The 72089-nt window shown below is 38.9% G+C and overlaps 1 protein-coding gene and 3 long non-coding RNA genes across 4 annotated transcripts; all 4 read left to right on the top strand.

Annotated features, from left to right (window-relative positions):
• Positions 1 to 5122: 5122 nt before the first annotated feature.
• Positions 5123 to 20866, top strand: LOC113649218 (legumain-like). The gene is made up of 14 exons (XM_047817817.1): positions 5123 to 5253; positions 5773 to 5863; positions 8566 to 8663; positions 9772 to 9853; positions 9956 to 10026; positions 10616 to 10691; positions 13068 to 13130; positions 14126 to 14195; positions 17656 to 17774; positions 17872 to 17985; positions 18265 to 18474; positions 19452 to 19607; positions 19783 to 19850; positions 19941 to 20866. Exons 2-14 carry the CDS (start codon positions 5789 to 5791, stop codon positions 19984 to 19986), a joined length of 1248 nt encoding a protein of 415 aa, XP_047673773.1. The 5' UTR covers positions 5123 to 5253; positions 5773 to 5788; the 3' UTR covers positions 19987 to 20866.
• A 13812-nt stretch (positions 20867 to 34678) lies between these two features.
• On the top strand, positions 34679 to 35878 carry LOC113649220. Its single transcript, XR_003442098.2, has 4 exons — positions 34679 to 34781; positions 35151 to 35286; positions 35505 to 35566; positions 35667 to 35878. It is a non-coding gene; the product is annotated as an uncharacterized LOC113649220 (long non-coding RNA).
• Positions 35879 to 41037: 5159 nt separating this feature from the next.
• LOC113649219 lies at positions 41038 to 42546 on the top strand. Its single transcript, XR_003442097.2, has 4 exons — positions 41038 to 41129; positions 41533 to 41645; positions 42152 to 42210; positions 42321 to 42546. It is a non-coding gene; the product is annotated as an uncharacterized LOC113649219 (long non-coding RNA).
• A 25761-nt stretch (positions 42547 to 68307) lies between these two features.
• Positions 68308 to 69740, top strand: LOC113649217. Its single transcript, XR_003442096.2, has 4 exons — positions 68308 to 68398; positions 68715 to 68845; positions 69114 to 69172; positions 69283 to 69740. It is a non-coding gene; the product is annotated as an uncharacterized LOC113649217 (long non-coding RNA).
• The last annotated feature ends 2349 nt before the right edge of the window (positions 69741 to 72089 follow it).

Raw genomic sequence — 72089 nt, forward strand, 5'->3', positions numbered from 1 at the left:
AAACACGGACAGACACATTACAACGCCCTTATCCAGAGAGAGTCCTTAAATCTCTCACATTGGATGCATTAATGCTGGTTCACTAGGTTACATACTTAAGATACCATGAGTTTAAAACATTGAACAAAGTTACAATGAAAAAGTTTCAAAAGGTTGTTTTTTTTTTTTTTTTTTTTTATAAACGCAAAAGATAGGTAAAGAAGTGCTAGTTGAAGTGTTTCCTGAATAAGTAAGTCTTCAACCGCCGTTTGAAAATAACCAGTGACTCTGGTTCCACTGTCCGGACCCCTAGGGGAAGTTCATTCCACCACCTTGGTGCCAGAACAGAAAACACAGAGATGGTGGGACCAGTTGAGCAGTGCTGTAGATCTGATGGTGTAGTGCATTGTGAGGAGTGATGAGGGCTTTGGGGTAAGAGAGAGCTGGTCCATTTTTGGCTTTGTAAGCCAGCATCAGTGTTTTGAATCTGATGCGTGCAGCTACCGGAAGCCAGTGGAGGGATCGCAGCAGGGGGGTGGTATGGAGAACTTTGGCAGGTTGAAAACAAGCTGTGCAGCTGCATTTTGGATGATTTGCATAGGACGAATTGCGTTCATAGGTAGACCTGCCAGCAGTGTGTTGCAGTAATCCAGTCTAGCAGATGTCACTCTACTCCATGTTACCTGATATGAGCGTACTTCCAGGTAGGAAGCAAACCATTCCCAAGCTGATCCACAATTCCCAAGACTCCTGAGGGTGGATAAGAGAGTCTTGTGGTTGAAGGTATCAAACGCTGCGGAAAGGTCAAGGAGGATAAGGATGGATGACAGTTTGGCTGATCTAGCAGCATGTAGTTTCTCAGAGACATCCAAAAAGGCCGTCTCTGCGGAATGAGCTGCTTTAAAATCGGACTGTTTGGGAAGTGTGAGAGTTTCTGTGTGCTGGTTTTTAGACCAATAAGTAATATTTCTGTCTTATCAGAGTTTAACAACAGAAAATTACAGCTCATCCAAACCTTAAACTCTTTTTACTCAGTTAATTTGGATAATTTAGCTATTTTATCTGTTTTTGGTGAGATATATAACTGTGTATAATCAGCATAACAGTGGAAACTAATCCCATGTCTTCTAAGCATGGTGAGCATGTATATTGAGAAAATCAGAGGTCCTGTGTATTAAATTTGTTTCTCTCCTGCGTCTGCTTCAGATCTCTGTTAGTTAGACCTGAAGTGTCCTGAAGAGGTGCACTGGGGTATTTATTCTCAGGGGTCTCATGAGACATGCTTTCTTTTACAAATAAAGATTTCCAGTAAACCAGGAGTTCCACAGAATTATTGAGAAATTCAAATGCAATCTCAGTCACTCCCATTTCCCTTTTTAATGTTATCATGTTATTCACAGCATTCAGATAAATGAGTCACGTTAATGAGGGTTTACATAAAGCTGTGAAAGTTTGGCTGTGGTGTTTTATGTTAATTGAAATTTCATGTTAATATAATTTTATATAATTGTATAATATTATTTATTCTCAGGAGTCTCATGAGACATGCTTTCATTTACAAATAAATATTTCCAGTAAACCAGGAGTTCCACAGAATTATTACGAATTTCAAATGCAACCCCAGTCACTCCCATTTCTCTTTTTAATGTTATCATGTTATTCAGCGCATGAGGGTTTATATAAAGCTGTTAAATCCTGGCTGTGGTCTGTTATTTTTATTGAAATTACATGTTAATATATTATTTATACTTGTCAATATATTACTCACAGCAGTCTAGGCTCAGCAATCACATCCTACAAGTGACATAACTTTATTAATTTATTAAAATTTAGCCGTTTCTGTAAAACTGTTCTCAGACCAGTCCTTCACACATACTGGTTTATCATCTAGGATCAACACTGATTGACTGTAGTATGTGAACCACAGTGAGAACCATCACAGACAAAAGGAGTATCAGACACTCATTAACATTGAGAGTGTAACCTTATTAACATTAATAACTTGAGGTCATGATTCCAGCAGTATTTAAGACTTACTGTTTGAATATCTGTGGTTAAGTCCTCACTGAACCTGAGGTACTCCTACATGTCTTAGGGCTGAGATACTACAGATAAATGTCTTTGGCAGGATGTGTGCTAGTAAAATATATTGGTTAAGAAAAACAAACAAGAAGGAAGTGCTGAGGTGTTATTAGTGTATTACAGATTGTTGGTGGTGGTTGCTATGTGATCCTGGGTGAAGAACTAAAGTGATGTAAATTTCTTCAGAAAGAAATCTCCTGGATCACGTGATCAGTGGCTTCAGTTTTGCTGAGACAAACAACAAAATCAGAAATAACTGAACAAGTTTACTTAAATACATCTTTTATTCTAGTCACACGGATCCGTTTCCTTCCCATTTCTCATTAAGTAGAAACGTTGATTCTTCTCTCTTTACCCTCCTGTGACTGGTATTTAGTGTAATAAACAGACATCAGATTTCACTTTGGATTCATTTGAAGTAATAAAAAACTTTATAAGAAAACACTTTAGGAAAACTTCCACCTTTGACTTCCCAGATATTGGACATCATGACTCAGTAACTCAGAACAATGATAAAGGACTCTGTGTGTTTCTTCTCATAAAGAATTATATTAGTTATTTAAATAAACTCTAGATATTTGCATTAAATACTAGAATAAATGTTTAACCAGAATTTTATCGATTATAAAATAGCATCAAAACTACAGTATATTTCCATCTAAATACATTCATGTGAATATGTAAATATTAGGGCTTTAAACAAACTGCATCTCAGTAGAAGTAGAAGTGACTTACTCACTCTGTTAAGATAATTGTTTTTTTTTCTTTTTCAGGGTCATCTGCAATCCTATTTTAGTTTGAGTTAGCAGTGGAACTTCTGTAGTGTCCATCACCTCAGACACGGATGTCAGTAAGCTGGGATGATCTGAACCCCCTGAAAGAGTCGTGTGATTCACCAAGAAATTTGTTCAAAATTAATTTACAATTAATTAGTGTTTTTAAGCTAAAGAAATTAATTAAATAGACTTCACCATTTCACTAAATAAAATGAAATACTTTAAGCATTTAAACATTGTTGGTGAGTCATTTTTTTTGTTGATAAAATGCTTTTTCATGTAGCAGAAATTCTTTAATGAATTTGTATTAGATATGACAAAGACTTAATATAAATATAAAATATGATTTTTTTTTAAATTAATATAGCATGTCAACATAGTTACACAGCATCTGAGAGTCAGGTAGAAAAACTGATATAATCTGGATTTACTGTATTTTTTTGTATATATATTTTTTTATATTTCCATATGAGTCTTCATCATATATAACAATAGCTCTCATGAGAAGTATGTAATATGTTGAAATAATACGAATCACAGCTTTTTTCCTCAGGCTTTTAGAAACCTGACCATGAATACTGACCCAGTGGAAACACAATGAACAATTTTGGTGCAAACAGGAGAGTCAGAGCAGGCATTTATTTCTGAAGTGAATTAGGCAGCTATGGTTTTATGTTTTTTAGCATACAATACAGGTTAGTACCCGGACATGCCTTTTAGAGAGTTTCCTTCTGTTACTCCTATTGAATGTGGTTTGTCATTCATATTAATCTGGATTATCTTGGATGTTGTGACTCTCGATACACTACAAAAACTTGCTGTTTCATCTTTTGGTCTTTAATATGTCTCCCGTTACGGTGTGTGGCAGTATTTTATGTACAGCTGTGCTGTTGCTCTGCTAATTCAACCTTCTTGCTTAGCTCTTACTTATCAGATTGTGAATTCAGTGAAGATTGGCCACCAGGCCATGCAGATATAAGTGTGAAACCACCACCAGGTTATTGGCCAGTGGATGTATCTGTGTGTGTGTGTGTGTGTGTGTGTGTGTGTGTGTGTGTGTGAGGTGTGTGTGTATGTGTGTGTTAGAGAGAGAGAGAGAGAGAGAGAGAGAGAGAGACAGAGACAGAGACAGAGACAGAGAGAGAGAGATTATGACTGGTGGTGTTTATTGTAAGTGTTTGTTGCCTTTTTGCACCCCTTTATCATGTGTAATGTTGCTCCCATATAAAACAGTTCAGCACAAGCTCAGACATTTTAGGTCATGATTGAGGACAATGTCCTGCCCAGAGACAAGCTGTTTCGTGTTGAGTTTTTATTCAAACCGACCATCAAAAATACCCGATTTTTTTTTTTAATGGTTGTTGCTTTAAATCTTACCCAGATACAATAGTGCTATTTTCTGATTGGCTGTTGTGTAGCCTCTTTTTTTTTTTTTTGATTGGCTGATAAGCGTCAGGCTCGACTAAGAACTGAGACGCGCTTGGTTCCTGCCCGTTTCCATAGAGACAGCGGTGCGGACTGATACATTTTGGGCGCTGCGGCTTATCAAATATATGATAAATAATCAAAAAGTTTTTCTGCGTGAGAAATACGATGTGTGGTGGGAGAGTGACAAAAGGCCGACATGACGGACTGTCACTCTCAATGTGTGACACTCGATAGCCCTGATTTTACTAGCACACATCCTGCCAAAGACTGCCAAAGATCTGTAGTATCTCAGCCCTAAGACATGTAGGAGTACCTCAGGTTCAGTGAGGACTTAACCACAGATATTCAAACAGAAAGTATTAAATACTGCTGGAATCATGACCTCAAGTTATTAATGTTAATAAGGTTACACTCTCAATGTTAATGAGCATCTGATACTCCTTTTGTCTGTGATGGTTCTGACTGTGGTTCACATACTACAGTCAATCAGTGTTGATCCTAGATGATAAACCAGTATGTGTGAAGGACTGGTCTGAGAACAGTTGTTAATGTTTTACAGAAACAGCTGTATTTTAATAAAATAATAAAGTTTATAATAAATAATAATAAAGTCACTTGTAGGATGTGATTGTTGAGCTTGGACTCAGTGAGTAATATATTAACAAGTATAAGTAATATATCAACATGTGATTTCAATTAAAATAACAGACCACAGCCAAGATTTCAGAGATTTATATAAACCCTCATTAACGCGACTCATTTATCTCAATGCTGTGAATAACATGATAACATTAAAAAGGGAAATGGGTGTGATTGAGTTTGCATATGAATTTCTCAATAATTCTGTTGAACTCCTGGTTTACTGGAAATCTTCCTTTATCTGTAAGTGACTCATGAGACCCCTGATTATAAATACCACAGTGCACCTCTTCAGGACACTTCAGGTCTAACTAACAGAGAGCTGAAGCAGACGCAGGAGAGAAACCGGGTAAGAACCAACACATTACTTCTGATTTAACACTAATAATCCAATTAAAGTGAAGATGTTTTATTTACAGTTTATTAACAGAAAACATTAATTAAATGAAAGCTAAGTAAGTCCTTTTTAAGTACAGTATTTACTGATTATAAAATAAATCACCACAGTACTACAATAAAGTACCTTATTTTCCTATAGCACGCATATTCCTTTAATCACAAAATTCTGGCAACAAATAATTTTATTTTTGCTTTTTTATCTATTTATATTTACATTTCATGTTTATGAAACAGGTTAGTTCCTGTTCTCACTTCCATTACCAGCTTTAAATCCTTCATCATTCCTTCATCACTCTTCTCTCTAATGTCAAAGCTGTTGTTATAGAAGACTAATCAAAACCTTCTGACTAATGAGAATACAGAATTGTTTAGAAGTGGTGTACAATAAATATGATGATTTTATTTTATTTTAATTAGCAATACTCAGTTTTGTTGGTCCAGTGACAACTAATAATTTTCTGCTTTGTAGGAACTTTGTAGTCGAAATGGCAGCAAGCGATAGCAAACACTGGGTTCTCCTGGCAGCAGGTTCTACAGGTTGGGTAAACTACAGGCATCAGGTGAGTATATTAAAATCATAGGATTGTTTTTACAGGGTTTTTGTAAATAGGTCGATTACAAACAAAAATATTCTAAAGCAGGGGTGTCCAAACTTTTTGCAAAGAGTGCCAGATTTGGTGAGGTGCAAATGTGTGGGGGCCGATTATTCAGCCTGACATTCTTGGAAACATTAATATTAAATGCTAATGAACTCATTCATTCATTCATCTTCTACCGCTTATCCAAACGTCTCGGGTCACGGGGAGCCTGTGAATATCTCAGGCATCATCGGGCATCGAGGCAGGATACACCCTGGACGGAGTGCCAACCCATCGCAGGGCACACAAACACACTTTCATTCACACACACACTACGGACAATTTTCCAGAGATGCCAATCAACCTACCATGCATGTCTTTGGACCGGGGGAGGAAACCGGAGTACCCTGAGGAAACCCCCGAGGCACGGGGAGAACATGCAAACTCCACACACACAAGGTGGAGGTGGGAATCGAACCCCTGACCCTGGAGGTGTGAGGCGAACGTGCTAACCACTAAGCCACCATGTCCCCCCAACAAATGAACTATTTAATGATTTTTTTTTATTGAAAAAGTTTTTCACTTTTCAAAAACAAAATGAATTATACATAGATTATAAAGATGAAAAGGTGTATATTAAAAAGTGTGGTTTTGATCAACAATTTTAGATTTTTTCCCCTCAGATGGCCTCAGAAACACATATCTTGCCTGCACTAATGTGATGGGTGATACTGAGATCTCGATTGTAGTAAATAGGACAGGTCTGGCTCAAAGAAAGTGGTTTTGATGTGCAAGATGTCACGCTGGTGAAAGTCACTTAGTCTTGTCCTCACACGGTTCCTGTTAAAGTTCATAACCGAGAATGTTTTCTCACACAAGTATGTCGAGCCAAACAAGCTCAGCATTTTCTTAGCAAATGTTCGAATCTCTTGGAACCTGCCTTTATACAGCTGGCGGTAAAAGTCAACAAGAGAGAGTTGTTGGTACTGACTCCGACACTCGGCATCACACTGCAGCTCAATGAGCTCTAGCTGCAGGTGTTCTGTAGCGTCATTCTGTAGCGTCTGTACGGTCCACAGAGAAAGGAGAAGAAAAAAGCGTGATCTCCTTTTCAAATGCTACAAAACCCCGAAACCGCTGTAGGAACTCCTCAGCCAGAGATGAGATTTCTGCTACATACCTCTGTATTTGTGTACTGATGTTATGTGGAAAACTGGGCATTATTTCCTGGGATATATGTGTGATATTGGGCTGCGTTTGTAACAAGTGCCTTTGGAAAAGTTGCACCTTGTTCCGAAATGATGTGTGAATACAGTTGGCTTATCACTGTATTTTGCCCCTAAAGGCTCGCGTTTAGTGCGTTCAGATGTCGTATTATATCAACTAAAAATCCAAAATCAGCCAGCCAAACAGGATCAGATAGTTCTGGCATCAGTTGTCCATTTTTTCCCAAGAATTCTCCACAATGCAGACCCCTGACTGATCCATCTTACATTCTTGTGATACACAACATCTCCATAGTCAGCCTGGATGTCGAGTAGAAACTTGAAACTGGCGGTGGCACAGGGCTTTGGTGCGAATGTATTTAATAGTCTTTATCACTGGTTTCATAACATGATCATATTTCAGATGTTTAGCACATATTGCAATGAATAATGCAGTGGAGTTTTATAGCTGTACCTCCTTCTTCGTTGACTTTGTTACAGATTATGGCAGGTGCACCATCCGTAATAATCCCAGTGACTTTATTCCATGATAGTTTCGTGTCATCTACGGCAGAACAAACAGAAGCAAATCTGTTCCTCTTGTTTGGTCGTTTAGGCTCTGGAGGTCAAGTAGCTCACTCACGATCATTTCATTGTCCACTCCTCTCAAAAAAATCAGTAACTGAGCAGTGTCAGAACAATTTGTCAGAGCCTTTGTCGCAGGCTAATGAAAAAAAGTCAGACTCCACTGTTTTAGCCTCTAATTTCCTCTTAATATCCGATGAAACGTCTTCAATTCTCCGTACCACTGTGTTACGAGCCAGACAAACATTGGCAAACTCTTGCTTCTTCTCAGGACAAATGTTCTCCACAATTTTCAGTACGCATTCTTTAATAAATTTGCCCTCCGTAAAAGGTTTGTAGTGCTTGGCAACCAGCTTTGCCACCTCATAGCTCGCCTTTGTGGCATTTTCATTTGACTCACGGGCCCTTGTAAAAAAAGCTGCTGTGCCCTTAAAACAGCTTCTAATTGCTTTATTTTTTCATGACATTCGCTCACAGTTAGCTTGTCCTAGTTAGCATGTTTCGTCTGGTAGTGCCTCTTGATATTGAATTCCTTGAAAACAGCCACAGTCTCTTGGCAAATTAGGCAGACACAGTTGTTTCATATTTCAGTGAAAAAATATGCCAATTTCCACTTGTCCTGGAAGCGACGACCCTCTCTGTCAACTTTCCTTTTCTTCGTTACAGTTGCCATTTTAGAAATGGGCTATAAAGGGTCATCCAGCTATATGACCCTTTATACCAGAGGCTGCGGGCCGATGGGAGTTTTAACACAGGCCTCAATTGGCCGCCAGGCCGGACTTTGGACATGCCTGTTCTAAAGTTTTGTAATACAAAAATATAATACATGGTACATTCTGTTATATTCTCTTTTCTTTCTTTCATTTTTTTTTTTTTTTTAATTTTCTGTCGCAGGCCGATGTGTGTCACGCTTACCAAGTCATGCACCGGAATGGGATTCCAGACGAACAGATTGTGGTGATGATGTATGACGACATCGCTAATAATGAACAGTGAGTTTTACAGTTTAGAAGTAGAAATAAATTTTACAGCTACAGGATCATTTTGTTGGATCTACAACAAGATTGCAGAAGTACGTCCTTATTCATGTGTGGTCTTCACCTAACCTCTTTAACATTTGTAGTGATTTTGTTTCACAAAAAGTAAACCAACATTTAGAAATCAGGTGGGAAAAAAATTGTTCAATTTAATTCAATCTTCCAAAGTCTAGACCTTAATCATATGTAAATGCTGCACTGAAGAGCAACTGAACTGAACCAAAGTAATGTTGTAAAAAAGAGTGAGGGACAATTTATTCAAACCAATGTGAGAGTCTGAAAAACTACTACAGGTAACGTTGTAAGTTATTGTTAATAAATGGAGCTCTACATGTTACTGAATTACAGGGTGCACTTATTTTTTCCTTCACCTCATTCCTGAAGCTTATTACATTTTTTGGGGATTGATTGGAAGTTCAGTGGAAATGGTTTACTTTTCGGTGACACCTGAGGTTAGTTGTTTTTTATAGAAGTGACGTGACATACGGCTAAGTACGTTGACACATACTCAGATTTTGTTCTCTGCATTTAATCCATCCAAAGTGCACACACACGGCAGTGAACACACACACACACACTGTGAACATACCCCCGGAGCAGTGGGCAGCATAAATGGCTGCGGCGCCCGGGGAGCAGTTGGGCGGTTCGGTGCCTTGCTCAAGGGCACCTCAGTCGTGGCCGGCCCGAGACTCAAACCCTCAACCTTCGGGTTACAAGTCAGACTCTCTAACCATTAGGCCACGACTTGCCCCTAGAAGTTGGTGAGGGAATGAGGATGGAAAACTCACATTAGTTAGAACACTAGTCCATCACAGGGCAACAGACACACATTTACAGATTCATTCACCCTCAGGGGCAATTTATCTAATCCAGTCCATCAGCTGGCATGACTTTACTGTGCAAGAATTCTGGAGAACCTAAAGGAAAGTCCACATAGTCAGTACCTTATGGAGCTGTATGTGGGGCTGTGAGTGTCAGAGCTACTCACTGTATCACTGTGTCACCAGTTATATAATGATATGATGAATACATATTCATAATAAAGTGTAATATTTTTCTGCAGAAACCCTGATAAGGGTAAAATCATTAATGTACCAAATGGACCAAATGTTTACCCTGGGGTTCCAAAGGACTACACTGGAGAGGTAATGTATTCTATACACAAACATTAAATACTCACATTATAGTTTATTGTTTTTCCTTTTTTTGTGATTTGGAATCTACCTTTTTAAATGGTCCATTATCAGAATGTTTCAGCTGACAACTTTCTTGCTGTACTGCGTGGAGATTCATCTGCAGGAGCAAAAGTCATACAAAGGTATTTATGTCCATTAGGTCAATTTTACTTTTTATATTGTTCAGGTTCCTTCAGCCATTGTTTTATTGAAAAATATATATGAAGAAATAAGATCTTATGATCAAATGAACAAAAGGTCAATTGTGAAAATATGTTAAGTTCACATTTATAAAAAAACTTCTTCAGAATAGCTTATAAACACTGCAGCAGGAGAAACTACATCCAGTAATGATCCAGTACTGCTTACTTTGTTGTTTCAGATTTGTACAGGATTATTTTTAGACATTTGGGGCAAACTCTCCTCTGCTTTACCAGTTTTTGAGACTTTCCAGTGGTGTAAATATTGTAATAAGCCCTTCTGGGTTCCCTTCTTGAGCTCACCAGTGATTTTTTCAGCCTAATGATGGTCTGATTCTCAACACTGACTGTTCTGTAGAAAGTTAACAGCAACAGATTCCAAATACAAATCTTTCACTTCAAATCAGCTCCAAACCTTCTGTTTATTCTAGTAGACATTAAAAATAACAATAAATCTGTCCAAATACATGAGTGTATATGATGCGTGTGAAAATACACTGACTTTTATTATTTTTATTATCTTCTCTTTCAGTGGTAAAAATGATACTGTGTTCGTCTACTTATCAGACCATGGATGTTGTGGTATCTTTAACTTTCCAAGTTCCACAGTAAGTTTAGTAAATTATCTCTTTCTCTACTGTATTTAGAGTTGAGTGCTTGTAATGAGGATTAAGCTGCATTCTAGATCAGATAAAGAAGTTGGATGGTGTTCAGAGACAGACCTCCTGATATTGTAGAGTAGAAATCATTATTCTTTAGTGATGTGAAGTAAGAACAGAAGCTAGTTGTCCAGAGTTGTGTGAAGTGACAGAGGATGGGGTTTGGCAGTCTAAGGTCCAGGAAGATCAGATGTTTAAATATTATTTTGGTTTATAGGTGATGATCTAGATGTCTACAACTGTCCTTTATATTTAAGAAAAATCTGATAACATTGTTGGCATGAAGAACAAGACAATTGTAAAAAATAAAATAAAATAAATTGTTGAATTTGTGATTTAAACAAAAGTTTGCAAAAACACAGCTGAGCGCCGTTACAGTTGTGCTCAAAAGGTTCCATACTTTCCATATTTCTTATAAGACTCAAGTTAATGTGTTATAAGAGAATCGAACAATCATGAAACAAAACATAACAAAAAATAATTCCTGTTCAAAAGTTTGCATACCTTTAGTTATTAATATGATGTGTTTCCCCCTTTAGCATCAATGATAGCATGCAGACTTTTGTAATAACTGTGCAGGAGGTCCTTAATTCTCTCAGGTGGTAGAGCTACCCATTTTTTCTTGCCAAAATGACTCCAGTTCCTGTAAATTTTTTGGTTGTCCTACACAAACTGCATGTCTGAGATCCCCCTTAAGTGGCTGAATGATATTCAGAAAACTGTGATGGCCTCCAGAACCTTCACCTTTTTCTGATCTAGCATTGGAGGTTCAACCTTGACGTGACGTGACATACGGCTAAGTACAGTGACCCATACTCAGAATTCGTTCTCTGCATTTAACCCATCCAAAGTGCACACACACACAGCAGTGAACACACACACAGCAGTGAACACACACACACACACACACACAGCAGTGAACACACACACCGTGAACACACACCCAGAGCGGTGGGCAGCCATTTATTCTGAGGCGCCCTGGGAGCAGTTGGGGGGTGTCAGTGCCTTGCTCAAGGGCACCTCAGTCGTGGCCGGCCCGAGACTCGAACCCCCAACCTTAGGGTTAGGAGTCAGACTCTCTTGTCTTGTACTTTGTATCATTGTCATGATGGAACATCTCAGATTGTCCCATGTGCAGCTTTCATGCTTTAGAATGCAAATTGCCAGTATTTTCTTATAACATGCTGCATTCATCTTGCCATCAGTGTATCCTCACTCCCTTGTTCCCCTGGAGCTCACACAGCCCCAAAACTTTAGAGATCCATCTCCATGCTTTACAGTAGGGATGGTGTACTGTTCACCATAGACCTTGTTGACTCCTCTTCAAACATACAGTAGTAGTTTATGGTTGTGACTATATCGTTCAGTTGTGGTCTCAGCACTCAACATGGCTCTGCACTAGAAGCTGTGAATCTTGTCTAGGTTCTCTCTGTTGTACTGAAGGAGGGCCTTTTTGTGGCATGGGTGCAGTAACTGCTTGCTCCTGACAACTCGACCATGCAGGTCATTTGTGTTCAAGTTCCTCCTTTTCTTGCTCCTTGAAACACCACTTTTTTATGGGGTCAGAATTGTTTCGTTATTCTGAATAAATACACTATGATCCACAAATAAATATAAAGAGTTTCACAAATATTTTTACAAATTTCACAAAAAGAAATGAAATTCACAAATAAATAAAATGGGATTTGCAAATAAAAAAAATATTCATAAATTGTATTTATTTGCGAATTGCTTCCTGCTCATTTGGGAATCGCGTTCTGTGCATTTGTGGATTTGAAACATTTCTAACGTCAAGACGTGTACAAGAATCCACTTTTAAAAATATTTGTGAAACTCTTTATATTTATTTGTGGATCATAGTGTATTTATTCAGAATAACGAAACAATTCTGACCCCATATTTTTTCCAGAGAAGCCTGTATTTGTTTGTTGGTTTTTATTTGCATCCAAAACAATTACATTATTTCACAAACGTAAATCAATTTATAACTTTTTTTTAAAATGCATTTTTCTAATCTTTTTGATGTTATTCAGTCTCTCAATGTTAAAATAAACCTAACATTAAAATTATAAATTGTACAAATGTACAAAATCAGCAGGGGATCAAATATTCTTGCAATATTATGTATGTGATAATTAATGACTTTCATGTTGACATTAATTACAGTCATGTTTTCTTTTCTTTACATTTCTTTCAGGGTATGCAAACATTTTAGCACAACTGTATATGAATAATGAAGGAAACGGACACAAGAAGTCTCTATATATTAAGGACCATATAATACTGAGATCAGGATTAGTAATAATCAGATGTTTTCTGTTACAGCTTTATGCACATGACCTCATTGATACAGTGAGAAAAATGTCACAGGAAGGCAAATTTTCAAAGGTATGTATTTTCTGTTAAAAGACATAATAGATCACAAATATCACAGATTGCACCACAGTTCTGTTGACTTCCCTTTCGACAAAACTCGATGCTGTGTCATGGCTGAGGCTATGGGAACGCTTCTTTGAGGAGGTGGTGTCTAAAGCTCTGTGCGCACACATGCCAATTTAATGGCTTGGGAAAGACATGTGATGAAGTGATTATGTGCCAGCAAGGCCATAGAAGAGCATCTACCACACATTACTCCAGCTTTTATTTGTCTGAAGGAAGAGCGAGTGGATGCCCGGGGCATGGCCTGCGGCACAGTATCTCATTACCTTCTCAGGAAACCGGGTTACATACGTAACCTGGTGTAGTTCCTTTTCAAGAGAATTCAAAACTACGTCAGAGTTTGAGCAGCCTGGGAATAGAATATAAATAGAAAAGCTGGAGTAATGTGTGGTAGATGCTCTTCTATGGCCTTGCTGGCACATAATCACTTCATCACATGTCCTTCCCATGCCATTAAATTGGCATGTGTGCACACAGAGCTTCAGACACCACTTCCTCAAAGAAGCATCCCTATAGCGTCAATGTTTAATTCATCTGAATGTTAAAATATACAGTTTCAATAAATTTGTAAATTAACCCAAACACCCAAAGCTCTTACTGTAAAAATCCTACAGAAATTCCTTAATAATGTTTTAAGAAATAACAGATAATTATCATGGTCATGGACAGGCATTATAAATTTTAAATACAATTAAAATCTCTACAATTTTCCAGCATTCTGATGTTTGATGTGAACATTAACTGAAACTCTTGACCTGTACATGGGTAATTTTATATATTAGACATATATTATTTACATGCTGCCTCATGATTGGCTGATTAGATAATTACCTGAATGTGTAGGTGTACACGTTTCCCTAAACAAGTGTGTGGTGATTACTGGAAAGTCCCATGTTTGTGAGCTCACAATCAGAATTTGTTTAAATCCTGGTCCATGTTTGTAGATGGTGATTTATATAGAATCGTGTCGTTCTGGATCAATGCTGGATCAGCTGGACAGAAAGGACAGCAACGGTTAGTACAATTTATTAAAAAAAAATGAATAGTTATTTTTTTTATTTTTATTATTCTCATATGTCTAAATGTCCCTTAATCTAGCCACATGGGTTGCAAGCCAATGATTTCTGTGCTGATCCCAAGCCCAGATAAATAGGGAGAATTGCTGTAGGAAGGGCATCTGGTGTCAAACGTGCCAAATTTAAACATAAGCATCATCAGTGTGAATTTCATACCGGATCAGTCAAGGCCTAGATTAACAATGACCGCCAAATTGGGCTTCTGTTGGATGAGAAAGGAGATGAAAGATAGAAAAGAAGACCAAGTGGTGGAAGTTGAAAATGAAACAGGACAGCGTTCAGAGGAAGAGGCTAGCTATAAAGAAGTGGGATGAAGAAAGGACTGATGAAAGTTCAGTGTAACAGAATTACAAGGAATTGCAGCACAGAGTGAAGAGGGATGTGACAAAGTCCAAATAGAAAGCATACTATCTGTTGTACACCAGGTTAGACATGATGGAAGGCGAGAAAGACTTGTACAGATTAGTGAGACAGAGAGATCGATATGGGAAGGATGTGTAACAGATAAGAGTGATTAAAGATTAAGATGGAAAGGTGCTGACAGGTGAGGAGAATGTGCAGAGAAGATGGAAGGAGTATTTTGAGGAGCTGATGAATAAGGAAAATAATGACAGAATGACAGGGGGAAGAGGTGAATATTGTAGAACAGGGAACAGCAAAGATTGAAAGGATAATGTGGGGAAGGATCTGAGGAGAATCAAAAGTGGAAAGGCTGTTAGTCCAGATAACATATCTGTGCAGGTGTGGAAGTGGAAAGAGTAGTGGAAGCTGGGCTAAGAAAGGAAGTGAATATTTGTGAACAGCAGTATGGCTTCATGCCCAGAATGAGCACGACTGATGCAAGTTTTGCGTTGAGAATGTTCAATTCAATTTCAATTCAATTCAACTCATTTCAAGTTTATTTGTATAGCGCTTTTTACAATGGGCTTCGTCTCGAAGCAGCTTTACAGAACATAAACATAGAGCAGAAGGTAAACATAAGGAGAAGAAAAAATTAATATAGTAAAAAATTAAGATATATATAGTTCACAGTATGTATGTATGTATGTATGTATGTATGTATGTACGTATGTATTTATTTATTTATTTATCCCCAATGAGCAAGTCTGAGGTGACTCAGGCAGCAGTGGCAAGGAAAAACTCCCTTAAATTGGTAAGGAAGAAACCTTGAGAGGAACCAGACTCAAAGGGGAACCCATCCTCATATGGGTGGCACTGGGGGTGAGATTACAAATATACAGTCAAACAAGTGTTGAATTGGTGTAAAAGATCACATGGAGTTCAGATCTCCTCTTGGTATCATAGAGTCCAACTGGAGCTGGTAGATCTGTAGATATCTCAGGATTTTCATAGAGTCAACCTCATCTCAGTGGAGGTCCAAAATCTTCATTGCACGGAAGGCGATCGGAGCTGGTACAATGTCTGGATGCCTCGGGATGTGTAGAAAGAGAGAAGCAGTGTAGGGGGATTAACATATTTGCTGTTCATAAAAAAGGTGCAAGTCTAAAGTATTGGTGCATAATTTTATGAGATGTATTATGTGTGTGTGTGTGTGTGTGTGTGTGTGTGTGTGTGTGTGTGTGTACGTCTGAGTAAAGAGATGAGTTTTTAATCCACATTTAAACTGGGAAAGTGTGTCTGAGCCCCGAACACTATCAGGAAGACTATTCCAAAGTTTGGGAGCTAAATAAGAAAACGCTCTACCACCTTTAGTAGACTTAGATATTCTGGGAACTAGCAGAAGTCCTGAGTTTTGTGATCTCAGAGAGCGTGAAGGATTGTAACGTGTTAGAAGACTAGTTAGATACATGGGAGCTAAACCATTAAGAGCCTTGTACGTAAGTAGCAGCAGTTTGTAATCAGTTCTAAACTTAACAGGTAGCCAATGTAGAGATGATAACATTGGGGTTATATGGTCATACTTTCTTGTCCTAGTGAGAACTCTGGCAGCTGCATTTTGGACTAACTGTAACCTATTTATTAAAGATGCAGGACAGCCACCTAGTAATGCATTACAATAGTCCAGTCTAGAGGTCATGAAGGCATCAACTAGCTTCTCAGCATCAGATACAGACAGGATGTTTCTCAGTTTGGTGATATTTCTAAGGTGGAAGAAGGCTGTTTTTGTAGTATGGGCGATATGATTTGATATGATGGGCGATATGATGAGAATGTTAATGGAGAAGTACAGAGATGGTCAGGAGGAGCTGCACTGTGTCTTTGTGGATGTAGAGGAAGCGTATGACAGGGTGCCGAGAGAGGAGCTATAGTACTGTATGAGGATGTCAGGAGTGACAGAGAAGTGCATCAGAGGAGTTCAGGATATGTATGAGAGGAGTATGACAGCAGTGAGATGTGCTGTAGGTTTGACAGAGGAGTTCAAGGTGGAGGTGGGGCTACATCAAGGATCGGCTTTGAGTCCCTTCTTGTTTGCTGTGGTGATGGACAGATTGACAGATGAAGTCAGATAGGAATCTCCGTAGACAACGATGTTTGCGGATGACATTGTGATCTGTAGTGAGAGTAGGGAGCAGGTGGAGGAACACCTGGAAAGGTGGAGGTCTGCTCTGGGAGGAAGAGGAATGAAAGTCAGTGGTAGTAAGACATAATACATGTGTATGAAGGAGAGGGAGGGAAGTAGAACAGTGAGGTTACAGGTGGCTGAAAAGGTCAAGAAGGTGCAGAAGTATTTGGGGGTCAACCATCCAGTGTGACAGGGAGTGTGGAAAAGAGGTGAAGAAGCGAGTGCAGGTGGGTTAGAGTGTGTGGAGAAGAGTGTCAGGAGTGTAGTGTGACAGAAGAGTGTCAGGAGTGTTGTGTGTGTGACAGAAGTGTGTGAGGAGTGTTGTGTGTGTGACAGAAGTGTGTGAGGAGTGTTGTGTGTGTGACAGAGGAGTGTCAGCAAGAAATACAGGAAAGGTGTAGAAGACAGTAGTGAGAGCAGCTCTGCTGTATGGGTTAGAGACTGTAGCAGTGAGGAAAAGACATGAGGTAGACATGGAGGTAGCAGAGATGAGGCTGTTGGGGTTCTCTTTAGGAGTGACGAGGATGAACAGGATTAGGAACGAGAACATCAAAGGGACAGCTCAGGTTGGCTGTTTTGGGGACAAGGACAGAGAGACTAGATTGAGATGGTTTGGACATGTACAGAGGAGATGGTTATATTGGTAGAAGGATGTTGGAGATGTAGCTGCAGATAAGAGGTCAAGAGGAAGACGAAAGAGGAGATATATGGATGTGTTGAATGAGGACATGAATGTATTTGGTGCGAGAGTAGAGGATGATTAGAATAGAGTTACTGTAGGTGGAAACTGATGATTCACTGTGGAGACCACTAACAGGAACAGACAAAAGTAGAAGAAGAAGAAGTCTAAAAGTCTTTTATCTTTTTCTTTCAGTGTATGCAGTTTCTTCATGCAGACCTGATGAAAGAAGCTATGGTTGTTTCATGGACACAAGATTAAACGCTTGTCTTTCTGATGTCTTCACTGCTTACTGGCTACAACACACTGAAACTGTTAGTGTTATATAGATGAATACACATATGGATATATATTGAAATAGATATTTGGAAATACTTATTCATTTGTTTCTTATTCTTTTTTTTTCTAAAGGTAAAACTTAACACAACTTCATTTGGAGATCAGTTTTCCTACCTGAAAGAAAAAGTCATTGAGGCTGCGAGACGTGCTGGAGTGTCTCAGACGCCTTGTAACTACGGTGACATGGTATGTTTTATATATATTTATATAGTATTTTAAAGCCTTAGTCATTTCACAATGAATGGAGGGCCAATTAGTCAATAAAGTGAAGTATTACTTTAAAAAACTTAAACAATGGGTCACTAAAAACAAATTCATCTAATAAGTAAATGATTTAACATTGCAAAGGTTTGTGTTTTATCAGTAAAACGAATCTTAAAGTATGATTCAACATTTAAACCCTTAATGTATTTTATTTTATTTAGTGAAATGTTAATGTCTATTTTATTCTCTCTCATTATTTAGAACATAGCTAATGTAATGTTGAGTGAAGTCTTTTGTCAATCACCCGCCCCTGTCACAAGAGCCGGATCAGTCCCACCTACTGACTTCACAGTGTCTGACGTGATAGACACTACAGAAATTCCACTGCTAATAAAAAAACACATGATTACAAATGAAAAGGACCCTGAAAAAAAAAAGATCCTGGAAAGACAATATGATGATCTTATACAAGTGAGTAAACCACTTCCACTTCTACTGAACTGCAGTTTATTTAATGTTCTTCATTCTGAATAGAAACATGAAGGAAACATGAACATAATAAACTGTGTGATGTTACAGTGAAATATTCAGTTCAGTTTTATTTGTGTAGAACTGTTAACATTGGAGATTGTAATAAAGCAGATTTACAGAAATCTAGAAATATTTATGAATTTAGTGATGAAGTAACACCAAGTCCCTAAAGTGTTTAATTCCTATAACACAACAGAAACTTTACAATGATTACATTTCCTTTATTTAATAAATGACACCATACTGTCAGTTTAAAATAACATTTAATATCTATTAGTTAGTTAGTTCTTGTTGTCACATTACAGCACTAATAAACAGGCTCCAGCCTCTCAAAAAAAATCATTAACAAGAAAGGATGAAGAAGTGTAAACTCTTTACAGAAGTGTAAGGAAGCTGCTCTAGCAACTATTACACAATTTTTTTAATCAAAGTCTGCAAATCAAATACTAAGCCCCGCCCACACCTGCTACATACAGGTGACATTTGTTATGGGGATGAGCTCGGGTCAGGTAACCAGATAAAAGTGTGTGTGTTTGTGTGTGTGTGCATGTGATCCTCACCACACTATACCCTCAGGTCTGTTCTCCATTCAAAAACCGGTGCTCGACCACGCCTAGATTTCAAGAATTAACAGGAACAGCACAACAAATATAAATTAACAGGAACAACAAATGTAATTGACATTAATGACATTTAGCCCTGGGGGTTAAATAGAAAAGGTGCAGCATCACCTGGTCACTGCAGGTTAATGAGGAACTTGTGACATTACAATAGTGTTAAAAATGACAGTTTACTTTTTAATGATGAATTACACATTAACACAAATAAAACAGGGTTAGGGTTCTGTATTAGATATTAGATTTATAGATTGGATATTAATGCTGTACTAATATTGTGTATGATGATTACATTTGTAGAAGAGGAAGACTATGGATGAAGCACTGAAGAAGATTGAAATGCGACTGAAAGGCCAACAAACTCTGGCGGAAAAACGTGAGGTGACTCGTACGTACCTGCTCAAAGACGTGGCTGAACATTTTAAGAACAATCTCTTCAACTGGGAAAAGGAGCCAGTGAGTTAACATGATTTATTTAATTAACAAACACGACCTGGAGTTTAATGGTTTAGGAACATAAAGGTTAGTGAAAAAAGAAACAGCAGTACTGTAGGTGCAATAGTCAAGAATTCTCTTCAATCAATTTTCTCTCTCTCTCTCTCTCTCTCTCTCTCTCTCTCTCTCTCTTTAGCATGTTGTCACTCATCTACATCTCCAGGTTCTGTTGAATCTGTGTGAGTCTGTGCTGAAGGTTGAGAGGTATGTGATGGCTTCATCAGTATTTACTCTAAACTGGAATTTATTCCAATATTTATTTGTATTTCTAATTTCTGTGTTTGATTCCATCAGCATCAAGGAAGCCATTACTCATGTGAGCAAGGAGATTTCTTTCTAAAGAAAACACACAAGACTTCAGTCATCTGATTTTATTCTCTTTTTTCTTTCAATATCATACTGATGTCTTTCAGATTTTTAAATCCCTTTGATTTTGGGGAACAAAGAATCATCCTGGTGTATTTGTAATAGAAAATCATTAGCCAGTTTTAAATAATTATTAATAATTAAAAATTAATTTCTGAATTTTAATTGTTAAATTTGTTGCATATTTAGCAACAACACAGTTAAAGTACAGTACAGAATCATGTGGCACATTTTACCATCTAGAGTTTAAGTCTAATAATTTTAATCACTATATTAATCAATATATTTTAAAATCACTATTTTAATCACTATATTAATCACTATATTAATCTTAGAGTTTCTGACTATGCAGATTTGTAGGTTAGGTTAGTAAAGTTTCATCATGTGTAATAGTACTGACAGTGAGAGCTCAGTTTAATCTTCATTTGATTTGTTTATTAAAATGATTCTACAGCAGTGTGCTGCAGTACCACTCCTGACCACTGGGGGATTTCTTTGTTTTTCTTCTTTATTTGCTTGTGTTGATTTTAATTGTACCCAAATCTATATGATTGTGATGATTTACATATTATAACTGTGTGACATGTAAATGTGTTGTTCTGAGAATATAATCACTAAGAAGACGTCCTACTATATACTTCATCTATCATAGTGGACTGGTTCTCAAAGATGTTTGTGCGTAGGCTGTGTGTTTTTAATGATATGTCAGATCAGACCTGGCTAAAATCAGACTAGATACCAAACATACTCTGGAGACATAAAAACTATTGATGATCAGACTATCACTGCATATCACCTCTTTGTGTTTATTCCACCATTTGCATGGACTTAATAAATGTCTTATACTTCTACAACCCGGCTGCTGGCTATTTTCCTTTTTCCTCATTCTGAGGAAATTCTGAAGAATTTGACAGTAGCAATATCAGTTTTCATGATATATGAAAATTATCTTCACAGATAATAGAGTGGCTATATATAGCTGTGTTATTGTAGCTCAGAAGGCTCTACTTCCATGATAATTGAATAATAATTAATAATTTAGTTTGATGTCATTAATGTTCTGATTTCCTGGGTTAATTGTTTTGGTATGTGTGTGGTCATTATACCAAGATGCTAGTTCCCTTTCTCTCTGTATAAAATCATGCCGATTTATTGCCTTGGGGAGGTCATGTGACAAAGGGAAGAGAGTCATTAAGACCATAAAAGGGCTTGTATCCACATTACTCCAGCTTCTTTGTCTTCAGCGAGCACTCTTTGTATGTTTGTGTTTATTGTTTGTCCCTTACTGCCTACACTAGGGTAAAAAAAAGATATATTTAAAATATTATGAGATCGAGCAAGTTCAGAAAGTTACTTGCTTTAGATAGTACACACTTCCCTCAAGGGAGCCGACTGTATGCACTGCAAAGCTTTTCTTCAGCTAAGCACCTGCACCTAGTGGCTCTGGTCCTGCTTTTGCTGAGGCAGCATGTCAACTTAGATAATGGGTCTTGCAGGCTTAGTTAGTGGAGGTGGAAAAAGGGATAGGTGATCCCCGCCTCGGCTCCGGGAGCTCGCTTTGCGAGACGAGTTTCTTCCGACCCGAATAAGGAACTAATACTTTTCATTGGACTCTGAGGAGCTCAGTGTCCAATGTTAGGTTTAACTTGGATTGGCCTGAGGAATGTTTTACATTGTCTGCTCTGAGCTTGAAGATTGTTGTCAGGTGTGTTCAGAGGTTTCTGGGTACTGTGGGAAAAGGCTACAGAATCCAATCAAGCCTCTGCCTTTACAGCGGGCATTTTTTGGTTTCCAAGAATGACAGGATCTACACCCAAACTTGGACCTGTGTGCTCAGAATTGTACAAAGAGACATGCAAGTTCGAGATGTTCACATTCAAGGTCAAGAGGTTGCAGATCAGGTCTGAGGACTGGTTTGCAATGAGAATGCTGAGGGATGCCTATCTTCACATAGAGCACAGGTGAATCCCCAGGTTTGCTTTCAGGGTGGGATACCGTTGCTGAGTTCTCTCTTTTGGCTTAGACTTATTGCTCACTCTCACAAAGTGCTCTGGCATCACCCCAGGGCATCCATGTACTCAATTATCCAGGTGATTGGCTCATCTGGACATGGCAGCTGGGCATTAAGATGTCATGTTTGCCCACATGAGGTCCCTTGGTTGTAGGCTCAAACCAAGGAACCATGTGCTTTCTCTCTCTTTCTGAGAACCAGATGCGTGCACGTCTGTCTCCCGCTCAGGGGGAATCGATTTTTTCTGCCATAAGGAACATCTTGCTAGGCCAATGCTTGTCTGCTGCCCAAGCATCCAAGGCGCTTGACTCACAGAGAAGCTATTCATGCCAAAGCTATTCCTTTGGGTGTGCAATTCATAACTCCGACTCAGAAGCAAGGGTTTTTCACCTCTGCAGTAAACCTTCAGGGTCACAATGGTTACGCATCATGAGTGTCGTAACCTTCTTATGTGGACAGACCCCGGTTTCTCACTATGGGTCCAACTCGGGGCATGTCATCGTTGCAAGGCACTTTCGATGGATTACCCTTCTCTTGAGTTGGCCTTTGGGAGGGCTCCTGTCTCTCATGATACACAGATTGCCTGAAGATGGGTGCTGTGGTACAAAACTCAAGGGTAACCTTTGGTCATCCCCTTCATCAAACATTAGGGCTGTCTGTGTATCGTGCCCTCTGTTCAGATTGGTCCAGGACTCTGGCTAGAGGTGTTCCCCTCCAGGATACTTGTGCTGTGGTGGTTTGGTCTTGTCCACGCACCCTTAAGAGGTTCTATAACTTGGACCTGGACCCCACTCCTGGGTCCAAGGTATTAATGGGCTAATGGCGCTCTGCTCATAGCTCGTTTGTGCCCTTTCATGGTCTCCGAGATAGACATTTCCCAGCATGTGTTGGCATTTTTTATTGGTGTTCCAATATCATCAGCTATAAGCTGATCTTCCACATTTGCAACCTCTTAAGAAATGCTGAAAGCACTCATGCATCAGTTTTTTGAAGCCAGCGTCTGCACCTGATGCACAGCATGAGGACTCAATTTCTTCGATCAACCCTGGTGAGGCCTGTTCCAAATGGAACCTGTGTACTGTTCTCCTTGCATCTATCAATGCAATTTAACAGCCAGCCAAACTCCATCCATAAAGTACAGATGAGTCAGGATTCATCTTAGTCTTTGACGTTTAATAAGATGCCAGGTACATTATGAATTAAGAATGCTGTCAAACAAAGGCTAGGCTAATAGATAAAGGCCGTCATCACAAAAATTCCATTAAATCAAAGCTCTGAATAAACTTATCACAAATATATGAAAATATGTCTCATAAAGTATTATGTATAGAAGAATTAACTTACAGATGATGCTTTTACAAACACAAAACAAAGGATGGCATCTGAAGATTAAGGAGCTGACTGCATGGGAAATGTGACCACTTATTTTTCTTGGAGAACTACCCCTAGGGGGCACCAAAACTACATAACTATACATACAATACAAGTGACACATAAACTTGGAGCAGAACAACCCGTCTTAAAAAAACTTTGTATGTCCTTGGCTACTGTACTGTAACTCAGTTTCAGGGTGTTACTGATTATATAGCCTAGGCCATCTTTGTGGAGACCAAAAATTCTAATTCTCAAATAGTTCTTTGCCATGAGGTGCCATGTTCAACATGCATTGTCAGTATGAGAGAATTGTACACAAAGCACCAAATTTTAACTGCTCTAATACTCACTCACTCACTCACTCACTCATTGTCTACCGCTTATCCGAACTACCTCGGGTCACGGGGAGCCGGTTCCTATCTCAGGCGTCAACGGGCATCAAGGCAGGATACACCCTGGATGGAGTGCCAACCCATCTTTGGATCAGGGGAGGAAACCGGAGTACCCGGAGGAAACCCCCGAGGTGAGAACGGGGAGAACATGCAAACTCTGCACACACAAGGTGGAGGCAAGAATCGAACCCCGACCCTGGAGGTGTGAGGCGAACATGCTAACCATTAAGCCAACGTGCTCCCCCTGCTCTAATACAAAATGTCACCAGACAAAAACATAAACATGATGAATAGGACACATGGCTTTGCATGGTTAAACGACATACAGTTATCATCACTTAGGGTGTACTCACTTTGCCAATTATTTTGATAGTAATGGCTGTATGTGAAGTTAATCTTTAGAGGACAGCCAAAGAAGATATACTAAAATGGTTGGACTGAAATGTGAGGAGTGTACTCACTTTTGTTAGATAATGTATATACTCACTCTCACTCACTCATTTTCTACCACTTCTCCGAATAATCTATATACAGTCAATTTAAAATTGTGTAACCAGGAGTTCCTGAGAGACTGATAAAATTAACTCATCATCTAAGTTATAGACTCTACAGCAACTCTTCTGTGCCCATTTATTTCACTCATAATGCAGAGTGCATTTGTTATGTTGCTACGCACAAATCAGGAGCTTGTTTGATTACTTTACTCAGGAAATCAGGGAAGTCTTCAAATACCGCACAGGAGCAAGGGACATTTCTGTATAATTGTTACATCTAGGTCAGGGAGTTATTATGGCAGCAGATTATGCCGTTAAGTTCCAGAAATTAGCTGCTCAAAGTAGATGGAGCAAGTGACATTTCTTGGCTATTTTCAGGGACACACTGAACCCTAGCCTACAGGGAAATGGCATGGAAGTACTACACTCTTACCTTATCTCAGTTCATCAACCCAGCCATCAGAGTGGACATCATGCACATGAACATGCAGTTCTTCAGTAGTCCACCCAGAGAATGAAGAAGTACTGGTGGTGTTGTCAGGTTGTACTACCCCCACTTGACAAGACTCCGGGGTAACAACAACATGTTTGCCATTGAAGTCACACTGGACTACCCGGTCACAGAGCTGAGGGCTACTCAAGATGGGATTCTTAAGGTTGCAGGGGCAAGTTGCATGACATGGCCTGCGGGAAAGCACATCAGCATTTTCATGACAGCACTATGGTTGGTTTGTACAGTGAAGGATCTGCCCAACAGGTATTGACAGAAATGTGTTGTGAACTCCACTACCGCTAAAATTCCCTCTGTGTGGTGCAGTAATTCTATTCAGTTGGCGTCAGACTCAGACTTCCATATGCTAGAACATGTTCCTCCCCTTGCTGCAGTTGAGACAACACAGCTTCAATTCCGAAGTTGCTGGTGTCCGTATCCAGAATGAGATCACCACTGTCCATAGAGTAGCGAAGTATGGGGGTGGAAGTGAGCAGCTCCTTTAACTTGTCTAAGGCCTGTTGGCTCTCAGAGGTCCAATGAAATCGGGCATGTTTTCTTAGTAGGTTGTGAAGGAGCTTTGCAACTGTGGCAAAGTCTTTGACAAACCATCTGAAGTAAGATGCAAGACCCACAAACTGCTGGAATTCTTTAACGCTCATGAGCTGTGGTCACTCTTGAATTTTCTGCATTTTCTCAGGGTCAGTAGCTATGCCGTGTTCTGAGATTATGTGGCCCAGGTAGACCACCTGGCCGTGGAAGAGACAACACTTGGTGGTTTTCAATTTCAGGTTGGCCAGGCTCAGCCTTTCAAACACTTGTGCCAGGCACTGGAGCATTTCCTTTACATCCTTGCCCAGCACAATGATGTCATCCAAGTATACTAGGCATATCTCCCACTGCATTCTCACCTAGACATGATCCATTAAGCTCTGGAACGTTGCTGGGGCATTGCAAAGGCCAAACGGCATAACATTCCACACAAAGAGCCCCTTTGTGCTACAAAACGCAGTTGCCTTTCTCGCCTGTGGGGTCAACTCCAGGCAAGGTCTAATGTGCTAAACCATTTTGCTGTGGACAGGGTTTCTAGTGTCTTTTGGATTCTTGGGAGTGGGTAGGCATCTTTCATAATGCACTCGTTTAGAGTCCAGTAGTCTACACACAGTCGGTATGTTTGTTCTCTATTTTGCACCATTACGATTGCTGTTTCACAGGTGGGCAAGGCCGGGTTTGAATGTCATGTTGGAAGACTTTTGTGGGGCCGAGATCTGTAGGTCCAGTAGAGAAAGCATTGCCGTATTCATGAAGCAGCTCTGCAAGCTCTTGGTGTTCTGTACTCTTTGCATACAGCGGCTGTAAGTGACTTGGAACAACTGCGAGACATGAACCTGCTGGAGGCAGGTCTGCGGTGGACATCTGAACTACATCATCAGGCTGTAGAATTCCGGCAATTACTCCCTTCCTTACCTTCACATCAACAGTACCTGGGTTAAACAGTTTAACGGGAACTTTACATGGCTGGGCACCAATTATAATCCATGCCACAATCACCTGATGCTTCCCCATGAAACCTTAAGTTGGACTCAAAAAGACTTTGCCCTTACTTTTTCCTGAAAATATGCATTGCCTGGAATGTTGTATTCACGTCCCGCTTTAAGGACAGTAGTGCATGCTACGCAGACAACGTTCCCCCGGGGTTTGAATCTGTTCACCAAACTGTAAAATCTTCTCACTGCCAAAGTAAAGGCATGCTTATGCCAGCTCCAAGAATGGATGACTCAGAATGGCCTCAATGCCCTCGGCTTCATCTGCTACAATGAAATTATCACTGATTGGGTCCCAACTTTCTCAAGGACATTACAATTTATGGGTCTTAATCCCTGCAGGGCCTCTACAGTGGATAGTTTGAGTGGGGGAAATACATCGGCGTTGATGGTCTCTTAACAGAGCAGGGGCCACACTCTCCTCTTGGCCCCGCTGTTTTTGCAGGCGAGGTTTGAATGCTGCTTTTGAGTTTTTCTGTCTCCACTCATGGGTTGTCGGCACTAAACTTACCTCGTTACTTCCACTCTGGTCTGGAAATTCATGTACTGCTGCTGCTATAGTTCTTTATTCCATTAGTCTTACGGCAGATTACTTAAGTTGTGCTACACTAGTGGCTGTTTGATGTGTGGTTTTATATCCGAGTGCAATCTCATAGGAGCGGGTACATGGTCGCTCCTTCAGTAGTCTTTGCATAGAGCCATCTCCCATGGTGTTAGTGAACACCTCGACACTAATAGAGTCATGTTCCCTCTCAGAGTGATTTGCATAACCAATGGAGACATTTTCATAAATATCGTCCCTTAGCACATGGAGTGGCTCACCTGCCTTGAGGACCCTCTGCCTCAGCTGTATTCCAATGGCAGCAGCGTGTTCGGATGAAGCACCGTATGCATCTTCCACTTCCACGACTATGCGGACTTAATTCCAACGGCCGGACCTGGGTTTCTTGTGTATCACTGAACCTGCTGTGCGTACTAGACAAAACCTCATCTGCCCAGTCATTCTAGTGCCAGGATTGTGCCAGTCTCTGGCAAAATCCTTAAAGCGTTTTAGAAACTCCCTCCATAAAGTACAGCGATCAAACTGACCTGGTCACAGTATGGGGATTCTTTCTCTGTGATCATTGCACTCCTCCCCACTGTTTGATGACAGGTCGCAGAATGTCTGACGTGGCTTTCTTTCACATTGTCTGAACCTGGTAAACTCTGGGAAACAACACCCAATAAAACACTGGGATAAACAGCATTATCAGTCTTTAAGCGTTATTAGCGTTAATAAATATTTGGAAAAACTTTGGGGGAGTGTTATCAACTGATACAAGAGTTGAAAATGTATTATGAGCATTTTCGGGGATTTTAGAATGTCCGTCAGTGAGATGGAAACTTTACTTCAATATCTGGCACCCTCATTGACAAAAGAACAAACACACTACCATAAACCAATCAACCCAGAGCAGAGTTTAGCTGTGGTGAGTTTGTTTACATTGTCATTCACTTAAATGAATTTTATAAAAACATAAATGAAATGCTGTATTGTGGAGATCTAAAAACGAGTACTGCACTCAGCTTTTGACTTGGCGTGTCAACTGTAGATTTGATAGTGAGTGAGACCTGTGATGCAAGTTGGCACTGTTTCAAAGATGAACATTTGCCAGTGCATACTGTAGAAATGCGGAGGAATACGGTCAGAAGGTTCCATGATAGATGAAATTTTTCTAATTCTTTGGGAGCAATGGATGGGAAACACATTCATCCAGGCCCTCTGCAAACTCTGGATGTCCCTACTTCAATCATAAAGGTACAGTCTCAGTTGTATTGCTGGCCCTTGTGCAGATTACTGCTTCCAGGCCCCTGCTATGGCAGCAACAGTGATGAAGGCATCTTTGCCATTTCTGTGCTGGGAAAGGCACTCAGAGATGGAGTTCTGAATGTTCCACAACCAAATGAACCTTCGGGTGTTCCTGAGCTGGGAAAAGTTAAACACGTGGGTTATTGCGGCAGATGAAGCTTTTCCGCTGAAACCATATCTCCTCCGGCCATACCCTGAACGGTGAATCCCCAAAGACAAGATAATTTTCAATTATCATTTGACTTGGGCATGGCCCATCTCTGAAAATGAATTTATCATACGCTTTGTTATTCAAACCCAGAACTGACATCTGGTTTGAGAATAATTCAGAGCCTGTATTCATAAATATTATAAGATTGATCTAAGAACTAAGAGGCGGGGCTAAACCTGTTAGTAGGTGACACATTCTTTTAAAGACTGTGATTGTTTGTCCAATAGAACAAACTTTTAAAATCTGGTCTATTAACCTTCACTTTGTCTCTATGTTAAGATATTTTAGACTACATCGTGTAGGGATTATGTTCATGACCGATTATATTAGAGATGTACTAACATCTGTATGTTGTAAATGTAATAAATCTAAATGTAAATGTAAATATAAACATCTCCGACACAGAGCAGAATTGTCATAGAGACAAATTATATCATTTCTGCTGTTGTGGCATTTCGGCTCTGTTTCAGAGATGTTAGAGTATCTATAAATAACATAGCAGCCAAATATATAACTATATAACTATATATATATATATATATATATGTAAATATATATACATATATATATATATATATATATATATATATGTATATATACATATACGAATAAATTATTAATATATACCTATATGTATATATACATATATATATATATATATATATATATATATATATATATATATATATATATATATATATATATATATTATAATTAATATACTGTATAAACAACCTTAAAAGTCCTCCTCACTTCTCCTAACACTTTTACACCTTATGAGCTCTTATAAGGGTTAAGTTGCTTTATAAATAACTTTTATCTTTACTGGGATCTTCTCTTTATTGTAATGGGAAACTACCACATTTCTTAGAATTTTGTGAGATTTACGTCAATAGAACAAACTCTTCATTCAATTCAAGTTTATTTGTATAGCGCTTTTTACAATAGACATTGTCTCAAAGCAGCTTTACAGAACATGAACATAGAACAGAAGGTAAACATATGGAATAATATAAAGAATTAATATAATAAAATATTCAAGATTATTATTAGATATATATAGTTCACATTGTGTATGTATTTAATCCCAATGAGCAAGTCTGAGATGACTCATGCAGCAGTGGCAAGGAACCTTGAGAGGAACCGGACTCAAAGAGGAACCCATCCTCATATGGGTGACACTGGGGGTGTGATTATAAATATACAGTCTGATAAATGTTGTATTGGTGTAAGGATCATATGGAGTTCAGATCTCCTCTTAGTATCACAGAGTCCAACTGGAGCTGGTAGATCTGTAGATGTTTCAGGATTCTCAGAGTCAGCCTCATCTCGGTGGAGGTCCAAAAACTTCATCGCACGGAAGACGATCGGAGCTGGTACAATGTCTGGATGCCTCGGGATGGGTAGAAAGAGAGGAGCAGTGGAGAGGAATTAACATACCAGCTGTTCATAAAAATGTGCAAGTCTGATGTAATAGTGCACAATATTATGGGAAAGTGTGTCTGAGTTCCGAACACTATCAGGAAGACTATTCCAGAGTTTGGGAGCTAAATAAGAAAACGCTCTACCACCTTTTGTGGATTAGATAGTTTGTTTAATTTCTGTGCTGCCCTCTGGTGTTTTCTCTTGTACCTGTCATGTGTTTTCAGGAAGGCGGTTCCCTGAGTTAATAGTATGAAGGCTCCGATTGGTTATTATCTCAAACTGTTCCGGATAAAAGGACTGCCTGTATCCCTGGTTGAGGCCTCTTTGCCTTTTCGTGCAATCGTGGTAGCTTTGTTTGCGTTGTGCTTTAAAATTGCTCATTCGTATGCTCTATTGTAGTAATGGCGAAGTGAAGCTTTATTGAAGCAGTGAAGAAGTGAAGCTTTCAACCCAATTGTATCGGAAAAAGGTTCATTACTCGAAGCTTTTCAAATCAGAGCTTGATGAGGACCTTTGCTGGTGAAACCGCTATCAAAGAAAGTTCCACAACCAATCAACGTTAGAAGCAAAAATTAATGGATTGACAAATTAAGGATAAATTAATAAATAAATGTATCAATATATTAAATACATGACCAAAGCATGTTCCATTGCATATGCATGGTAACTCCAAACGAAAATGTGATAAAGATAACTTTTTGTATGGTGAATGTGGACATTTTGACTGTTTTTAGAAAAAAAAAAACATCTCATGAATGTTGAAGGTACATAAATGCAGACACACTTTTACACGATTATAAATCTGCCTTACAGACTACTGTACTGTAGGCTAGATGGATGCTTTGTGCTTTATTCATTCATTCGTTCATTCATTCATTTTCGAACGCTTTTCAAACTTTTCGGGTCACGGGGAGCCTGTGCCTATCTCAGGCGTCATCGGGCATCAAGGCAGGATACACCCTGGATGGAGTGCCAACCCATCACAGGGCACACAAACACTGTCATTCACTCAAGCAATCATGGACAATTTGGACAAACTATGGACAATTTTCCAGAGATCTTTGTGCTTTGTGTTATGTTTTATTAACAATCAGCAGTCAGCAATCAGGTGTCCAAAGAAATGCATACATAGTGATTCTGAAATGAATGTTGCTGTAAGCTTGGGGGAATTAATTTTAGTGATATATTGGTAACCTACATGGTTAGATTTTTATATAGGAACAAGATTTTCTCCACAGTGCTGGGGCTGAGCCTGTTTCTCTTCTTACTGACCACTTCAACATTCACAAAAAGCCCAGGGCCAGCATGTATAAATGGTTTATATGTGCTTGTTCCAACACTGAAGTGGATTTTCAGAGCGGGGGATGTTGGGTTCACTCAGGTAGCGCTGAACCTTAGTGGTTGCATTGGCAGTAGCACTCTTCACCTTTCTTGTTTCCATCACCCATAGATCAAGAAGATTGAGAAGTTGCTCCTTTGCAACAGTGCTTGATCTAAAATAAGCAACAATCTTCCTTGCCTTACTCCTGATGTCTTCAAGCCCTGGGAAGTCAATAGCTTTTTTAACAACAAGGATTAGAGCATGAACTATGCAAATTGTATGCCTCAGCTGTAAATTGTTGGCACATGCTATCATATTAGCAGCTGCATCAGTGACAAGACATCTAATTTTAGACTGAATCCCCCATTCCTCAATAAGAGATGTCTTCACTGCAGCAATGTTTGCTGCTGTATGTGAAGCAGGAAATTTTCCTACTCCCAGCTACACCATAGCAAGTCAATACTACACCATAGCAAGTCAATACTAATCTATAAGAATCCATATGAATTAATGTCCAAAGTTAAATTCACAGATGTAGCTCTTAGCACTTCTACTTTAGCTCTCTCCTCTGTAAACCTTTTCTCCACCATTGTCTTCAGAGTTTGCCTTCATGGGAGCATGTATGTAGGATCCAAGAGGCTGACAAAATTTCTGAAACCAACATCCTCCACAATGGTAAAAGGCTGTGTGTCTTCACAATCATGTTCACAAGAGCCTCATCAATATTGTCTTTTTTGTTTCCTACAACACACACACACACACACACACACACACACACACACACACACACACACACACACACACACACACACACACACACACACAGAGAGAGAGAGAGAGAGAGAGAGAGAGAGAGAGAGAGAGAGAGAGAGAGAGAGAGAGAGAGACTGTTTCTATTTTGACAATAATAAAATAGCAGCACTTTTAAACCACTTAATTATTCTAATTAAAACTGAAACAATTGAATAAAATTAAAAGTAGGCTTTAACCTTGGCTGTTGGCTCTACCTTGGACAGAGGATCTGGCACTGTCATGCTTTGCACGAAAATGCCTCAACATGGATGATGTATTATTATTAAAGGCCAGCTGCTGGGAGTAAATCAAACACTGGACCTAAAAACAGATTAAGGATAGACCTAGTCTCAAAAGTATAAATTGTGAACCATTTAAAATAAGATAATGGTATTAAGCGGTGCACAAAAGGCTTTTCTTGTGTAGTAGTATTTAACAAAAATATATGAGACAAAATATATGACATGAAACGTTATATTGAATCGTATAATTGCCCAAAGATGAGTGAGATTTAAGTTATAAATATAGGCTTCACAACAAAACCATATATATATATCCACCTAATTGGGCGAAATCAAATGAAGGTGTTCCCACATTTCAGAACGCGAACTTTTTGTAACAGGTTCCATTAACAACTCGCAACAATAAGCTCTCCTAAACTCGCTATACAGTAATAAATTCTGTGTAACGCAATACTCCAATACAACCCACGAGGGCGTGCCGCCGCGTGTCACGCGCTTTTATTTAAAACTTTGTATTTAAAACTTATATTAAAAGGAAAACCTCGCACTCTAAATTTCCATGTGGGCGGCGACATTAAACAAACAGATTAAGGCCATTCGTTTCTAAAACTTGATAAATGCATCTGACTTCTCATAGAAAATCAAATATATGCACGCAATCCATCTTTTTAACACTTCTAACTTGGATATTGACTAATATCTTTAACTCTTTTTACGTTTTTATTAATCGTTGTACAGAGATGCAAAGAAACCATCCTGACTCTCTTCCATAGACATATACACCAGATGTCGCCTTGTATAGGGCAGTACATTGGACTGAATGCGTCAACTGAGCCGCCATCTTGGTACGGGGGACCGCCTCCTCTTAATGTATCAGCGTCAATGTAGTCAAAGAAATAAAATCACCATAAATCGTCATGAATGCATTTTCTAGTTCTTTTTTTTTTTTGTTCGTTCCAAAGGTCAGACATGTATTTATCATTAAGTCCAGAGAAAATTTAAGGTTTTGATATTAAGATAATCTACTTTTTCACAATATAATGCATAGTGCTAGTAGGTGTAAGTTTATTAGTTACATTCTTCCACTTGAGTAATGTTTAAATGAACAATCACTACTTACCTTATAGACCACTGCATGTAACACTGCTACAATGGTGTGACTATACATGTTCATTTAAACATTTAAATTGTATTGGTTTAATAAATATGATACACAAAGCAATTTGCAGGTGGAAGCAAATCACAAATTCAAGAGGAACATAATGTGAAAGTTAGATAGTTGAGGTGTCAAAGACTGTTCAATCTTTTATTTATTCTTTTCCTGCAATATCAAATAAGTAAAGTCACATAAACCAACAAAAAAAAAACAAAAAAGTTTGACTTTGAGGCTAACTGCCAACCTAACTGGTGACATCTTTCCAGGACTGTCAGCTGAATTAACTATTTAAAAATAAAAGTGTTCAGTATCCCTGCAACAACACGACCTTACAGAGTTTCTTCCTGACACTTTTGCTCTGCAGAGTATGAATCTTTGCGACATGGTGTTGTCTAAATTTATGAAAGGCACAGACAACCAGTGACATTAAGCTAAAGTGAGTCTCAACAACATGATCCCAAAGACCAAACATGTCCTCAGAGCCTACTTCTGCTTTCACGACTCTGTTTAATAGAGACACTGGGCACTGATGGGCTGCTGAGTTGATATTAGAGGCCTGTCAGATGCAGTGCTCAGCCAAGTGAATCACTTTAACGGTACCAAAAGCACAAATATCATATAAATACAATAAAAATAAAACAAATATAAAAAGCAAGTCATTTTTTATTAACATAAGATAAAAAAAATCCAAACCCAAGTACCAAGGCTGTGTACCAGAGAATGATTAAAGAAGAACAAAGATAGTGTTTTAGAATGACCAATCAATGTCCTGACTTTAATCCAAAAGAAAAATTGTAGAAGGACCTGAAACGAGCATTCAGATAAAGACACCTAGTAATGTACAACACCTAGTAAAATAGTGTTGAAGCTCTTCTGTACTGAGGAACGGAATAAAATTCTTCTGAGACATTGTGCAGGACTTATTAAAAGTTACTGGGCCCTTTACTTACAGTTATTACTACACAAGGAGTCACAACAGATACTGAAAGAAAAGCTTAACATACTTTTGCAAGACACAGATCTGTAATGCTGGATCGATTTTCTAAATAATTTAATGACGAAATATATTTTTGGATCATTAGTTTGAGCTCATTGCATTCACTTTGTTTACTTTTAGAACTTGATGATGTGATCTGATGATGTTTTTGGCATATTCATGCAGAAATATAGGAACTTCTAAAGGGTTCATAAACTTTCAAGCGACAGTGTATGTGCTAAAAAAAAATGTAATGAATTTATGGCACTGTTTATATCACCATAACAACTCACGAACCTGTTTAGCTGGTGTAACAAACACTTATGATCAATGCATAAGAATGTGTTTTTGAAAAGAAAAAAAACTCAAACAATGTCAAGTTTAAATTTCAAGTATTAACCTGTAAAAAACAAAAGCAAAAGTTAAACTGAGCTGAAATTATAAAGGCTGTGCTGAAAACACTGAATCTGTCTTAGAGTGAGATATCATCAGGTGAGAATCTCTCTGTGTTTGTAGCCTTATTGTATTGTATTTATAATAATAATAATAATAATAATAATAATAATAATAATAATAATAATAATAATAAGGTAAAAGTATCTGAAGTAATGAACAATGTTTTAAAGACTAAATTCTACAGTTGATTTAACATTTGTATAAACAATTTACTGATTTTTGCAGATTTACTTTTGCAGTATTATTTTAGCTATGTGTAAAATAGCTGTGTGTGTGTGTTGAGTCACTCTTACAGTTAATATATAAACCTGTGATTTCCAGGCTGCTGTTAGAAAATGAATCTGCTGTAATGTTTTTCTGTAGTGTTAGATATTAAAATTAAAAATGTTCTTATGCCATTTCCAGAAAAAAGGAGACCATGGGCCAGCGCAGCTCTAAACAATTTAAAGGTTCAGACAGACAACTCGCCCATTGGGGCCAATATCAAGCTGACGATGTGTTTCAGGATAAACAGGAATTTATGTGGCAGCCTTTTGATGAGGTGATTAGATTTTTAACGTGAACTAAAAGTTCGGCATCAAACCAAAAATTCAAATTTACTGCATAAGAACAGCTTAGGATGTGAAAATATCAAACTAATTCTAATCTTATTAGAACAAGACTAAAGCTGAGATTATTTGTATTAGTGTTTCAGTGATGTGTTATTTGTGTTATTTATGTTATTTGTGCAATCCCGAGTTTGTCTCTTTCTTTCTTCAGCAGTTGAAAGTTGTTGTGAGCGACAAGCAACATGTGCGTGCTATGGATGGATCAGAGTACACGTATGTAATACTTCTGTTTTACGATACTCGGTTTATTAATAATCTACTCAAACATCAGCTCATTTGTTTCATGTTTTTTTGTTGTTGTTGTTTCCCTCAGCATCAAAGAAGAATACAAGTGGACCATAGAAAAACAATAAGACCACTGATGAAGAAACAAAGCAGAGAGGATGAAATGATCAAATTCAATATAAAATTTCCACAACCTGCCATAAAATGTGTTGCTTATTAACAAGTTTTCACGTAAATTAAATCAGTAACCTAGTCTTTAAAACAGGATGTAAAACATTTTGAATAAAATGAGAAGATTTACCATTTGTTAACTGCATCATGTTGATAAATTTCCTTTTTATTCAGTTAAATATATAAACATAGATTTAACTCTAATGATTATTGGAAGACTTTCCTCATAAAACCAAATTGTGGTGTCTGTTAAAGCCAATTCTGAAAAACAAGAAAAATCATTACATAATAAAAATAGTTATGGCTAGGTAAAAGTGAAATTTAAGTTTTAGTTAAAATAAACAAAATTAATATCATTGAGCTACTGATGCAAAAAGTCTCTCTCTCTCAGCTGGGATTATTTCTCTTCTTTAGGACTTTGTGAAGAATATTTACCATTTTATCCAATAAAATGTGTGCAAAATGTGTCTCAGTAACGTCTCTGCCTCTCAATCTGAATATATATTGAACTATTTTCACCTCTGGAGAACTTTATTAATAAACAGATCAAATTTTGATCAAGGAAGTAAAAAAAATTGTATATGAAATCATATGTAATGTATTTATATTGTATAAGAGCTTGAAATCTTAATAGAACCCAGTCACTAAAACATCACATGTAAAGCAAAGAAAATGTAATTTAATTAAAAATGTATCTTTGACATAGATAGTGTCACGATGTGACACGGTGAGACAAAAAGGCGAGGGAGGATCCAAGTGCAGTTGAAGATTTAATGACAAAACAGAAAACAGATAAGCAGGCAAAACAGGCTATAACTATAACAGTAACAGGAACAGAAACAGGAACAGGAACAGGAACAGGAACACCAAACAACGACCAACAACAGGGAAGTGAACAGACAGAGTAAATATAGTAGACAGGAGCCAATCACAAAGCAGAGACGATTAGAGACAAAGACAAGACACCTGGGGAAGTGATGGAATATAATTAGAGTCCATGGTGAACAGTGAGTGGGCGGAGCAAACAATTAACATCAGGGAGAGACAGCAGACAGAAACAAGGGGAAAATACGGACAGACACGTTACAGATAGAGATGCTTACAATATACAATATACAAGCATATTGTTTAGTTTACATATATATATATGTGCGTGTCTGAGACGTTATCTTTTATAAGATTGGTCACAAAAATAATCCTTACACGATCTAATCTTTATCATCTTATTAACTCACTGTCATTTATTAAATATTGTATACAACACATTTCTTCTCCCTCTTCACCTTTTAGCCATCTTCTCCTCTGATAAAGAAACTCTTCATAAAACTCCTCTTAAAAGTCCTCCTCACTCCTCCTAACACTTTTATGCCTTATGAGCACTTTTTAGGGTGAAGATGTTTTATGAAGAACTTTTATCTTTACTGGGATCTTCTCTTTATTTTAAGGGACTTAAAAAAGAGAAACCTAAAGGCAATGATCATCATCTCTCTCTCTCTCTCACACTTCCACTTTTTTTTACTTTTACTCTTATTTTTTACTTTTACTCTTATTTTTTACAAAATTAATATCACATCTGTGAGAGGGATGCTTTGGGATTTATTCTGATGTAATGTTAGAATCTGTTTTGCTTATGGCTTTCTATGGCTTTCTCAGAGGTGGTGCGTTTTCTACATGCACAGATTCCTTTAATTCATCACATGAGCTCACAATTTCTGATGTTTCAGCTTTTTCTCACAATTTCACCATATTTCTAAAGCACTCAAAAACTGATAGGAATCGGGAAGGATCTTTTGTTTTTGTTTCTGAAACTATCTCTGCTTTTTGTCTTCTGTCTTCCAGGCTGGCTTATCTGAGGTGTCGTCCACAAGCTCGCATGGAGGACCCATTATTTACACTGGAGGAAGGAAAGCCTATGTCCAGAAGCTGGTTTGCATCCCGTTTCCGCCTGCTTTGTCAATACTGCGGGCTTCCCCCAGAGTGTTATTTGGCTCATTCATTGCGCATAGGGGCTGCTACAACTGCAGCTTCCTCTACTTCTGTTTCTACCCTAAAAGCTATGGGAAGATGGTCTTCGGCAGCTTATGAACGGTACCTCCGGCCAAATACTCCATCCTTGAGGCTTAGAAAGTTATGAGTGATGCTTGTGATCTGTAGTTGAAATAAATATTGCTCCAGTAACTAATGGACTTTTTTTTTTTTACTATTTCATTAGCTCTAGCTTTAGGTAGTTCTACTGGTATTATTATTTTTATTGTTATTATTGTTATTATTATTATTATTATTATTATTATTATTACTAATAAGATGGGCTTATTGAACCGCTTGTTTTAATGCTCAGTTTAGCAGGAAGAGCCAGGGATGATTGCCTGGTATGGTCTGCTTTGGGGGGATTTTTGTTGCTGCTTTCCCAGTTTAAATGGGAGATTGTCCCCAGAAGCTGCTGCTGTTCCCTGACTAGCTTTCATGGAGCTCATAGGATGGGAAATTCAGAACAGAGCCATTCCGCCAAATGTAATTTTAACAATCTTGCAAATACAAATTTAAATATATGTCTAAAAGAATTGTCTTTATTTTGACTCAAATGGTCCTGACTGAAATACAGTGGAAATTCCCTAAATCCCCACCAAAACAAACAGGGGAAAAAGAAACCCACTCCCAAAGACAAGAGGCAGCCAGACCCCTACTGCCTGTGACACAGTGAGCAATATACAGTGATATATATGTATATATACAAAATGGAACCACAGAAACAATTCCGAGGGGAAACCAAGCTCAGAGTCTGAAACAGGCAGAAGTCAAAACCAGAACAAGAACTATCACAAAACCACAATAATCAAACTATCACAACACACCAATCAACCACCACTACTAACACCCTCCTCCTTCTTCTGTTTCCTCTTTATATAGTCGATTAGTGATGATGTCATCGATATAGGGGCAGGATCAGCAGGCTAGTGCAGGCTGGAAACTCTGGCCTGGAATCAACAGACGTGCAAGAACACAATACAATACACCATTTTCACGGGTTGTAACAGCATTGAAACCAAAGAATGGAGCAGGCCACCTGAAACCACAAGCCTCATGCTGACTGACACTCCACAGTACCAGCCTGGGAACTGGGTATAGCTGGTATCCCAGGACAGCTGTAAAAATGAAAATAAATAAATAAATACTCAGCCTTAGGTACACTGGCACCTTCAGATTCTGCAAACAGGTCAACAAATTTGCACAAGCTTGATCTCTCCCACAACTGCACATAGCCCTATTATTCTATGTTTTACACCTTAAACCAGTAGTTCTTCGTTCCTCACACCAGCCAGCTTCCTCTCCACCATATGCTCTTGTTATTGAAGACCAACCAGCTTACCTAGTCAAGACCATCTCAAACTCACACAGTGCAATGGCAAACTGGAGTACCCAATCAAGTGGGAAAGGTACCTCTTGGAGGAACAGTGCTTTGTGTCAGCTCATGACATCCTCAACCCCAACCTCAGGAAAGAATTCCATGCCAGTGACCCAAAAAGTTGTGGTACTTACCCAGGGGTAGACAGAGAAAGATCAACATCCTAAAGTGGTGGTTATGTGAAGGGGCACCTCCTGCAAACTCCATACTGATCACCTATCTTACTGATCACACATCTGTTCTCAATCACTACACACACTAACAGTTACTATTTAAAAGGGATCTCTTTCATTCCACACACTGTGAAGTAGATGTTCAGCATGATTATCTGAATTTTGACTAGCTTATGTGTTTTGCACAGCCCAAGTTCTTGCTGTTTGCCTGACTATTGCCTGTTTCTGACTTTGTGTTTTCTTCACATTTTGGAACTTTTTGCTGTTGTTTTCAATAAAGTTGCCTTAACCGTCCCCGAGTCCTCTCAGTCTCACTTTATGTGACACAAAGTCGGTCACATTTCGATGGGTCATAAGTTGAAATTATATCGTAGCATATTTGCTGCTATCATCAAAGCCAAAGCCTGTGGAAGCCCAAGGTTTCTAATAATCATCTTATGCAGCGTTTCTTGAAAGTTTAAGAACCCTGTAGAAATTTCTATATTTCTGCATAAATATGACCCAAAACATCATCAGACTTTCACACAAGTCCCAAAAGCAGAACAATCAAAAAAAGTAGACACAAATATTATATAAGCATAAGAACCTTATACCATCTGTTAAACATGGTGGTGGTGGTGGTATCATGCTTTTGGCCTGTATTGCTGCAGCTGGGCCAGGACAACTTGCCATCATTGATGGAACAATGAATTTAGATTATGGCAGTGATCTCTAAGTGAAAATGTCAGAACATCTGTCAATGAACTGAACCTCAAGAGAAAATGGGTCATACACCAAGACAACGAGCCCAAGTACCAGGGCTGTGTACCAGAGAATGATTAAAGAAGAACAAAGATAGTGTTTTAGAATGACCAATCAATGTCCTGACTTTAATCCAAAAGAAAAATTGTAGAAGGACCTGAAACGAGCATTCAGATAAAGACACCTAGTAATGTACAACACCTAGTAAAGTAGTGTTGAAGCTCTTCTGTACTGAGGAACGGAATAAAATTCTTCTGAGACATTGTGCAGGACTTATTAAAAGTTACTGGGCCCTTTACTTACAGTTATTACTGCACAAAGAGTCACAACAGATACTGAAAGAAAAGCTTAACATACTTTTGCAAGACACAGATCTGTAATGCTGGATCGATTTTCTAAATAATTTAATGACGAAATATATTTTTGGATCATTAGTTTGAGCTCATTGCATTCACTTTGTTTACTTTTAGAACTTGATGATGTGATCTGATGATGTTTTTTGGCATATTCATGCAGAAATATAGGAACTTCTAAAGGGTTCATAAACTTTCAAGCGACAGTGTATGTGCTAAAAAAAAATGTAATGAATTTATGGCACTGTTTATATCACCATAACAACTCACGAACCTGTTTAGCTGGTGTAACAAACACTTATGATCAATGCATAAGAATGTGTTTTTGAAAAGAAAAAAACTCAAACAATGTCAAGTTTATATGTTAAGTTTAAACTTAATTTGAAATCTTGAAAAATTGTATATTATATTGTTTTTGTTGCTTAACATTAATCATCATAACTCAGGCTCGAAATATCTGAATGTGAGAAATAAGTCAGAAAGTTTTAAGCTGGTGTGTTTTTCTAAGACAAAGGAAATATTTGGGGGACCTGTTTGGCAGGGTTGATGAAGTCTTACTGAACACTTCTCAGAAATGTTTTTCTTTTTTTTTTTTTTTTTTTTTGAGAACCTGTAACAAACGAAAGCAAAAGTTAAACTGAGTTGAAATTATAAAGGCTGTGTTGAAAACCGAAAAACACTCCATCTGTCTTAGAGTGAGATATCATCAGGTGAGAATCTCTCTGTTTGTAGCCTTATTGTATTTATAATAATAATAATAATAATAATAATAATAATAATAATAATAATAATAATAATAATAATAATAATAAGGTAAAAGTATCTGAAGTAATGAACAATGTTTTAAAGACTACAGTAAATTCTAGAGTTGATTTAACTCATTTGTATAAAGAACAATTTACTGATTTTTGCAGATTGACTTTTGCAGTATTATTTTAGCTATGTGTAAAATGTGTGTGTGTGTGTTTGTGTGTGTGTGTGTGTGGAGTCACTCTTACACTGTTAATATATAAACCTGTGATTTCCAGGCTGCTGTTAGAAAAATGAATCTGCTGTAATGTATTTCTGTACTGTGAGATATTTAAATTAAAAATGTTCTTATGCCATTTCCAGAAAAAAAGGAGACCATGAGTCAGCGCAGCTCTAAACAATTTAAAGGTTCAGACAGACAACTCGTGCCTTTGGGACAAAATCAACAGAAAATTATGAAACAGCCTTCGGAAGAGGTGATTAGACTCAGCATCATACATAAATTATTCAAATTTACTGCGTAAGAACAGATTAGGATGTGAAAATATCAACATATTTCTAATCTTATTAGAAAAAGACTGAAGCTAAGGTCATTTGTATTAGTGTTTCAGTGATGTTTTATTTATGTTTTTTTAGTTAATTATTGTAAGGAATGCAGGATAAAAACAGACCCAAATGTAGGATAGCAAAATAAAAGGGGTTCAATAACAAAAGAACACGAAACATGACACGGACTAGAGACAGGACAAAACAACAATAGATTCCGGGGCACAGTTAAATAGACAATAATAATGACAATGGGAGACAGGTGAGTGGTGACGGGAGGAGCAGACAAAGGCGGAATAGACACGTGACAAGGAACATAAACAAATGCATGTTGCCAAAGTCTGGGCTGAGTCCTGACATGTTATTTGAGTTATTTATGTTATGTTATGTGTGTAATTTGTGCAGTCCTGAGTTTGTCTCTTTCTTTCTTCTGCAGGTGAAAGTTGTTGTGAGCAGCAAGCAAAATGTGCGTGCTACGGATGGATCACAGTACACGTATGTAATACTTCTGTTTTACGATACTGGGTTTATTTATAATCTACTCAAACATCAGCTCATTTGTTTCATCTGTTTCATGTTTTTTTGTTGTTGTTGTTTTCCCTCAGCATCAAAGAAGAATACAAATGCACCATAAAAAAACAATAAGACCACTGATGAAGAAAGAAAGCAGTGAGGAAGAAATGATCAAATTCAAACAAATTTCCACAACCTGCCATAAACTGTGTTGCTTATTAACAAGTGCTTGCATAAATTAAATCAGTAACCTAGTCTTTAAAACAGGATGTACAACATTTTGAATAAAATTAGTAGATTTACCATTTGTTAACTGCATCATGTTGATAAGTGTTTTTTTTATTCAGTTAAATATATAAAACATAGATTTAACTCTAATGATTATTGGAAGACTTTCCTCATGAAACCAAATTGTGGTGTCTGTAAAAGCCAATTCTGAAAAACAAGACAAAATCGTTTCATAATAAAAATAGTTATGGCTAGGTAAAAGTGAAATTTAAGTTTTAGTTAAAATGAGCAAAATTAATATAATTGAGTTGCTGATGAAAAAAAGTCTCTTTCTCTCAGCTGTGATTATTTCTCTTTTTTAGGACTTTTTTTTTTAGGATATTTATCATTTTATCCAATAAAAGAAATCTGTGGGCAAAATGTGTCTCAGTAACGTCTCTGCTTCTGAATCTGAATATATATCAACTTTTCTCTTTAATTAGGATGAGAAGTGTCATTGTAAACTAATAAAGCAAGTTAAAAAATTCTATATGAATTCATATGCAATTTATTTATATTGTATAAGAGCTTGAAATATTAATAGAATTACGCTGCTCAAAATCATCACAGTAGAACATAGTCAGTAAAACTGTAAAGATGTAAAGTAAAGAAAATGTAATTTAATTAAAAATGTATCTTTAACATAGATAGAGATGAAAAGCATATTGTTTAGTTATCATTGCCATCATACTGTAGTCTAGAGCATGAGTCAAAGCACAGGAAGATCCATAATCATTAGAACAGTACAAGGACTGGTTAAAACAATGAAGTCTAACCTGAAATACACAACATGAAACCACTCATTTTCTCACTCACTCTTTTTCTACCACTTATCCGAACTTCTTGGGTAACGAGGAGCCTGTGCCTGTCATTGGGCATCAAGGCAGGATAAACACACACACACACACACACACACACACACACACACACACACACACACACACACACACACACACACACACCACTACGGACAATTTTCCAGAGATGACAATCAACCCACCACACGTCTTTGGACAGGGGAAGGAAACCTGCAACATGCAAACTCCACACACACAAGGCGGAGGCGGGAATCAAACCCTGGAGGTGTGAGGCGAATGTGCTAACCACTAAGCCACCGTGCTGCCCCCCCCCCCCCCCCCGCAACCATGACTCGAAAAGAACTCAGAGGCTTCGCATCATATGCTTTGTTATTCAAACTCAGAACCGACATCTGGTTTGAGAATAATTCAGAGCCTCTATTCATAAATGTTATAAGAATGATCTAAGAGCTGAGGCGGGGCTAAACCTGTTACTAGGTGACATTATTTTAAAGACTGTGATTGGTTGTCCAATAAAACAATCTTTTAAAATCTGGTCTAATAACCTTCACTTTGTCTCTATGTTAAGATATTTGAGACTACATCATGTAGGGACTATGTTCATGACCGATTATATATTAGAGATGTTCTAACATCTGTATGTTATAAATGTAATAAATGTAATGTAAACAACTCCGGCACAGCGCAGAATTGTCATAGAGACAAATTATATCAGTTCTGCTGTTATGGCATTTCGGCTCTCCTTACACAATCTAATCTGTATTGTTTTATTAACTCAGTCATTATTAAATATTGCATACAAAACACGCCTTTTAAGCTCTTATAAGGGTTAAGATGCTTTATAAATATTTTTATCTTTACCACAATCTTCTCTTTTTTTTTTTTGGAACTCCCACATTTCTTAGAATTTTGTGAGATTTACGTCACTAGAGAGTTTGAGATTTTTTATGAATACGGGCCCTGATCTTTAAATTGATGTTTTATTAGGGAAGGACAGTATTACCTTTAAAATTCTCTTTTCTCTAAAGGAATTAATGATAGATTCAATTAAATTCAATTCAAGTTTATTTGTATAGCGCTTTTTACAATTGACATTGTCTCAAAGCAGCTTTACATAAACACAGAACAAAAGGTTATTACAATAATATCAAGATTAATATTAGATAGATTTAAATGTGTATGTATTTATCCCCAATGAACAAGTCTGAGGTGACTCAGGTGACTGTGGGGAGGAAAAACTCCCTTAGATGGTAAAGGAAGAAACTTTGAGAGGAACCAGACTCAAAGGGGAACCTCATCCTCATCTGGGTGACACTGGGGTGTGATTATATAACCTCATCCTCATCTGGGTGACACTGGGGTGTGATTATATAACCTCATCCTCATCTGGGTGACACTGGGGGTGTGATTATATAACCTCATCCTCATCTGGGTGACACTGGGGTGTGATTATATAACCTCATCCTCATCTGGGTGACACTGGGGGTGTGATTATATATATACACAGTCTGATAAATGTTGTAATGATGCAAAAGACAAAAATAATGTAACGTCCACAACACTGATTATAACTCCCATATTTAATAAAAAGCAACGTTTCAACCCTACTGGGTCTTCTTCAGGCATAAAGAAGAAGACGACGCAGTAGGGGTTGCTTTTTATTAATTATGGGAGTTATAATCAATGTTGCAGACATTACATTTTTTTTTCACTTTAGTAGTTTCTTTTGTGCTGCACCTGCCAGAAGGTGGCATGTGCACACAATTGCTTGTTTAAATGATGCAAAAGACCACATGGTGTTGGCATCTCCTATTTGGTATAGAAGTGTCTGACTGGAGCTGGTAGTTCTCTAGATGCCTCAGGATTCTCACAGAGTCGCACTCGTCTCAGAGCTGGTACAATTTCTGGATGCCTCGTTATGGGTAGAAAGAGAGAAGCAGTGGAGAGGTCTTAGCGTAGCTACTGTTTATAATATTAGCAAGCACCAGATGATAATGTGTATCTGATGTATTATAGCACAATATTATGGGATGCGTTATGTGTATGTCTGACTAAAGAGATGAGTTTTTAATCTACATTTAAACTGGGAAAGTGTGTCTGAGCCCCGAACACTATCAGGAAGACTATTCCAAAGTTTGGGAGCTAAATAAGAAAACGCTCTACCACCTTTAGTAGACTTAGATATTCTGGGAACTAGCAGAAGTCCTGAGTTTTGTGATCTCAGAGAGCGTGAAGGATTGTAACGTGATAGAAGACTAGTTAGATACATGGGAGCTAAACCATTAAGAGCCTTGTATGTAAGTAGCAGCAGTTTGTAGTCAATTCTAAACTTAACAGGTAGCCAGTGTAGATGTGGTGAGTGTAATGTTGTTACACTAGATTATTTTAAATTATTCTTAATTAATTGCACTAACACAAGGCTTTTATTTTTAAACTCATGTTGGAAGAGATGGAGCAGTGATGAGTGGTCATGTGACCCCCAGCAAAATATTGTTATTTTTATTTCTTTTTCTACAAATATAATTTTTACTTCTTTCTTGGTTTTGTTTTCTCTCCTTTTTGAAAATGTTAACCTTTAAAAATGTTTATTAAGAATTGTTTAAGTGGTCATGTGGAGCTGATGTAATTTCCGGTGTGCACTCTCTTTCGCGGAATTTCAATGCGATGAGAGGTATGTTTTATATAGGTAATTATTTACTGTACAAAATGTGATTGTTTAGTACTTTTTTGTTTTGTTGAGACATTACTAATCCAAGTTATGCACATTGTAAAAGGATGTTTGTGTGCGGCGTTCCGTCCACGGCACAACACGGAAAATGACCACTAGGGGATGAGTCTACATCAACTTCGTTGTAGCTTTTAAGCATTAAATCCTCTAAATACACGGTTAAACTTATTTTTGTATCAAAGCTTAGACTCTCAAGATTTTTTTTAAGCCCACACACAAAGCATAATGATTTATAGCCGTCATACTATTTAAATCAAAATTGGTAGTGAACTGAACTAGGCGGCGCTAGACCAGTTGTTCCCTTACTTTTAGACGCTTCCCTTTCTTCACTGGGGTAATATTTTCCAAAGCAAAATTTAAAAAAAATTGTCAAAAATCCCCAAGAGTCCAAGGAACTGGAATCTGTAAGCCTTTTGATCCAAAACGCTTTGCTCGCCTCGCAAATATTCTGTTTCTGACCGAAAACTGGAAACAGCAGTTCACTTCCGTCCTTTGCTTCGGCTCTCACTTCTCCCATGAGGGTTCTAAAGTAGTGATGGCCAGTTCGTGAACGAATCGTTCTTTTGAACCGGTTCTTTTTAGTGAACTGGATGAATCGGTTCACCAAATCGGACTGATTCGTTCTAAACAGTTCGCGACTTGAGTCAGCGCTGATCCACAAGTTACTAAAGTTACTCACTTTCAGTCATGCCTGACAGTCTGTCCGACTCTAAATAAACTAATATACCGGAGTATATGTAACTCCTGTACACTGAACTGACATGTTGTGCTGAGAGAACTGTGAGCGCGAGCTGTTGATACTGCGCATGCGTGAATAACTGAACCGATACAGCGAATCATCAGTACATTGAACCGATAACTGCTTGTTTCGGACGCGTCCGAGAACCGATGAACTGTTGATACTGCGCATGCTTGAATAACTGAACTAGTACAGCGAATCATCAGTACACTGAACTGAGAACTGTTTCAGACGCGTCCGACATACTGTTGATGCTGCGCATGCGTGAACCTTCAGAGCAAATTATACATATTGGGATATGCATAGTAACTAGTCATAAGCTATTAAACATTTTTATAAAAAAAAAATCAATATATGTCACTCAATATATGTCAGTTAATTTTACTATTGACTATTGTGCAGGTTAGTCTGTATTTTTATATGCTGCTTTTTGTAAATTGATGATTAGTTTATTAACTTTATATCTTTAAGACAAGTAAAACATCCATGTTTGCACATAAATGCCTGTACTGCGTGTTTTAGTTGCAAAACTTAAATGTAAGAAACGTATTCAACTAAAGTTATGATTACAAAGAACTTTTCGAATGTGTTAAATTGATTGTATTAATATCTGCCGGCAGCGGGATAATGGAATTTGCGTCATTACGTCATTGTGAATGACGTCATTACGTCAGGACGTAAAAGAACTGGTGAACTGGATTTTTGAACTGGTTCATTAAATCGAACTGTCCGAAAGAACCGGTTCGCGGAAAAGAACCGAACTTCCCATCACTATTCTAAAGCTACACTGTTGCATCAGATTTGTAGTCCAGGGCCTAACGAATCAAACAAGCCCTCCTTGAGCCAATCGGCGCCTGTAGTGCAGAGATAGACGGCTGAGAAGCCAATGATGTCTCTCCATCCTAGGTGGGAACCCTCCCTTTGACTGACTGATTTTATGATCCGGGACCTTTACAGCTCTTTAGCCAATAAGAAGAAGATTCCAACGGTATGCAACATGACACGTCTCTGAGGCCTGAGCTGCGCAGAAAAACTTGCGCAATGGGTTTATTGCGCAATTCTCGACTTTTTCACACTCTCACACCTCAGGGTGTCAGGTTACAGGCCTTTTTTCACAGCAGACTTCTAGGCAGAGAGGCTCTGTTTGTTTTAGGCCTTTTAAACTGAGCATGCAGTCTTTTAATTCAAAGTTATACAGTAAACAAGTATACAAGAAAAACATGAACAGACGGACATGTCCGTATAAAATATTTTTATAGAATCCATTTTTGGGTCTTTTGACTTGAAATTTTTTTTGGTGAAAGCCAAGACATGTGGCTATGACCCTCAGTTGTTATTTAGCTCCTATCATGTTTCAGAACAATAAGATTAATCAGTTTATCAGGTAAACAACTCAGATGGAAATCAAAACCCTCCATTCTAGCCTCTGTAACTTTGTGTCAGTAAGGCCTAGAATCACCTTGACACTTGTATCTGAAACTAGAGACTCTACTTTCCAATGAGACCAGGCTCACCCCTGTATGGCAAAGTATGTGGTAGCTGTACCACTTTTTAGGTGGGTAGGTCATGTAGGCGAAAAACATGCAAATAGGGGGCGAGTGCCTTAACAGGTTGTAAAGTGTGAATTCACGTAATTGCCAGCATAGGCTGCTGAAACTCATTACATGATGCACACTTAAGTTTTATCTATGTTCTGAGTCATACAGTTATGAGTGTGCAAAGTTGTATTTATTCTTAATGATCCAAGAGATTTACACGTATATAAATATATTTGTAATGATTGACAGGCACTTCTCGATCAGATGTGATCCTGTTACTGCCTGATGGTGACTGTTATGTTTAATACAGGTATGTAAATAGATCATTTCAGTGTTAGTTCCTGTTCTTAGATTTTCTTCTTTCTCATGTTACAATTGTATGTGTTTGATATTGTTATTTTATGTTTTAATGCTCTCTTTCACGGGATTTCAATGCAATGAGAAGCACTTCTCGATCAGACGTTATCCTGTTACTGCCTGACGGTGTCTGTTATGTTTAATACAGATGAGAGATCCTGAGAAGCCAAAAGTAAACCATTTGACAACTGCATCATGGTGTGAAGTCTCTTTCATTCTAAAAATACACAACGCAGAAGAAAACCCACTACATAGAGATGATAAAATTGGGGTTATATGGTCATACTTTCTTGTCCTAGTGAGAACTCTGGCAGCTGCATTTTGGACTAACTGTAGCCTATTTATTAAAGATGCAGGACAACCACCTAGTAATGCATTACAATAGTCCAGTGTAGAGGTCATGAAGGCATGAACTAGCTTCTCAGCATCAGATACAGACAGGATGTTTCTCAGCTTGGTGATATTTCTAAGGTGGAAGAAGGCTGTGTTTGTAATATGGTGATATGATTTTAAAGACAAGTTGCTGTCTAATAAACACCAGGTCTTTCACTGTCGAGCTACTAGTAACAGGACATCCCCCTAACAGAGGTGGGTAGTAACGAGTTACGTTTACTCCGTTACATTTACTTGAGTAAGTTTTTGAAAAAATTATACTTCTAGGAGTAGTTTTAAATCACTATACTTTTTACTTTTACTTGAGTAGATTTGTGAAGAAGAAACTGTACTCTTACTCCGCTACATTAGGCTAGAATGAGCTCGTTACTTTTCTTTTTACCTCTTTGGTATTCTACACATCATTTTTAATGTTTTATTTTGACAGAGAGAGAAACTTCCGCTAAGGCTCTACCACGTGACTGTATTTCACCAATCAAACGTAGTTGTGCAGTCTCGTCACGTTACCATACTCAATCTCACAGGTTAGTTAGCAGCACAAACCGTCGGCAATGCAGACGGTGAAGTTTAATAGTGACATCACTTGAGTGATTTTTTGGTAAAATAGTTTGTTTCTGCATGTTTTCACACACTCACACACACATTTTACATTGACTGGTGTGCAGTTTTCTGTTCAGCATGCCTGGTATGAAATGTGTCTGTGTTTCCTTCTGTTGTTCTGTCACTGGAGACACACATTTTTGTAATTAATTAATTTTAATTTATTTTATTGATTGGATGAGCCATAATTTGCCTAAAGATTATTTTGTATTTTTGTCTGCCTGATTGTTGTCTTGTGTTAAAAAATAAATCCGACGTTACTCAACAGTTACTCAGTACTTAAGTAGTTTTTTCACCAAGTACTTTTTTACTCTTATTCAAGTAATTATTTGGATGTCTACTTTTTACTTTTACTTGAGTCATATTATTCTGAAGTAACAGTACTTTTACTTGAGTACAATTTTTGGCTGCTCTACCCACCTCTGCCCCTAAATGGAAGTTGAAGTGTGAGAGCATCTGTGTACTGTTTTTTTTACCGATAAGTAATATTTCTGTCTTATCAGAGTTAAACAACAGAAAATTACAGTTCATCCAATCTTTTATCTCTTTTAACCATACCTGAAACTAGTCACTTTTCGGCAAAATTCTCAGTTTTTAATCAAAATATGTCATTTGTGTGAATCGTGTAGATCCGAAGAGTTTTTAGTGGGGTCAGCTGCGTCCGAAACCGCTTACTTCCATCCAATAATTAGGTGAAGTAGTGATTAGGCAGCAGTTTTGGACGCAGCGTAGTATACCATCCATCAAGTTGATGCCTCGCGTCTCTACTTCTAATGACTTTTTATGGCGGATGGCAAACCAACTTTTGGTGCTATCACCGCCACCAACTGGCCTCACGTCTCAATCATCTTCGCGTCTTTTGAACAATCAGCATTCAGAAGCAAGATAAGGCAATCACCTATTTTTTCCTGGACATCGGCAATTCTGAGGTAAGTTAACTAAGTTTGTTTCTAACTATTTTATGCTTTATAACTTGGATACTAGTTGCGAAAGTTTGCCAAATCAAGTGTAGACTGTTAGTAAGTCAAGTAAGTTTGTCGTGATACATTTTTAACTAACGTTACCACATCAAACTTTTACCAATCTGTTATTAAGCTTGTTAAGTCAGGGATGGACAACAGCAACTGACAGACAAGGCCCTTGTACAGACAGCAGTGTCCATAAATGAGGCCCGCAGGGACATATTAAATTAGAAATATACATTTTTTAAAACATTTGAAATGTCAGTCACAAAATAGCGTTCTGTTTATGATGTTATTGAAGGCTGCACACGCCATAAAGGATGTCTTATCTAAGAAAAGTAATGTTAACCATAATTAAAACAACTTGTTCCTCATGTGTAAAATACTGGTTAATAATGATTACTTTTCTCAAATAAGACCAGCTCTATTTTTGCTGTGCTGCTCATGCTCAATTAAAGTGACAGTGCATTGTTTATGGTTTAAATGCTAGTGGATTGACACGAAAAATCACATTTTACAATAAAATCATGAATGTGATGGCAAGTGCATTTTAAACAGTCATGACTTTGAGCAATTTAAAGAAAGCGATAAAATATTTAAAACACACTGTTGCCAGAAGACTGTGCTATCATCTCTGCCCTTCACTAAATGAATCCTCATCTATCTTAATAACCTTAAGAGAAACAGATAAATCTAAAACTTATGCTTATACTGTTGGAGTGGAACACAAATGCATCATGCTGTCAATCACTGAGTGAACCCCCTTTTTTAATTGTAAACTTCAGAGAAACAAATTTGATAATGTGCCATGGGCTTTCTATGCCTATAATTGTGTATTGTGTAAATATATCCATATCTGTCATTACATGGACCAGAACAGCACGAAAACAATGTGCTTTTAAAGCCTCTGCTGCATTTGTATGATTATATGTACACTAATGTATGTGTGCTTGTTGTTGATCCATTTCAGTTGCTGAAGCCATTCCTTCACCAAGTCTCCAGGGCATACATTACATCTGCCAAATACCTTCAGAAAAAGCTGCCTCTGCAGAGCAAGACCCTGCAGTGTTTGTCTACCCTTGATCCAGTTGTGAGAGGGCACTCTCAAACTGGGTTTGAATTAAAGAAGCTCACACAAATGTTGAGTCACATGCTGCCACCTGATGCTGACACTCACCAGGAGATTCTTCATTATAGTGTGGACCAGGCCCTGCCCACTTTTACAGACAGAGATGATATTGTCATGGTGGGCCTTGGTCTTTGAAGCAGGCAAATATCCAAGCCTGAGCCAAGCCGTAAAAGCTGCCTTGTCCATTTTCCATGGTCCCTTGGTGGAATCGTCCTTCAATCTGATGGGTGAAATCATAGACCCAAGACGCACCAGCATGAGCATCACTACCAGACTGTGAAGTACAGTTTGATGTCTAGGAATCAGAGTGCCGTAGAGATGTTCAGGAGGGATGATGTCAAGTTTGGGCCAGTGGATAAGAAGCTATGCATGAACATCTGTTCTGCGGGTGGAAGAGACAAGGCCCAGCGAGAAAGGAATTTGATGGGAGTCAAAGAGAGAAGGTTGGAGTTTGACTGCCAGCCAACCACAAGTGCTGCAGAAAAACGACTTCAAGCCGCAGAAGACGAACAAAAAGCAATGAAGAGACACATTGCTAAACAACGAAAATGGGCACTTGAAAGGCTTGTAGTGGCCAAAAAACAAAAGAAACAGCAATATTTGTGTTCATCAATTTATTGAGGTAAAAAAAATACACATGTTAAATTACATTAATGTAAATAAATAATACATTTTATGGGAAATATGTTGCACAACCGCCTGCGACAGACATGCAAGTTTAGCAGGCGTCCTTTCCATTGAATTCAATTCAATTCAAGTTTATTTATATAGTGCTTTTTACAATTGCCATTGTCTCAAAGCAGCTTTACAGAACATAAACATAGAACATAGGGTTATTATAAGAATAATATAAAGATTAATATAATACAAAATTCAAGATTAATATTAGATAGATTTAGTTCACAATGTGTGTGTATTTATCCCCAATGAGCAAGTCTGAGGTAACTCAGGCAGCAGTGGCAAGGAAAAACTCCCTTAGGTGGTAAGGAAGAAACCTTGAGAGGAACCAGGCTCAAGGGGAACCATCCTCATCTGGGTAACACTGGAGGGTGTGATTATAATACAGTGTATAAATATAGAATCTGATAAATGTTTTATAGATGCAAAAGATCACATGGAGTTCACATATTTTTAGTATAGCAGAATATAGCAGAATATAGTAGCTGGTAGATCTCTGGATGCCTCAGGGTTTGCTGGGTCGGCCTCATCTCAGTGGCCCAAAATCTTCATTGCACTGAAGATGATCAGGGCTGGTATAATTTCTGGATGCCTCAGGATGGGTAGAAGAGAAAAGCAATGGAGAGGGATTAACATATCTGCTGTTCATAAAATTTGCAATTCTGATATAATAGCGCACAGTACCATGGGATGTATTATGTGTACGCCTGACTAAAGAGATGAGTTTAAACTGGGAAAGTGTTTCTGAGCCCCGAACACTATCAGGAAGACTACTCCAAAGTTTGGGAGCTAAATAAGAAAATGCTCTACCACCTTTAGTAGACTTAGATATTCTGGGAACTAGCAGAAGTCTTGAGTTTTGTGATGTCAGAGAGCGTGAAGGATTGTAACGTGTTAGAAGACTAGTTAGATACATGGGAGCTAAACCATTAAGAGCCTTGTATGTAAGTAGCAGCAGTTTGTAATCAATTCTAAACTTAACAGGTAGCCAGTGTAGAGATGATAAAATTGGGGTTATATGGTCATACTTTCTTGTCCTAGTGAGAACTCTGGCAGCTGCATTTTGGACTAACTGTAACCTATTTATTAAAGATGCAGGACAACCACCTAGTAATGCATTACAATAGTCCAGTCTAGAGGTCATGAAGGCATGAACTAGCTTCTCAGCATCAGATACAGACAGGACGTTTCTTAGCTTTGCAATATTTCTAAGGTGGAAGAAGGCTGTTTTGGTAGTATGGGAGATATGATTTTCAAAAGACAAGTTACTGTCTAGTATAACACCCAGGTCTTTCACTGTCGAGCTACTAGTAACAGTACATCCCTTTAAATGGAAATTGTGAGAGTTAATTAACTTGTGAGAGTTTCTGTGCCAACTTAAAGCCTGTCCATGAATACCTGTGTAATTTTGTAAGCAATCTAGGAGAATGTTGTGATCTACCTAAGAACAAGTCATTTGTAACTTTAACAAGTGCTGTTTCTGTGCTATGATGGGGCCTGAAACCTGACTGAAACTCTTCAAGGATATTGTTCTCCTGTAAGAAGGAGTTCAGTTGAACAGACACAACCTTTTCAAGTATTTTAGACATAAATGGAAGATGTGAAAATGGTCTGTAATTTGATAGTTCATTAGGATCTAAATTAGGTTTCTTAATGAGGGGCCTAATAACTGCCAACTTGAAAGATTTAGGGACGTAACCTAAAGATAGTGAGGAGTTAATAATATTAAGAAGAGGCTCACCAGCTTTATATAACACTTCTTTTAGTAATTTAGTTGGGATGGGGTCTAGTGAACATGTTGTTGATATAGCTAGTTTAGTTAGCTGTAGTATCTAACTCTTTCTGTCCTGTACTTGTAAAGCACTGTAGCTATGAGTGTAGCACTTTAGATGAGACTGAGTCATAAGCTCCTCTCACATGTTGAGCATCACGTATTTTGTTCCTGATTCTTTTAATTTTATCAGTGAAGAATCTCATAAAGTCCTCACTACTGAACTGTGATGGAATAGTGTGTTCACATTTCTGTTTTTTTGTTAATCTAGCCACTGTGCTAAATAAAAACCTGGGATTGTTCTGGTTATTTCCTATGTGTTTGCTCAGTTGCTCAGCCCTAGCAGCTTTTAGAGCCTGTCTATAGCTGGACATACTGTCCTTATATGCAATTCTAAAAACCTCTAATTTAGTTTTTCTCCATTTTCGCTCGAGGTTATGGGTTTCTCTCTTGAGGGTGTGAGTATGGCTATTATACCATGGTGCAGGTGTTTTGTCTCTGACTTTCTTTAACCTTATTGTTGCAACAGTGTCTAAATGCTAGTGAATATAGCGCCTATGCTGTTAGTCATTACATCTAGATCGTTTGTGTTTGAGTGTGCAGTAAGAAGTCCAGACAGATCAGGCAGGTTATTTGTGAATCTGTCTTTAGTGGTCAGAATAATATATAGTGGTCGGAAAAATTTACCTCAGCGCATTCTTAACTACTGTATGTGAATGGTTCTGCAATTTCTGGAGCTCACTCCCAAGAATTTCACTCACCGTGGCACATGAGCTGTGGTGATGTGACAATAAAGGTGACTTGACTTGACTTGACATTAAACATGTCTCTCATTTGATTGTAAGGTTTACTGTTTAATACATTTTGCATTGTGATTTAAGAGTTCTAATTTAAGATTCACTTTACATATTGCCTTTTCTTCAGAAAATAATTAAATTTAATAATTGCAGTATATATGGTTTAGATTGTTATACCACTAACTGTTTAAAGTACTGTTTGGTACTGCATTAATACTTTTTTAAGGTTTCTTGTGTTTTCATTTTTCATCCAGTAATATGGGCATTTTTGTATTTCTTTACTAAAAATAAATAAATCTTAATAACTTTTAAAGGTAGAAAAGAACACAGATATCGGATCGGTTTCAGCCGATACCGGCAAACTCTGGTATCGGAATTGGATCGGAAGAGAAAAAGTGGTATCGGTGCATCCCTAATTTAGCTTAATTTATATTGCCTCAAAGTTACATCTGGCCATTTAAAGGCAACCATTATGCTGATGTCTCCCTCTGTGAAAATGAGTTTGACCCACTGTTCTATAGAATTAGCTACTGTATGTGTGCATTTGATAATGAGGTGAAAGTTGGCTATTAAAATTTAGACTTAAATTGTAGTACCATTTCGAGGTTCCGTTTCGAGGGAACTCGAAGCTGCGTCAATGCTGACGCTATGGGAATGCTTCAGTAAGGAAATGATTACGAGACAGTAAGTCCATATAAGGGTATCAACTTCACACTACTCCAGCTTCTTTTTTCTTCAGGAAGCGGTCTCTGTATGTGTGTCAATTGTTTGCCCTGTCTAAAAAGGGAGAGAAACAATATGTTGCAATCTAAGCATTTTAAGAGATGCGTGCATCTTTGGTCCCGCTTTTTCATAGCGGACGACATGCACTCTCTTTGCATTGTTTGTTTGGGAGAGGAGCATGCACAGTCAGCTCTCGAGGGAGCCGGATGCGTGGATTGTGAGGGATTCCCTCGGTGTACTCTCCGATTCCGTCTGGCTGTATTTTCAGCTTTGGCTGCACCTTCGATCATGGGGTTTGCAGGTTGAGTTAGCGGAAATGGAGCAAGAGACGGGGTCCCTTTCTCATTCCCTCTCCCCTATCTCCGTTCACTCGGTTTCGGGAGCTTGGCCGGCGATTTCTTCTGACCCGGAAGTAAGCATGCCGATTCCTGCGTCCAGCTCTGACGAGCTCGATGTGGGCGTGGAGGACCATCCCAGCAGCGTTTGAGGAGCTCCTTGAGGTGGTGACGCACGCTGTGTCTAGATTAAGATTAGATTGGCCTAAAGAGGAAGTTGGTGTCATCTGTTCTAAGCTAGATGACCACTTTCTGAGTTCAGGCCACAGGCTACATTCACGCAGGCGGCTGCCATTTTTCACAGACCTCCATGCTGAGGTGTCGAGTTTGTGGAAAAGTCCATTTTCAGCGCGTATTTTTTCCCCTGCCATGTCTGACTTTTCAGCCATTATAGGGCTTGAAAGCCATGGGTAGGGGGCGATGCCTAGGATTGGCAGTTTTGCAGGTGTAAAAGACAGGTCAGGTTAAAAAAAAAGACAGGTCAGGTTAAATTAACAAATTTCCTTTCTACACCAGTTACACAGGCCTACCAAGCTGACCTGCTGACAGAGCTCGACAGTAGCAAAGGATTGGAACCTCAGGTGGTGTCTAAGCTCTGCCGTGCCACTGACGTTGTGCTCCATGCCACAAAGCAGACAGCCCGCTCCATAGGCTGTTCAATGGTTGTGCTGGTTGCCACAGAGAGGCACCTGTGGCTCACTTTAACTGACATTAAAGATAAGGAAAAGTCCTTTCTCCTGGATGCCCCGGTTTCACCTCAGGGCTTGTTCGGTGACGCAGTGAGTACTGTCGTCGACAGGCACCAGGAGGCAAAACGCCAGTCGGCAGCATTCAGAGAGTTTCTCCCCCACCGCAGTGAGCAGCCTGGGCCCAACCCCCTCCTAGCTCACTCAGGGCAGTAAAAAGGGTTAGTGTGGCTGCCTGTGCCCATCCGTCTAAGACTAGGGTGGCCGGTCGACATACTTGGGCCCAGGCCTGTCAGGTGAAAAGGGACCTTAGGGCCGTCATCTCGGCTAGGCAGGAGCCCTGATGCTTGAGGGCTGGGGATCCTAGGAGAATCCTATTCAGGAAGGCACCATCTACTGCCTGCCCAGCAACCTCGGGGGTTTCGGGGAGCAGTAGGGTCTGTGCCTGCTCCTCTTCCTTGCACGGATCTCCCTGAGTTGGCACATGCCACTTTCGGGGCACCGGGGAGGTCTGTGCAAGGTTGACACCACTATCAGACAGCCAGGCAGCGTGGAAACTTCTGCCAGGTGTGTCTCAGTGGGTGCTGGATACCGGAGAAAAAGGCTACAGGCTACAGCCAGTTTTCCTCCCGTCCTCCGCACTTCCCAGGTGTGCTGCCCACGATTGTTGCCAGACACCAGGCGGTGTTCCTCCAAGAGGAACTTCACTCACTGCTGAGGAAAGGGGCCATAAAGCATGTTCCCCTCCCAGAGCGGGACTCTGGCTTTTATAGCCGATATTTTGTTGTCCCCAAGAAGGACGGGGGGCTGAGTCCGATTTTGGACCTCCGGGCTCTGAGTTTTTTGTGTCCCAGATCAGGTCCAAAGACTGATTTCTGAGTTATTTTCACATAGGCATTCAGCCAGAGCACAGAAAGTTCCTCAGGTTCACTATTTGGGTCAAAGTGTACCAGTATTGTGTTCTTCCTTTTGGCCTAGCCCTTTTCACCACGCATGTTAACAGGGTGCATGGACACTGCCCTGGCACCACTGTGTCTCCAGGGCATCCGTGTACTGAATTACCTGGATGACTGGCTCATTCTGGCCCAGTTGAAGGCTATGGCAGCCAGTCACTGAGATGCTGTGCTTGCCTATATGAGGTCTCTAGATGAAAATTTCAGAACATCTGAACCTCAAGAGAAAATGGGTCATGCACCAAAACAATGAGTCCAAGTAGCAAGGCTGTGTACCAGAGAATGATTAAAGAGGAACAAATATAGTGTTTTAGAATGACCAAGTCAACGTCCTGACTTTAATCTTCATCTTCTTCTTCTTCTTCTTCTTCTTCTTCTTCTTCTTCTTCTTCTTCTTCTACCGCTTATCCGGGGCCGGGTCGCAGGGGCAGCAGTCTAAGCAGGGATGCCCAGACTTCCCTCTCCCCAGACACTTCCTCCAGCTCTTCTGGGGGAATACCGAGGCGTTCCCAGGCCAGTCGAGAGACATAGACCCTCCAGCGTGTCCTAGGTCTTCCCTGGGGCCTCCTCCCGGTTGGACATTCCCGGAACACCTCCCCAGGGAGGCACCCAGGAGGCATCCGAAACAGATGCTCGAGCCACCTCAGCTGACTCCTCTCGATGTGGAGGAGCAGCGGCTCTACTCTGAGCTCCTCCCGAGTGACCGAGCTCCTCACCCTATCCCTAAGGGAGCGCCCAGCCACCCTGCGGAGGAAACTCATTTCGGCCGCCTGTATCCGGGATCTCGTCCTTTCGGTCATGACCCAAAGCTCATGACCATAGGTGAGGGTAGGAACGTAGATCGACGGGTAAATAGAGAGCTTCGCCTTGTGGCTCAGCTCTTTCTTCACCACAACAGATCGGTATATCGACCGCATCACTGCAGAAGATACACCAATCCGCCTGTCGATCTCCCGCTCCATCCTTCCCTCACTCGTAAACGAGACCCCAAGATACTTAAACTCCTCCACTTGAGGCAGGAGCTCTCCACCAACCTGAAGGGGGCAAGCCACCCTTTTCCGACTGAGAACCATGGCCTCGGACTTGGAAGTGCTGATTCTCATCCCCGCCGCTTCACACACGGCTGCAAACCGTCCCAGTGCACGCTGAAGGTCCTGGTTTGATGAAGTCAGCAGGACAACATCATCTGCAAAAAGCAGAGACAAAATCCTGTGGTCCCCAAACCTTACTCCCTCTGGCCCCACACTGCGCCTAGAAATCCTGTCCATATAAGTAATGAACAGGACCGGTGACAAAGGGCAGCCCTGCCGGAGTCCAACATGCACCGGGAACAAGTCTGACTTACTGCCGGCAATGCAATCCAAACTCCTGCTCCGGTCATATAGGGACTGGACAGCCCTTAACAGAGGGCCCTGGACCCCATACTCCCAGAGCACCTCCCACAGGTCACCACGAGGGACACAGTTGAAAGCCTTCTCCAAATCCACAAAACACATGTGAACTGGTTGGGCAAACTCCCATGAACCCTCCAGCAACCTGGCGAGGGTATAGAGATGGTCCAGTGTTCCACGACCGGGACAAAACCCGCATTGTTCCTCCTGAATCCAAGGTTCGACTATCGGCCGAATTCTCCTCTCCTGTACCCTGGCATAGACTTTTCCGGGGAGGCTGAGGAGTGTGATCCCCCTATAGTTGGAACACACCCAATGGTTCCCCTTCTTAAACTGAGGGACCACCACCCCAGTCTTCCAGTCCAGAGGCACTGTCCCCAACCTCCATGCGATGTTGCAGAGGCGTGTCAACCAAGACAGCCCCACAACATCCAGAGACTTGAGGTACTCAGGGCGGATCTCATCCACCCCCGGTGCCTTGCCACTGAGGAGCTTGTCAACTACCTCGGTGACCTCAGCTTGGGGAATCAACGAGTCCACAACTGAGCCCCCGCCCTCTGCTTCCTCAGTGGAAGACATGTTGGTGAGGTTTAGGAGAACCTCGAAGTATTCCTTCCACCGTCCAAGGATGTCCCCAGTCGAAGTCAGCAGATTCCCACTCCCACTGTAAACAGTGTGAGCAGGGCACTGCTTCCCCCTCCTGAGGCGCCGGACGGTTTGCCAGAATTTCTTCGAGGCCAACCGATAGTCCTTCTCCATGGCCTCACCGAACTCCTCCCAGACCCGAGTTTTTGCCTCCGTAACCACCCGGGCTGATGCTCGCTTGGCCCTTCGGTACCTATCAGCTGCCTCCGGAGTCCCCCGAGCTAACCAGGCTCGATAGGACTCCTTCTTCAGCTTACTTCCTTACTTCCCTACAGCTTACTTATCCCTTACTTCCGGGGTCCACCACCGGGTTCGGAGATTGCCACCACGACAGGCACCGGAGACCTTACGGCCACAGCTCCGAGCGGCCACGTCGACAATGGAAGTGGAGAACATGGTCCACTCGGACTCAATGTCTCCAACCTCCCTCGGTATCTGATTGAAGCTCTGCCGGAGGTGGGAGCTGAAGATCTCTCTGACCGAAGACTCTGTCAAACATTCCCAGCAGACCCTCACAGTACATTTGGGTCTGCCAAGTCTGTCCAACTTCCTCCCCCGCCATCGGATCCAACTCACCACCAGGTGGTGATGAGTTGACAGCTCCGCCCCTCTCTTTAGCCGAGTGTCCAAGACATACGGCCGGAGGTCAGATGAAACAACCACAAAGTCGATCATCGACTTCCGACCTAGGGTGTCCTGGTGCCATGTGTACTGATGGACACCCTTATGCTTGAACATGGTGTTCATTATGGACAAACTGTGACTAGCACAGAAGTCCAATAACAGAACACCACTCGGGTTCAGGTCGGGGGGGCCGTTCCTCCCAATCACGCCCCTCCAGGTGTCACTGTCACTGCCCACGTGAGTGTTGAAGTCCCCCAGTAGAACAAAGGAGTCCCCGGTCGGAGCACTTTCCAGCACCCCTTCTAGACACGCCAAGAAGGTCGGGTACACTACACTGCCATTTGGCCCATAAGCACAAATAACCGTGAGAGACCTATCCCCGACCCAAATGTGCAGGGAAACGACACTCTCGTTCACCGGGGTGAACTCCAACAGATGGTTGCTGAGCTGGGGCTATGAGCAAGCCCACACCAGCCCGCCACCTCTCACCATGGGCAACTCCAGAGGAGTAGAGAGTCCAGCCTCTCTCAAGGAGTTGGATTCCAGAGCCCAAGCTGTGTGTGTAGGTTAGCCCAACTATATCTAGTCGGTATCTCTCAACCTCCCGCACCAGCTCAGGCTCCTTCCCCCCCAGCGAGGTGACATTCCATGTCCCTAGTGCCAGATTCCGTGTCTGGGGATTGGGTCGCCGAGGCCCCCGCCTTTGACTGCCACCCACAGGAGATCGGCCCCACGTCGCTCTTTCGGGCTGAGCCCGGCCGGGCCCCGCGGGGCAAGACCCGGCCACCAGGCGCTCGCATGCAAGCCCCAACCCCGGGCGCCTTACCGGGCGACGTCACAGACCTTGATTTTAATTTACTCATAAGGGTTTTTAGAATCGCTCTTTGTCTGGCCTGTCACCCAGGACCTGTTTGCCTTGCGAGACCCTACCAGGGGCAAAAAGCCCCAGACAACATAGCTCCTAGGATCATTCAGGCACGCAAACCCCTCCACCACAATAAGGTGGCAGTTCAAGGAGGGGCTGACTTTAATCCAAAAGAAAAATTGTGAAAGGACCTGAAGCAAGCATTTCATGTGAGAGCACACAGTAAAATCCGTGTTGAAGCTCTTCTGTACTGAAGAATGGAATACAATTCTTCCGAGACATTGTGCAGGACTTATTAAAAGTTATTGGACAGTTTACTTACAGTTATTACTGCACAAGGAGTCACAACAGATACTGAAAGAAAAGCTTAACATACTTGTGCAAGACACAGATCTGTAATGCTGTTTAATTTCTCTCAATAATTAAATGAAGAAATATATTTTTGGATCATTTGTTTTAGCTCATTGCATTCACTTTACTTTTACATTTACATTCACTTTAATTTACTTTTAGAACTTGATGATGTGATCTGAGGGTTTTTTTGGCATATTTATGCAGAAATATAGGAACTTTGAAAAAGGTTCACAAACTTTTAAGCTACTGTATGTGTATGTAAGTGTATGTGCTAAAAAATGTACTGAATGGGTGGCACTGTTTACACCACCATAACAAGTCAGAGTTTAGATCGTGTAGACAGCCTTGCGTGTGTAGGATCTGAACATTTTTGTGTTGAAAACTGATGTGTTTCTTGTAATGCTCAGGAATGCATTAAGGAACCTGTTTAGCTGGTGTAACAAACACTTACAATCATTGCATAAGAATGTGTTATTTGAAGTCAAACAAAAGTTATACTAAGCTTTGATACTGTATAAACCTTGTATAAGAAAAAGACTGTCTTAAAGTTCTATACCATCATGTAAACATCTCTTTATTCGTAGCCTGTTTTAAAGTTTATGTTTAATATACAAAAAAAACAAGAATAGTAAAAAAAAAGAAAAACAAACAAAGTGCTAGTACAATCTTTTCTTACACTTTAACATAACACCTCTTATCCATTAACAGTTACATTAGAGCAACTATCAACTATGTTCATCTTCAAGACAAGAAAAACAAATATTTTTGTATATAATTTGCCTCTAATACAGATGCAGGAGGAAGGTGAGATGGACTTAATGGTCAGATCATCAAGTCAGCACGGTGCTCAGCTCAGTGCACTTTCCACAGTGGACTCACTACAGTGTCGTAGCTCACCTTCTAACTGTTTGGTGTAGAGCCAACAACCTGTCTCTGAATGTTGACAAAAATATAGAGATGTTTGTTGACTCTGTGTTGAGCACAGAGTGACCACTCTCCACTGAACATTGAAGGTTCCTCCATGGAGATTGTCAAGAGCACTAAATTCCTTGGTGTTCATCTGATAGAGAGCTTTACCTGGTCACTCAACACCAAGAAAGTCCACCAACGTCTCTACTTCTTGCGAAGGCTGAGGAAAGCCCATCTCCCTCCCCCCATCCTGACCTTGTTCTACAGAGGGACCACTGAGATCATCCTGAGCAGCTGCATCACTGTCTGGTTAGGGAACTGCACCATCTAAGATCGCAAGACCCTGCAGTGGATAGTGAGGACAGCTGAGAATATCATTGGAGTATCTCTTCCCTCAATCATGGACATTTACACCACTCTCTGCTTCTGCAAAGCCAACAGCATTGTGAACCTCACACACTCCACCATCTGTGTCATGTGGGATTCCTGGGACGGCTTCCCATCTACTCCTTTACCTAAGAAAATCTATTCATAAAAATCTAGACTAAACAAATGTGTTTTTATCTTGGACTTAAACTAAGACTGTTTGAATCAAACTATGTGCTATGCTGCAAGAAATGAGAGCAGCACCTTCCTGTGTGAAGCTATTAAATCCAGCAATGAAGCCCACATGGTTTTTGGAGCACCACCTGGACATCCAGCAGTTCAGCGACGATAACCTGCTGTAAGCTACATCGCCATGCTGCATTGGGACGGGACCAGAGCATACTACAGCATCAGAGTTTTCCTTTGCTAATTTACACATTGACTTATGAAGGTGTATATTATTAGCTGCTACCTGGAAAGCTCCCTTAAAGTACGTATGCTTGCCTAAGACCCTAAGATTGCCTGCTATGTCCGGCACCCCGGCTCCCGAAATACACCTAACCAGTGCTGCTGAACCCCCTAAAGGCTAAGCTAATTTCACATGCTTTAAGATGGAGTCTCCTCTAACCAGAGCTCTTTCAGGTTTCTGAGCGGGTGTTTCACTGATGAGATCAAACCTGTTAGACATATGAAGCGGAGTGGTGGTGTGGTGCTCCTGTGGGCAAGCCTTAGCATATGCTTTGGATTTGCGACTATGTCGCAGAGTTGTCACCCATTTGTCCCTGCTGTTAAGGCTCTAATGCCATTGTTGGTGGGTTACTGTATATGCTCTGATCTGTACCCTGAACTGTTTGTGTCTGGGACCAGAATTTTTTTTATGCACATGATTGCAATGTGAAACCTATTCAGCTGGTACAATGGAGACATACCATCATCTTCACAGGAATGTGGTTTACTTTAAACAACACGAAAACGAAAGTTAAGATAAACTGAATATTTAAAAACAGGTCTAGAAATCTAAAACTCTGTCAGTCGCAGGGTGAGACATCGTCAGGTGAGCATGTCTCTGTGTTCATAACCTAACATCAATAAAACAAATGAAAAAAAAAAAAAACTGTCCTAGGGGAAAAAAAAAGTACAAGCTCTGATTATATCATTAGATTTCAATTTACAGTAAATTTGTGATCTCCATTTTTTTATGAAATAGTAATAATGTTGAAGTAAAGGGATCTGTAGTAATGAGTAATGCTATGGTGATGACTGAAAAATCCATAGCTTATTATTATTATTATTATTATTATTATTATTATTATTATTATTATTATTATTATTATTATTATTATTATTATTATATTTTTTATACAAAAGAACAATTTACTGATTATTGCAGATTTTCCTTTTTATTTTATCTACATGTAAAAATCCTGTGTGTGTTGAGTTACTGTTAATATATAAACATGTGATTTGCAGGCTGCTGTTTAAATAATGACTCTGCGGTAATATATTTCTGTACTGTTTTATATTATAATTAAAAGTGTTCTAATGTCAATTCCAGAAGAAAAGAAGACCATGAATCATCAGGGCTGTAGGTGCGCTTGTTCCTGTGGTGGTTCAAACAGACAACTGATGCTTTTTGGAGAACAAAATCAATCAATTTTTAATGCAGACAGTTTTTTTCAACAAATTATGAGACTGCCTTATGATGAGGTGATTTTATTTGAACTTAATAGAAGAAGAACGAGTATCAAAACTCTCTTCACTGGATAAAATCAGGAAAATATCTTGAATATTAAATTAAATAACCAAAAACAAAGATTATTAAACCTATTTATAGACACATTTAAGACACTGTCTTGTAATATTGACAGATGAATTTTTTTCTTTTTCTCCAGTAGAAAAAGACTATTGTGTTTCAAGCCTGACATTGTTTTTTTTTTTTAGCGTGTCAATGATACGTGTTATTTGTGTTAATTGTACAACCCTGACTCTCACTCGTTCTTTTTTCTGCAGAGGGAATTGATTATGAGGCGTAAGAAGCGTATTTATGTCTACCATAACGGCAAACTGAAGCCTGTGACGTATGTAATGCTTTTCTTTTAAAATACTCGGTTTAATAATGATCTAATCACCATCTGATCGTTTGTTTTATGCTTCCTTTTTTATCTTTTTTATTTCCATCAGCATAACAGAAGAGCGCAAGTTCACCATAGATGGAGATGTGGACCTCTGGTGAAGAGCTGTGAAGAACTGTGTCGTTTATTTACATAAGTTCTAATGGGCTAAATCTTAACATACTTTTAACTTTTCTTCATAAAACTTACTTAAATTGTGCAAGTAAAAGCCACAAGAAAAATTAAAAAACTATGTATGACTGGGTGGAAGATGGGTTTCAGTGTAAATTTAAACTTTTAAAGTTGATAATGAAATTAAATAATTGAGCTCTGGCATATAAAAGTTGCCAAAGAATGAACTTAAACTTCACACAGATCTATGTTCAATGACATGATCTATATCAAGAAATGAATAATCTCTATAATATTTTTGTATATTTTTTGTGTAATGTATATTTGTCTCGTTGATTTTTATAGACACAAATGCAAGAGCTTTAATCTATTATAATAAAAATAATTCTTTAAATGAATGAATTTACATCTTGTGTCATTGGAGACAACAATTAACAATGGAATTAACAATGAAAAATAATTCTATTGTTTATGATGTTGGTTTTGTTTCTTAATCACTTGAAAATAGCCATCAACCTGTCCACACATACAATACATACAACATGACAAGGGGTGGGGACAGGACAGGAAGACAGGGGATTGAAAAGAAATACAGCATAACATGACGGAAGGGAGGAGAAAAAAACAACCCCCAGACTGTGCTCCTGTGGGGAGTACAGTGTGGGAACAGGAAAAACACCTCAGCAACATAAGCACATAAACAGTACGCCATAAACACACGACTTGCAACAGGGGAGGGGAGGGGGGGGGGTAGGAGGTAATCCAGCACAGGCAAGGCAAGGCAAGGCAAGTTTATTTGTATAGCACATTTCATACACAGAGGTCATTCAAAGTGCTTTACATAGAAATTAGAAAACAATTTATAAGAGAGAAAAAAAGAAAAATAAGAAACACACGATAAAATCATAATAACAACAAAGAACAATTAAAGAAAATAAATGTGATTTTAATAAAAAAAACTGTTTAAATGGATTAAAAAGAATAAAACAGGAGTAAAAGTGATTTGGATAAAAAGTGCAGTCAGTGTGAAGCAGTACAGTCAGTGTGAAGCATCACAGTCAGTGTGAAGCAGCACAGCACTCATTCAGTAAATGCAGAGTTAAACAGATGTGTTTTTAATCTTGATTTAAAAGTGTCTACTGTGTCTACACACGATGCCATCCAACGAATCAGCCAATAGTATCCACAACAGCATCCACTACGCTTTGAGTTCGTTTGAACTAACAAAAATCTGGATGAAAATCACAAAAAAGAACCCAAAAACATGGGGGTATTCCACATCTGCACTGAATAACTCAAATGACCTTAACAGGCCTGTTGTCCAGCCTCATTCATGAGCACAACAAAAAACTTGCTACGTTGCTAATAATAACAGGCTCGTTAAGACGAACAGAGACTTAAAAGCACGCCAGGTAGCTTTGATACATGTCATCAGTCATTGGGAGCATATACAAATTAAAGAGAAGTGGTGCAAGAATTGAGCCCTGTGGGACTCCACGTGTCATGGATGTACACTCAGATTTATGGTTACCTATGTTTCCATAGTAACCTCTGCCTTTTAGGTATGATTTAAACCAATTGAGGACCATCCCAGAAAGCCCTACCCAGTTTTCCAGTCTATGTAAGAGTATGGTGTGATCTACCGTGTCAAAGGCAGCACTAAGATCTAGTAGCACCAGCACTGATATTTTACCTGAATCAAAGTTTAAGTGAATATCATTTATTATCTTTATGAGCACTGTCTCTGTGCTGTGATGCTGGTGGAAACCAGATTGAAAATTGTCCAGATAGCCATTTGAGTTTAAGAATTTGTTCATCTGATTGAAAACAACCTTTTTAATGATCTTGCGTATAAAAGGAAGATTAGAGATCGATCTGTAGTTGCTAAGTATGGTTTTGTCTAGGTTACTCTTTTTTAGGAGAGGCTTAACGACTGCAGTTTTTAGGGACTCTGGAAAAGTTCCTGTGAGCAGAGAGGTATTTACTATTTTTAAGGGGTCAGTTTCAAAGCGTTAAGTACCTTTTTGAGAAAGGATATGGGGAGGGTGTCAAGGCTGCAAGTTGATGCTTGAAGATGTTGTACTGTTTCTTCCAGGGTCAAGGATCAATTATGTCAAATTCTGAGAAAAATTATCTTTGAAAGAAAATTTTGGTGAAGATCTGAGCTGAACACAACTGTTAGAGAGCTGTGGGGACCAGCGACAGCAGGGTAACAGCGGGTACCTGGCCGCTGTGTGAGACATGGCATGATGAGGCTGTTACCAATGGGTTGCAGTCAGTGGCTGGTATACTGAGGGGTTGTATTAGAGTTTGTGTGGAGATGTTCATGGTGCCGTGAACAGTGAAGATGAACTCCTCACCTTCTGGGGTGTGACTGAACATCCACTGGAGCAGATCCATGAACCTCTGAGAGGTTCTCAATGTTTTCTTTCTCCCTTACAGCCATGGCTCACTTCAACACCTGACCAAAGTGTGCAATTGTTTGTTACTCTGATATCCACTAATAAAACAGTAAAGAAAAGTGGATAAATGTTGCTAGAATATTATCGGTTAGGACCTAAAACCCACAAGTAAAACCCCAAGTACATTTATTGTTTTAAATCTCGTGAATAATTTATCATGAGCCTCTGATTTCAACACAATAAAAATTCACCTGAGCTTTTAGCATGAAACTAAAATCAGGCACAAATATTCCTGCTTATAAAATCTCTGATAATGGCAGGGTGGAACCTTTAAACCCTTATAAATATACAGTACTTAGATGTACAGATAGATTATTCATTTGGAAAATGTATTGTTTATTCTTTTTTTTTTAATTTTATAAATGTTTTAAAACACAACAATGTGTGACAGAGTTTACCAGATGAAAGATCACTTCTAAATATGGCTTAATCTTTTAAATGTCAAGTTTAAACTTAATTTGAAATCTTGAAAAATTATAATTTTTTATTATAAAATAAAAAATTATATTTTTTTTGTTGATTAACATTAATCATCATAACAACTCAGGCTCGAAATATCTGAATGTGAGAAATAAGTATTAAGCTGGTGTGTTTTTCTAAGACAAAGGAAAGCTTTGAGGGACCTGTTCGGCTTGTTTGATGGCGTTTTACTGAAAACTCCACAGAAATGTGTTTTTTTTGGGGGGGGGGGGGGGGGGGGGATGGTGGTTCCGGAAGGGGGACAAAGAACCCGTAACAAACGAAAGCAAAAGTTAAACTGAGCTGAATTTATAAAGGCTGTGTTGAAATCCATCTACCTGAAAACACTCCATCCGTCTTAGTGTGAGATATCGTCAGGTGAGAATCTCTCTGTGTTTGTAGCCTTATTGTATTGTATTTATCATAATAATAATAAAAGTAAAAGTATCTGAAGTAATGAACAATGTGTTAAAGACTAAATTCTACAGTAGATTTAACAATTGTATAAAGAACAATTTACTGATTTTTGCAAATTTACTTTTGCAGTATTATTTTAGCTATTTTAGTATTATTTTAGATACTGTTAATTTACAAACCTGTGATTTCCAGGCTGCTGTTACAAAAATAAATCTGCTGTAATGTATTTCTGTAATGTTGGATATTAAAATTAAAGATGTTCTTATGCCATTTCCAGATCAAAAGGAGACCATGAATCATCAGCAGGGCTCAAAACAATTTAAAGGTTCAGAGAGACAACTCATGCCTTCGGGACAAAATCAAGCTGTCAAAATATTCCAGGAATTTATGGACCAGCCTTTTGAAGAGGTGATTAGATTTTTAACTTGAACTAAAAGTTTACAAAAGTGGATTTTTGCTCGGCATCAAACCAAATGTTCTAATATACTGCACAAGAACAGCTTAGGATGTGAAAATATCAACCTAATTCTAATCTTATTAGAAGAAGACTAAAGCTTTAGATTAAAGCTAAATATTAAGCTAAAGATTATTTGTATTAGTGTTTCAGTGATGTGTTATTTGTGTTATTTGTGTTATTTGTTCAATTCTGAGTTTCAACTCATTCTTTCTTCTGCAGACAGAAATTATTGTGAGGGGCAAGAAACGTGTGCGTGCTAAGGATGGATCACAGTGCACGTATGTAATGCCTCTGTTTTACAATAAACTGAGTTTATTAATAATCTACTCAAACATCAGCTCATTTGTTATTATTATTTTTTTTTGTTTGTTTGTTTTTCCCCCCTCAGCATTAGAGAAGAACACAAATGGACAATAGCTGGGGAATTGGACCTCTGGTAAAGGAAGTAATGATCAAATTTCCACAACCTGCCATAAACTGTGTTGCTTATTAACAAGTTCTTGCATAAATTAAATCAGTAACCTAGTCTTTAAAACAGGATGTACAACATTTTGAATAAAATGAGAAGATTTACCATTTGTTAACTGCATTCAGTTAAATATATAAAACATAGATTTAACTCTAATGATTATTGGAAGACTTTCCTCATAAAACCAGATTGTGGTGTCTGTAAAAGCCAATTCTGAAAAACAAGAAAAATCATTACATAATAAAAGTAGTTAAAGTGAAATTTAAGTTTTAGTTAAAATGAGAAAAATTAATATAAATGAGTTACTGATGCAAAAAGTCTCTTTCTCTCAGCTGTGATTATTTCTCTTCTTTAGGACTTTGTAAAGAATATTTACCATTTTATCCAATAAAAGAAATCTGTGGGCAAAATGTGTCTCAGTAACGTCTCTGCTTCTGAATCTGAATATATATTTAACTATTTTCACCTCTAGAGAACTTTATTTATTAATAAACAGATCAAATTTTCTCTTTAATTAGGATGAGAGGTGTCCTTGTAAACTAATAAAGCTCTTTATTTTAAGGGGAAACTCCCACATTTCTTAGAATTTTGTGAGATTTACGTCACTAAGACAAATTCTACACTGAGTGTGTTCATGAATACGGGCAATGATCTTTAAACTGATGTTTTAACAGGGAAGCACGGTGTTAACTTTATAATACATTTTCTCAAATGATAGATTAATTCAATTCAAGTTTATTTGTATAGTGCTTTTTACAGTTGACATTGTCTCAAAGCAGCTTTAATAAACAAAACATAAAAACTAATTTAAAACAAAAGGTAAATATAAAGAATAATATAAAGATTAATAGAATACAAAAATTCATGATTAATATTAGATATATTTAATACATTGCCTATACATATTTTCCCCTGCAGAAAGTACACTACTATCGCTAACCCTCTCTAGTGTCTGGATGCACACCTCTAAAGCTGAAATCTTCTCCATCAGAGAGCTAACTAACAAACACTTATCACAAGTAAAAATAAAGCTAATGACGGAGGAAGAATTAATAAATGCTGCAGTCAGCTGTATGATGGGAGTGTCTGCGTCTGGAACTGAACTGAAAGTGAAAGTTTGTCAGAAATGCTCTCATGTCATGTTGACTAACTCCATTACAGATTACAAATGAACTGGCAATGACCCCACCCTTTAGTGAGAGTAAAATCATATCATTTATTTATTTTTTTTAAATGTATTAATTAATTAATTTGTTTATTAATAAATAGAATGTGTGTGAATCATGTTTAGTATGATGTGCAGTTCCTAGTGGATGCTGTTTTTGGCTTCCAGTTGATCTATTTGTGAATTTCAAATCCTTACAAACTATTTTTACTTTTTAGTAACATGTAACAAGTAAACAAAAGGCAAACTTCTTTATATATATATATATATATATATATATATATATATATATATATATATATATATATATATATATATATATACAGTAAAGACCAAAAGTTTGGACACACCTTCCAAAAGTTTGGACACACCACCTTTTCAACGGGACAATGACCCCAAACACACTTCCAGGCCGTGTAAGGGCTATTTGACCATGAAGGAGAGTGATGGGGTGCTGCACCAGATGACCCGACCTCCACAGTCACCGGACCTGAACCCTGATCGAGATGGTTTGGGGTGAGCTGGACCTCAGAGTGAAGGCAAAAGGGCCAACAAGTGCTAAGCATCTCTGGGAACTCCTTCAAGACTGTTGGAAGACCATTTCAGGTGACGACCTCTTGAAGCTTATCAAGAGAATGCCAAGAGTGTGCAAAGCAGTAATCAAAGCAAAAGGTGGCTACTTTGAAGAACCTAGAATATGACTTATTTTCAGTTGTCTCACACTTTTTTGTTATGTACGTATATAATTCCCCGTGCCTCGGGGGTTTCCTCCGGGTACTCCGGTTTCCTCCCCCAGTCCAAAGACATGCATGGTAGGTTGATTGGCATCTCTGGAAAATTGTCCGTAGTGTGTGTGTGTGTGTGAGTGAATGAGAGTGTGTGTGTGCCCTGCGATGGGTTGGCACTCCATCCAGGGTGTATCCTGCCTTGATGCCTGATGACGCCTGAGATAGGCACAGGCTCCCCGTGACCCGAGGTAGTTCGGATAAAGCGGTAGAAAATGAGTGAGTGAGAGAGTATATAATTCCACACGTGTTCATTCATAGTTTTGATGCCTTCAGTGTGAATATACAATTTTCATAGTCATGAAAATAAAGAAAACTCTTTGAATGAGAAGGGGTGTCCAAACTTTTGGTCTGAACTGTATGTGTGTGTATGTATGTATTCTAATTAATTTATTTAATTTATCTATTTTTGCCAGAAGTGAACTTTTTTTGGTTTCATAAGTGTCTGTATATTGATAAACACTAAAACTCAAACCATAATTAATTTCTTTATTTTGGACTGGACACAGAAACCTGTTCCACAGTTTGTGCTTTTTAATGATGAATTATTTCCAAAGAACTTCTTTGACCTTTCTTTTAAGCTTTTTTAATGCTGTAATATATGACATATCTGTGATTGTGTGTAATACCTGATGTACCTGTGATTTCTGTTTTAAAAATCTTAGAACTCTTTCTCATTAAAAAAAAGCAACATTACAGATATTTAACCTGTGCGTTTACTGCTGTTTAAAATCATTAAAATCATTAAAACCTGTTTGCTTTTGCTGAATTAATTC

The sequence above is a fragment of the Tachysurus fulvidraco genome, chromosome 8 (assembly GCF_022655615.1).
Source record: "Tachysurus fulvidraco isolate hzauxx_2018 chromosome 8, HZAU_PFXX_2.0, whole genome shotgun sequence".
Lineage (NCBI taxonomy): Eukaryota > Metazoa > Chordata > Actinopteri > Siluriformes > Bagridae > Tachysurus > Tachysurus fulvidraco.

Coding starts and splice junctions, on each gene's coding strand:
- LOC113649218 (XM_047817817.1), top strand. CDS start 5,789: ATGGCAGCAAGCGATAGCAAACACTGGGTTCTCCTGGCAGCAGGTTCT. Junction 17,986..18,264: donor CTTGTAACTACGGTGACATG/GTATGTTTTATA, acceptor CTCATTATTTAG/AACATAGCTAATGTAATGTT. Junction 19,851..19,940: donor TCTGTGCTGAAGGTTGAGAG/GTATGTGATGGC, acceptor TGATTCCATCAG/CATCAAGGAAGCCATTACTC.